Raw genomic sequence first — 72,089 nt, 5'->3', positions numbered from 1 at the left:
TGGTGTCCCTCGTCCAGTGCATGAAATGCCCTCACTAACAACTATGTGGGAGAAACCAAACAATCACTATGCTCTTGAATGAATTCTCCAGGAAAATAAAACAACAGCTTACCATCTGTGGATCAGTAATTTTCACAAAGTGACTATTCTGTATCTGACCTGTACAGTTTTGAACCAGCTACCTGCATGTGCTGGTTCCCATGGAGCGGGAGCTGGCACTCGGGGTGGGGGAAGGAACTTGCTTAAAAGCTGGTGCCCCACAAGCACAGGATCCCACGGAGCCATCTGCCCTCCCTGGGCTGCTGCCTCTGATAGGGATCTTGCAGTCCTTTCTTGTGGATAATAGGCTTCCTCAAAGATGTTATGTCATGACATTGCATATTTAGGGAACCCTTAATCAGTGGACCATTACATAGTCTGGACCATTACGATCCATCTTCTCAATCTGTAGATTGGGAGTCTTTAATTTAAAAACCATTGACATAAACCATAATGCTTTCTTTGGAGAGGCTATGCATTTGTATACAGAGTGTATGCAGCCAATACCTTTAAATCCACTGATTTATTCAACTATCTGCTTTTATTTATTTATAATAGTGTCTCAAAATAATTATTTGTTTTTGTTAGTGTGTGTGTGTGTGTGTGTGTGTGTGTGTGTGTGTGTGAGATCTCTCTCTCTTTCTCTTTCTGAAAGTCATGTTGATGTTAAATTAGTTGATGTAATTCTTGAACATTCTGGGAATAGCATATTTTATTTTTGCAACCTCCTCAGTAACACACAGATTATGGTTTAATAGTTAACAATTTTAATTTATGTTTTTTAAAAAAACACATAGTGGATTAAAATAGAAATACATATGTCATTAATGGGACCTTTCCATCAGAATACAACACTGGTAAAGTAGGCAAACTGTCCTTCGAGAGGAAGTGCGTGTTATGCTTTTACAGATCAACCAAGGAGCATGTCTCTGACCAAGGTTACAGAACTAGGAATGGAATCCAGGAGTTCTGACAGACATGCCTGAGTTCTAAACATTACTGACTGATTGTTACTGACTGTACAGACAGTGATCGTACCCTGATTGTTACTGGTACAACTGTACCTCTGTAGATTGGTTCCTAGAATAATTAATATTTTAAAAATGTAAAAATTAAAAATTTTGTTGACTTTCTTTTAATTATATACAGAATTTGAACTGTCTTCTGACTTTGATTGTGAACTTGTATTGTGGTTGACAGAATTTTTTTTTTAATTATGCTTGTTAGTAATAGGGACGTAAGCGACTAGTCAAGTTGACTATTTGACTACTCATGTTTCCTCCCCTGCTTGCTGCCTTTGTATCAAAAGCCAGATCCCCCCAGCAGCGTCTCCACAGTGTCCCCTCCCCATGCTGCATAGAGGCAGTGACGGGGTAGGGTGAGGCAGAGGCAGGTGAGACTGCCGTGAAGCAGCCTCTGGCCGCAGCGGGCCCAGCGTTGTCATGAGCAGAGGCTGTTCCGCATCCCACAGATGAGCTTCTGCCAGAGCATCTTCTGTTGGTGGTCGGTCCCGGCCACCATGGACAGAGGCTGCTTCGTGGTAGGGATATAAGCAAGTAATACTCAACTATTTGCTTTCCTTTCCACCCCCCAGCACCGTCTCCACAGTGTCACCGGCCTGCTGATAGAGGCAGCAGTGAGGGGTAGAGGTGGGGAGGCTGCTATGAAGCAGCCCCTGTCTGCAGGGGGTCCTCCCTGCGTTCCTGGCTCCTGCTACATTTAAACTGCAGAGCCACAGCAGGGGTAGCTCCTAGACTCGGCTCAAGCTGGGACTGAGCAGTTCCCTTATCAACTAATCATGTAGTTGATACAAATTGTATCAACTACACGATTAGCCATTTACCTTCCTCTTAACATCCTAAATAGCCCCAGCTTGTTATGGGAAATGTGGAATATTTTGTGTCAGAATCAGTTTCCTCAGAAGTGAGACAAGGATTGCAGCTTTGCATGAACTAAGGCTGTGTCTTTACTGTCATGAGGTTTGGACTACATGGTGTAAATCCGGTACGGAGAACCTTTTTTGTGTCAGGGGCTGCTGATACACTGGAAAATCAGTCAGGGGCCACACATAAGTAAGAAGTAAAAAACCAAACAAACCAAACCCTCACTTATGTGTCCCCTATCTTAGAAGGAGAAAGACATTCCCCTCACACACTAGAGCTTAGGGGGTGCCAAACTGGGGGTGCCAAACTAGTAGATTTTGTGTGCTCTAGTCTTACGGGTGGATTGTAGAGGGGGGAGAGTGGGGAGGACTGAAGCACCAACATTGGCTCCCCAATGCTGGGGGGGAACCCTGAGCCTCGGGGCCCGGATACAGGCTAGCCAGGGGCCACATCCGCTCCTCCTGGGCCTTAGATGCCCCACCTCTCATGTAAATAGTACAATGCTGGCACTCTGTGAGAATGATCTAAGGTTCCTGGTCAATGTTAATACAGTCCTGTTGGAAGAGAATTCTGTTAATATGAATTATGAACCTTTTGATTCACTCCTGCAGCATCAATGGTAGGGGAATTTCAGTTCAGTATATTGGTGCATGTAACTGTTAGTGCAGACAAGCCCTAATGACCATTTATTATAAAAGGAGCTCGTAGTTGGTTGTGTAATTCTTTCCATTATAAATAGAGCCCTGCTCAGAAGCAAAATTGATGTCCTCATCTGTAAAAATGATCTGCAGATAGAATGTAGATAGATACCTGTGGATATCCACAAAATTGCAGAGTTCTGGAGACAAAATGTGTGTCCACATCCAACTAACCATGGAGCTTTGCATCCATATATGTGAATGCAGATACTTGTGGTATAAAGCGGATTTGCAGGGCTGTAATTATAAAAGATTATTTGCTTACTATACAGCCCATCTCAGCACATGGCCCCAGGACCCCATTCCTCACTTTGGGGGTACTGTGTGGCAGGAGTGGGGAATCTCTGGTGCACCAACCACAAGCGGTTTGGCAGGGTTAGCTACTTGCAGACTGGGAGATGCTTTGTTTACCTGCACATCTGTAGGCACGTCTGTTTGCGGCTCCTGGTGGCCAGGGTTTGCCGTTCCCAGACAGTGGAAGCTGCAGGGAGCAATATGGGCTGGGTCACTGCTTCTTGCAACTCCATTGGCCAGGAATGGTGAATTGTGGCAAGTAGGAACTGAGGGATTCAGTGCCTGCAGATGCTCAGGTAAACAATCCGTGCGGCTAACTGACAAACCGCAAGCTGCTTCACCACTTCTGTGGTATGGGGAAGAAGTTCCCCTATCCTACCCACTTCCCCAGTAAAAGGGAGAAAAATTCTAGTCAGACTCTGCCTGGAACCAGCATGTAGCCCCAAAGGTCCATTTCTGCTGCCCTCTCCCACAACAACTTTGTCTTACTGCCAGATAATGCACATAGTACTGTAACTCAACATGTGCTGAGGGTCAAGGTTCATATCCTACTACGAAGGCTTTATTGGGCTGGGGGGGGGGGGGGCAGAGAGGGATGGTTGCAGTTGCATGTAATGGGATTTATTTATTTATATGTTTTAAAAACAAAACAAAACCAACCAACCAAACAAAAAGAGCCCTAGGAAATAGCGTACAAAACTAATGATGTTTTTCAGAATGAAATGTTAAGCACTTAGAAGCTAGGAAATGCCAGCATGTAAGTTGACCATGAAAACCTTAATTTTGCTCCCCTCATATGTGTCCATTAGGATAATCTTTAAATGGTCACTAAGGCTATGTCTAGACTGCAGGCTTCTTTCGAAAGAGGCTCTTTCAAAAGCATCTTTCGAAAGAGCCTCTTTCGAAAGATCGCGTCTAGACAGCAGGCGGATCTTTCGATAGAGGAAATCCACTTTTTCGAAAGAGAGCACCCAGCGAGTCTGGATGCTCTCTTTCGAAGACGGCCTCTTTACATTGAAGAATGCCTTCCTTCGAAAGAGGAACTTTCGAAGGAAGGCGTTCTTCCTCGTGAAACGAGGTTTACCGCCATCGAAAGAAAAGCCGCGTTCTTTTGAAATAATTTCGAAAGAACGCGGCTTGAGTCTGGACGCAGGGGAAGTTCTTTCGAAAAAAGGCTACTTTTTTCGAAAGAACCCCTGAGTCTGGACACGGCCTAAGGCTGCTCGGCTTTCATGGAGGTCATGGAAGTCACAGTGATTTCCGGGACTTCTGCAGCGGCTGGTGCATCTGACCCTAGGACTGCCTCAGCAGCTGGGGCTGCCCTAGGGACAGCAGTCCTGGCCACTGCTCTGGCTGCCCCAGGGCCAGCCACACCAGCCACTGCTCAGACGGCCCCAGAGAGCTCATCCTGGGTGTTGCCCCTGAAGTGGCAATCCAGGAACAGCAGAAGGGCTCTGGGTTGCCATCCCCCATGAGCAGTGGCGGCAGGGCCCCAGGGCACCCCTACCCAGAGGAGTGATAGTGGTGCTGGCAGTTGTGACCCAGGCTGCTCCTAATAACAGCAGCAAGCCTTGGAGCACTCTTCTCCCCCCACAACAGCAGTGTCCACTGGCGCATCTCCCTTCCCCAAGCACCTAAGATTTCGTTAGGGGTATTTTTATTAAAGGTCATACATAAGTTACTGTCCATGATTTTTTGTTTCTTATCCATGACCTGTCCATGACTTTTACTAAAAATACCCATGACTAAATTGTAGCCTTGAGGATCACATACCACATTTTTCACAGGATCCCTGCCCCATTCAGAGCACAGGAAGGGCAGTGCTCTGGGAATGACAGAGTTGTGGAGTGCTGTCTTTGTCTATAGGACTCCTGCCTCGCTTGTTGCAGAAGTCAGAAATTGTGAATTGAATGAGGCAGGGAACTGTAGGAAGAAAAAGAATGGTCTTATGTTTCATGCATGTGAATGCCTCACAAGAGGAGTCTACCACAGACTTTCCATGTGAGGCTGAGCAAGTCACCCATATCAAATTAAGGTATGTTACTACTTTAGGCTGAACCTTCTTTAGTCCAGTACCTTTGGGACCTGACCAGTGCCAAACCAGAGAATTTGCTGAACTGTAGGAGGCCAATATTATCTAGCAGCACTACAAACTCTCCCATGGCTTACAGGGCTCTTAGAAGGCATTTAGGGATAAATTTGATCTAAATAACAGGAGAGTCAAGACTGGCGACTGTAAACAAACTTTATGGGACCATGGGAAACTTGGCCACACCCATAATAAGTGGACATCCAGCTAACTGAAATCATGGATGTTGCTGGACCAGAGAGTGTGGGACTAGAGAGGTTCAACCTATAGTGTCAAAGGAAAGTAATATGCAAGGATCACAGAACTGGGGAGAGACTACACCACTGAACGCAGTAATACATACCTGAATGGTGTGGGATTTTTTTAAAGGAAGGGGAGGGGAGAGTAGGAGAAAATTCAGTGAATTCAAGTGACACTAAATATCCACAAATGGAGTGGGCTGAAGTCTAGTTTTTTCTTGCTTCTAAGGAACTTGAAAGAGGAAAGTCTCCATTAACTTAAGCACAAGAGGAGGACACCAGTCCTCTATATTTTGTCTGACAGGCTAAATTAATAACCTTCAAGCAAAGTGAATTTGAAAGACACTCCTGCTGAACCATGTATAGCATGTGTTCTGAAACACTTCTTATGAACTAGTTCTTCCTTGTGGGGAGAAACTTAATCTGACTTCTCTCTGCAAGTGCATATAATTTTTCTTTTGAGAAAGAGAAATAAAGAATGGAAAGGAGGCAACAATACCTGCAAACTTGTTTTGCTAACTCAACAGCACTCGGAATCCTTGTATTCCCGGTTTGAAGGAGCATGTGTTATTATGGTAAAGTGCAGTGCTGCACTCATGCCTTTAATCACCTGGTTATTAAACATTTGGATATATGATTCTCATAAGCCACTTGTGTTACAGACATACCGTCATCATTTGGATTAATTTCCTAAGGTGCTCGGATTGCTCTCTTAAAATGCAAATCAGATTATTTGCTGCTATATTCTGTGCTCACTGTACACACTCCACTTATATTTTTAATTTGTCAAAATAAAAGATTTTAAAAAAATATGGGCTAAAATAAATTGGAACATAAGAACAGCTATATTGGGTCAGACCAAAGGTTCATCTAGCCCAGTATCCTGTCTGCCGACAGTGGCCAATATCTGATCCTTATGTGATCCCTCCCCTGTCACCCACCTCCAGAGAAACAGAAGCTAGGGATACCATTCCTACCCATCCTGGCTAATAGCTGTTGATGGACCTAACCTCCATGAATCTATCTAGCTCTTTTTTTAATCCTGTTAAAGTGTAACTTTCACCACATCCTTTGGCAGGAAGTTCCACAGGTTGACTGTGCGCTGTGTGAAGAAAAACTTCCTTTTGTTTGTTTTAAACCTGCTACCTATTAATTTGATTTGGTGACCCCTAGTTCTTATACTGTGGGAATAAGTAAATAATTTTTCCTTATTCACTTTTAATATACCAGTCATAATTTTATAAACCTCTACCATATCCTCCCCTTAGTCTCCTCTTTTCTAAGCTGAATAGTCCAAGTCTTTTTAATCCTTCTTTTTATGGGACCCATTGCAAACCCCTAATCGTTATCTTTTCCGATGCCATTATATCTTTTCTGAGATAAGGCGACCACGTTGGCACACAGTATTCAAGATGTGGACACACCATGGTTTTATATAGTGGCAATAAGATATTTTCCGTCTTATTCTCTATCCTTTTTTAATGACTCCTAACATTCTATTAGCTTTTTTGACTGCCACTGCACACTGAGTGGATGTTTTCAGAGAACTATCCACAATGACTCCAAGACCTTTCTCTTGAGTAGTTATAGCCAAATTAGTCCCAACTTGTATATATAGTTGAGATTATTTTTTCTAATGTGCATTAATTTACATTTCATAGAATCATAGAACCATAGAGCTGGAAGAGACCTTAGAAGGCCATCAAATCCAGCCCCCTGCCCAAGGCAGGACCAATCCCAGTGAAATCAACCCAGCCAGGGCTTTGTCAAGCTGAGACTTAAACACCTCTAGGGATGGAGACTCCACAACTTCCCCAGGTAACCCATTCCAGTGCTTCACCACCCTCCTAGTGAAATAGTTTTTCCTAATATCCAACCTGGACCTCTCCCACCACAACTTGAGACCATTGTTCCTTGTTCTGCCATCCATCACTACTGTGAACAGCCCCCTCTAGCTTCTTTGGAACCTCCCTTCAGGAAGTTGAAGGCTGCTATCAAATCCCCCCTGACTCTTCTCTTCTGCAGACTAAATAGACCCAACTCCTTCAGCCTCTCCTCGTAAGTCATATGCTCCAGCCCACTAATGATTTTGATTACATTTGATTACATTCATCAACATTAAATTTCATTTGCCATTTTGTTGCCCCATCACTTAGTTTGTGAGATCTTTTTGAAGCTCTTCACAGTTTGCTTTGGTCTTAACTATATTGAGAAGTTTGGTATCCTCTGCAAATTTTGTCACCTCACTGTTTACCCCTTTCTCTAGATCATTTATAAATAAGTTGAATATGATTGGTCTCAGGACAGACCCTTTTGGGACCCCACTAGTTACCTCTCTCCACTTGGAAAACTTACCTTTTATTCCTATCCTTTGTTTCCTGTCTTTTAACCAGTTATCCATAAAAGGACATGCCCTCTTATCCCATGACAACTTACTTTACTTAAGAGCCTTTGGCGAGGAACCTCATCAGAGGCTTTCTGGAAATCTAAGTATACTATATCCACTGGTTCCTCTTTGTCCACGTGTTTGTTGACCCCCTCAAAGAACTCTAGTAGATTAGTAAGGCATGATTTCCCTTTACAGAAACCATGTTGACTTTCCCCCAACAAATTATGTTCATCCGTGTGTCTCACAATTTTATTCTTTACTATAATTAGGACTAGATTTGACAGTTTAAATGTCATCATATGTGTTTTTTCCCCTTTATACAAAATGATGCATACTTTAGTAACTTTAGAGTTTTCGGTAAAATGAATTATTTGCCTACGCAACTTTCTGATGTGTACTTTTAGTTTCCTGGAGGGTGTGTACGCCTCTATTGAGGTTCTCCTGTGGTTCCATCACCACAGTGTCTGAACTAGGTATTTAAAAGAGTAATTGAATGGTTGACTGCCCCATAAGCCTAGGCTTATCTAATAGTTGAGTCAGCTACTCTCATTCTCTATCCCCCCCGTTGACTCTATATCAAAAGCAGGCGAAACGTGGGAGGGGGGCAGGGGAGGCCGAGGCCACCTGGCTTTTACTACATTTAAAGGGCAGAGTTGCAGCACTTCGGATCCAGCATGAGCCAAGACTGAAGCAGTCCCAGCTCGCACACGGTCCAGGACCTATTCCCACTGCGGGTCTGCAGTTGAAATGTAGGAGCTGGGCTACCTGCACACCCGCTCCTACTACATTTACACTGCAAAGCCGCAGTGGCCCCTTATCGACTAATTGTGTACTGGATACAAATTGTATTCAATACACAATTAGTCATTTATTCTTTACTTAACACCTTTCAGGTATTAATGGCTTTTTTCTTCAACAACTTGTGAAGTAGGCTAGCTCTATTACTGATGCTTCTTGCTGTCTTTATTTTAAGAAGTTAGATGAGCATGTCAACACAGCAATGAAACACCCATGGCTGGCCTGTGCCAGCTGAATTGGACTTGTAGGGCTCTGGATAATGGGCTGTTTAATTGTGGTGTACAGCTGAGGGACTCTTCTGCCTTGTTTACCGGTTATGGTTAACTAGTAGTCTGGTTCATCGGGCCCAGCCGGACCAGCCCAGCCCACAGAATTGTGGGTAAGGGGTTCTCCAGCCTGGACAGAGCAGGCCTGCCCATGGCAGGCACGCCCTGGCTGGAGCAGCCCCTGCCTTGTAGTGGGGAAGCCGAGCCTGCTATAACATTTAACCAGTTAACTGATTAAATTGGATGTTACATAAGAACATGAAACATAAGAATTGTGTTCTGTTACTTCACACTATTATGTGGCAGCATCTAGTTTTCTAGTAGCCAATGGTCAGTTCTAGTGCTGAATATTTTATTTTAAAAGAAATTTTAAGACCAAAATCAGTGCTGGGGCAAGTGGTGCCAATGCCATTGATTTCAATGGATAAAGCCCAACTTTTCGAATTTGACCCTTAATGTCCAGAATGGAGTGCATGTATGATTGTATAAACAGCTGTTGATCACATCAGTTTCTTTGTGTGTGTTTTAAGAATAATTAACTGTAATGTGCAGTTTTGAAGTTCATACGAGTGTGAGCTTGCATGGGATCAAAAGAATCTAATCAGGTGTTGTATGTCTAAGTGCTAGGGCTTAAAGGAATTGCTTATAGAATGTGTTTCATTTCCTTTAAAGCAAAGTTGTAATACTTTTTAAAAACGAGCTAAATATACACAGTTTTAACTTTGCTGTCTGTGCCTCCCCTATTTTCCCTCCCCCTTCTTGCAAAACCGTTTGCTCACCACCCAAGAGCAGAAAACTTTGCCCGGAAGAAGGGTGAGCAAAGCTTCTGTTTCCCATGACCTTCACTCTAATGTTGTTCCAAGGGCTCACTACTTAGAAATGTCTTGATAACTGCTTTCATTCCTTTCATACCCCTCCCCCTACTTGCAGTGAAATCTCTGTGATCCTCATTTTAACAGCTTCTTACCACTGTTGGAGACGTTACCTATCTTTAAAATCATTACAAATGAGCATATTTGGAGATCTCTTGAGTGGATAAACATAAATATGCCTCTGTGTATTCCCTGATACTCACAAGAACTCTTGCACTCATTTGTGGATGCTCTGTCCAGTTGCAGTTCATTGCCGCTTCACATTGATTCTGACTGATCAACTCTAAGCATGCTTTTTAAAAACCGTGTCCTTGAAAAAAGAACAGCTCTAACCTGTACTTACTACTGGCAGGAAACAGCAAAATAAAAGTTGCCCATACAATCAGAATTATGGCCCCGTGTGAGTCTGCATTACAGCACAGTCTTTAATTATATGATCATATTTTATTTTTGTTTTCTTTTCACCCTTTGTGCTTGAGCATGGTGATTTTTTCCCCTGAAACATTGCCAAAAATCCCTATACAGGCTAAGAAAACACAGAGAAAACTCAGTCTGAAATATAAAAATACTCATGAAGTGTAACTTTACTTTCAATCGGCAGCACAGCTGTCTTTGCTGCAAGAGAAATAGGTGAACAAATTTTTATGATTATACTTAATCTGTACTAACACTTTAACATGCATGCTTTAAATATATAAATGATGTTCAAAGATGGGCATATAGCCATCCTACGTTACAGTGAAAAATCCAGGCATTTCCATGTTTTTCTGGAAACTCCCAGTTTCCCAGACAAGAAATAAGATGCACACACTCTCTCTTCTTTTCCCTTTACCCATTGTGGTGCTTCAACTGTTCTACAATAGCACTCTCAGTGAGGTAGCTGCAGGCCTGAGAAGCCATGTTTCAAAGAAAGGATAGGAATCTTGGGGGTTAGTAGAGAAAGCAGAGAGCTGGAGGGACAGTATTCAGTGAAGGAGACATCCCTGGAATGGGGAAAAAGATTCTAGGGGTGGGAGAAAGCAGGTAAAAGAGGGGTGCGGCAGAGGAAGGAAGGTGTTACAGACTGTCTGTGGACAAAGCAGAGTGGCCAGGGACTCTCCGAACAAATAGATGGTAATGAAATTACAGAAAAATATACAGACTTAGCAAAAAAGAAAAAAAGAAAAATTTTGTGACAAAACTGAACTCATGGAAAAAAGAAACGGGGAAAAAGGAGAAATTTAGCAATTTAAAGAATTAAAAAAAAGCTTGGGTAGCTTTTCCAGTACATAATGTATGTATTAATCTCCCTTTCCCATATGTGAAGAGTTCTAATTTTAACTACCTAATGTTTTATTTATACATTTAGAGGTTTGGCTGGTTTTTTTTGCAGAAAGAGCTGCTGGGTGTCACACACATTATTGTCAGAGGAGTAGCCATCTTTGTAACTTTAAAAATAACTAACAGTCCTGTGGCATCTTAGAGTAGGGATGTCTGTATAGATGTTTAAATGATAACTGATAAGACCAGGCTTATTGATTAAATCCGAACAGCTACTACCCAAAAGCTTCAGAGGGGTAGCTGAGTTAGTCTGTAACAGGAAAAACTTACAAAAGACAAATAGACTAGTAGCACCTTAAAGACTAACAAAACATGTAGATGGTATCATGAGTTTTCGTGGGTGCAACCCACTTCTTCAGGTGGGTTGCACCCACGAAAGCTCAGGATACCGTTTATATGTTTTGTTAGTCTTTAAGGTGCTACTAGTCTGTTTGTTGTTTTTTAACTACTACCCAGTTGTAGTTGCTGTATCACAGGAGGCAGGAGCCAGTGCCAGTGGGGAGCTGGCTTTTGAGGCAGCAGTGCGTGGGGGGAGGGAGCAGGCAGGAGAGGTGGGAGGCAGAGCTGTGGTTGGAGAGCAAACTCCCCATGAGCTCTGGATCTTGCGGCGCCTCCTTCCCCCTCGCCCCGTATTGCTGCCTCTGTATCAGAGGCAGCAGCACAGGGCACAGGAGAGGCTGCTTTGTGGGATGCTGGCGCAACCTCTGTCTGGAGTGTCAGGGGGCTCCCTGAGAGTGGGGCTAGTAGCTGGGAGTGCATTGGCTGCTGGCCCCACCCCGGGAGTATTTTAGTAACCATGTAACTGTTAAAAATTGTTATGGCTACATGATTAATAAAAACCATTATATCTAACATTCCTATATTAGAGACTAACAAATATATTAGCTCATGAGCTTTCATGGGTAAAACCCACTTCATTAGAGTAGTGTCATGTGCATTAAACAGTTTTCCATGCGATTATTCATTTCTTTATGAAGATACTGATCAGTGTTCTTTGGCATACACTATAGTGGTACAGAATACATAATAATGTTGCACGTTTATTTAAAGTTTTAGAGAAGGCGTACAGTATATCAAATTAATAAATAATATGATACAACATAGACAATGGTTACCCCAAGGCATACATACATAGGGAAGAGTTACTATTTTGCATTAATAACCAGAGGTGTTTCAGGCATAGGCTTCATGGCATGGGGCCAGTTGGTAATTCTCTCTCTAGTCTAGTGCCACCCAGAAGTAGAATATTGCATTCCGTCCTGTAAACTAACTTACTAGAAATACATTGGCAAATTGGAAAGTGCAAAGAAGGGCAACAAAAAATATTAGAGGGATTGGCTTGTGAGAAGAAATTGAAATATAAATCTAACTTGGTAAGCACTTGCCAAGGGGCTATAACTTCAACTATCTCAGGGGATAACACTGAAGAAGGAGAGGAATTATTTAGCATGGAGCCATAAGCAGAAGTAACTGGATTAAAAAGTAAGAGGGTAAAACTAATTTCCTGATATGAGCCTGTGGAATTCGGTAGTTGTGATCAGGGAAGTGCAGTTGTTTTGAGACTTCTCAAAATACCCTTAAATCATTGAATGATCCGTAGCAGGCTTAGAGTTGTCAGGAGTCTGGTCTTCGAACAGAATGCCCTGTTGAAAAGGGACTTCAGGCGGCTCTGGTCAGCACAGCCGACTGGACTGCTAAAAGTCCAGTTGGCTGCAGCAAGGCAGGCAGGCCCTGTGACCAGCTCTGTGCAGCACCTGAGTAGTGGATGACATGTTGCTCTGGCTCCTAGGCAGAGGTGTGGCCAGGGGGACTCCATGTACTTCCTTCACTTGCAGATACTACTCCAAGCACTGGCTTGGCAGGTCCCATTGGCCAGGAACTACTGCCAATGGGAGCTGCAAGGGGCGGTGCCTGCAGGATGTGGAAATGCATGGAGTCCCCTAGCTGCCTCTCCACCTAGGAACCAGAAGGATATGCACTGCTTCATGGGAGCTGGCTGAAATCAATGCTGCCTGGAGCCTGCACCCCGATCTCCCCTCCCTCCTCAACCTCCTGCCCCAGCTCAGAACCCCCTCTTGCACTCCAATCCTTAGTACCCTCATGTATTCTACACCCTCTTCCCCCGTCCCAGCCCAGAGCCCCACCTGCACTCCAGATCCCTCATTCCTGGTTCCACCTCAGAGGCCACACACCCAGCTGGAGCATTAACTCCTCCTACATCCCAACCCTGAGCGACAGCTCAGAGCCCTCACCCACACTTGAAACCCCTCATTCCCAGCCTGGACAGCCTCATCCTTGGCTGCAGCCAAAGCCTTCACATTCTCCTGCACTGTAAAAGCCCTTGACCCAGCCTGGTGAAAATGAGTGAGGATGGGAGAGTGCGAGGGATGGAAAGAGGGGTACCTTGGAGAAGGGATGGATCAGAGGAGGGATGAGGCAAAACAAGACCTTGGCAAGGGGCGGGGCAGGGTCATTCAGGTTTTCTGCAGTTAGAATATTGGTAACACTAAATTGGCTTATGTGGTGTAGAATTATTAATTTTATTTAAAAATAATAAAACTCTTGATTTTACTTGAGTAGTTATAGTACACAAGAGTCAAGGGTTACCTTTAAAGTGTAGCACAAGAGTGTATCCTGGAAGTCTCAATCACAAGGAAAATAGCCACATGTTTAAGGTTGGCCTGTGAGTGCATTCTCCCTTTTTGTCTTTGATCTTGCACTTGCTCATTTCTACGTTTTTTTTCTCCTCTTCATATTATGATGTTGTTTATGAGTTGTAACTGATAGGAGTAGACAGTGATTTAATCATTCCCAGAATAGCCTAATTGCTTTCTAATTAAATGTGGAATCCCCTATTGTTTTCAGACACCTGAAATCAGGTGAAGAAAGGACTCTTTCTTTGCTGCAATGAGGTAATGAGCATGTGGGAGTGTCTGTGACCAGAGAGAGCTACCACTTAATACCAGATGGAACCCTTCACAATTAGTTGCCAAACAAAAAACTTCAGATAAGCAGTGTTAGTAGGAGTGTGTTAATACCCTAAAGATCAGAGCTACAGTTTATATTGAGGGCTTAATTTTGGCAAACATTTGGACTTTTAAGGGTCTTTTAGAGTTTTTATTATCATGCTGGTCAGAGTCACAGTGGGTTAAACTTTGAATGTGACTACTTTCTGCTTTCTGAACTAACTTTCCTAGACATGCAAAAATATCTTATTGGCAGAATTAGAAGAATAGAATGGAAAAAACATAAAGTGGATAAGAGGCAGAAACATTGGAAGAGAGATAGAGTATTGTAGTTCTTTAATCTCTTCCTGTATTATACCGTTAGTTCCTAACAGCCAAACTCTGGGGAGCTGTGGCATCATGTGTTTAAAATGGTGGTATATTTCGATAAAATTTGCAGCCAGTAAAAATCTCCTATTAGATATCTCAAGACTATGCCTAAGTACAAGAATACTTATTCATTATTTAGCCACTTAGAATATCCAATATTTAAAATTAAAATGACTAATATAAGGAGAGTGAAGGGGAATGTGAAAATAATAGAAATAAGGAATTGCAAGTTTGATGTCTTCATGAGATTTTATTTTTACGACTGATTACAGTTACATTGTTAATGTTTGAGCAGGAGGATTTGTACATGCTTATTAAAATGACTTAAAATAGTGAAAAGATCTCTTAAATATGTTGATGAATAATTTCATGCAACTTTGAAGCTGCATTTGGCCCCAAACTAATATAATTTATAAAGTGTAATTTTGTTGTATCTGCTCTTTCATGTAAGGATATAAAGGGTGATGCTTACTAGGGAATTGGTTAACCAATGGCCCAACATAGGCAGGAAGAAGGCACTCCAGTCCCATCTCCCTCCCCTCCCCCCATGCCCCACAGTGCTGCAGCACCTTGGCTGTCCTAAGCAGCCTTGCCACCCGCAGCATTGTGGGACCCTAGCTGGCTGGAGCAGACCCGCCACCCGAGGAGGGCCGAGCTGGAGGAGTTCCCCATCCACTGCAGGCTATTTGGCCCCAGATAACTGGTTAACCAACTAAAATTATATTGTTTAACTGGTTAACATTTTAAAGAGGTATTTACATCCCTACTATGATGTCCTCTCCTTCTCAATAATGAAACAGAGGTTAGTGTTTCGAAATGTTGAGCTGCAACGTAGAAAACCACTTTAATTCTTTTCATGTTGTACCACTTTTCATTCTTGTTCCACTGGTTGCAAGCTGGCAAAGACCAGCAGTATGATGACATTAGCAAATGAGTGGGATAAAGAGTTTATTGAAGATGACAACAAAAGGCTGAGTCAGATAATGATCCTTGTGCCCTTAAGTCTTGGCAGTGTATACACCTAACCCTGTATCACAGTGCAGTTCTTCCTGTAGTGGTGTGTCTTTGTTTTGAAGGGATAGGCAAGCAATCAGAATTAGTTCCATCTGTTCATGCACACAGTCTCTCTTCTAAGCCAGCTTGCCAGATCCCTGTTTTTATAGTGAATTAATTACTGTTTCAGAACTTTGAAGAAGTTAAAATAAGAAGGAAATATGTATTTAATTTGGTATGACCATTAACATTAATTTGATCCTGGAAAGTAAATCAGTTGAAAGAAAAAAGTCGAATTATAAAAGTCTAAAATCAATAAAACATACAAATGTGCTATTAAAAATAGCTACAATGTAGAAGACCATGCTTCATCAGCTGGCATAGCTTAATTCATAATCTACTTGGCTAACTATATTTTGCAAGTTTTTATTTGTGTTGAAAGTGCACATTAGCATGCTATCCACTCTGCGAAACACTCAGTCCCTAAGTAGCCTCAGGACTAGTTTTTTGAAACTCATGAAAGATGATTAACTACTCTGCAGATCTGTAAATCACCAGCTAGATACCTGTTCCACTGGTAAAACACAGGGCTGTTTTTAAATACCATTAAAGGGAAGGATTCTCACCCTGTGATATATGATGGCAATATTCTGACGCTCAGTGTTATCCTTTTTTATACTACTATGAGGGATTGTAATGTAAATCCTTTGAAGATTTTCTTGGGTGGGCTGACTTGCTGTCATTCTGATCAGTCTTTTGTGATGTTGAAGATATCAGAAGGTGCCCTGAACCTCAAAGGTACATGTGTGCATAAATATGACAGGAGAGGGAAATAAGATGCAGAATAGAAAAAGGAGAATTGCTCGTGAAATGGTAGGAAGAAAACATTGTCTTTTGCTGGTTTCCAGAACTGATTGATGTCAGTCACTGTGAATCTGGATTTTTTTTTTTAATGGGAAGCTCCAGAAGGTAGGGACAGAAATTTCAGATATTATTTTGATAGATACTTTCTTCTATTATTACTGTTTAATCTTTCATACTTCCTAAGCATAATCATATTGCCAGCTGCTGTGTGTATAATCTACAAGGTAGAAAAGTTTTATTTCTGTGACATGTTCTACTTAGAATCAAATTGACTGTAGAAAGCACATCAGCTGTTGAAATTCAGCACTTCTTAGAGTATCACTCTTGGTGCTGCCACATATTTCTGGCTATCAATATAATTTGCCTGTTTTGTTTTATTTTATTTTTGCTGTGAAATAAGAAAGTCAAGTTAATTCCCAGGTTATCTTTTAAAAAAGTATACGGGAGAACATACAGTATTTAATTTAAGACCTTTTACCTCGTGTGATTATTTTTTCAGACTAGGGATGTCAGAGACTAGTCGACTACCTAATAAACATATGCTTACTGGGTAGTTGAGTAAGTGACTCAACTAGACCCTTCTCCCCGCCCTTGCTGCCTCTATCAGAGAGAGGCAGCAAAGGGGGCAAGCAGGAGTCAGTGCTGTGGGAAGCCAGCTTAAAAGCCGGTTCCCTTCAGCACAGTCTGGGAGGCAGGGTGTGAGCTGGGTTAGCTGATTCCCAGCTAGTTCACAGTTCCCCCAGCTGCACCTCTGCTTTTAAAATATATTGAGAGCCTGGTGGCTCTTACCACATTTAAAAGGCAGAGCCACCGCAGGGTTAACTCCGGGCCTGGGATCTAACTCTGCTGTGGCTCTGCAGTTTCCCCCCTTATCAACTAATCAAGTAGCCGATGGAAGTTCCATCAATTAATGGATTAGCTGATTACACGCAAATTAAAACTCCTATCTCATATAAACTGTTTTTTTAAGATTTGGGTTTACGATACTGAAACTCATCACTTTATATGTATATCTTTTAAAATGCGTCTCTGCTCCTTGCTTTTTTGCATAATTCAAATGCTAGAGTGGCATCCCTTTAACTGCTGTTTTATAGTCACAACAACATTCCCATTATACATTCTTTTCTAGCGGTTGTGTATAGTCTAAACATTAGATCCTCAGTGGACTGAGCCCTGTTCATAGTAGGCCAGCAAGACACTGATTTTTTTTTTAATAGAATTTTTAAAAATCAGTGGTACCATCTTAAGTTGTCACAGAGCAAAACAATAAAGTCTTCAGAAGCAGACACATGCTCCCTGAATTTTAGGGTTTGCGCAACACTTTATCTTTTTTTTCAGCCAGTACCAGCTATTCTAATTGTGCACTTGGGGCTGCTTCATGCTCCAGTCTCGCAACTAGGGAAACTACAGTTTGGAGCTGCCTAAGGTTAATTGTACATGAGAAGTACATACAACATAAGAGGGGCATTGGCAGCTCATGAGAGCACTGAACCACAATGCATAGGCTCATTATGGAAAAGAGGTGCATGGAGTACCAGTGGCAAAAGCGTGAAGTAGCAGATTTAACTGTCCTCACTCCTCTTGGTCTTTGGATTTTGCCCAATTTCAACTAACTGCAGCTAATGATTGTAGCAACAATAGGGGATTGGTGCCCTCTGCCCTTTTAATGAAGAGCTTAAGTCGTTACTTATGTTCAGCTTCTACTTTCTTTAAGGCAAGAGGTGTGTTTCCCCCAGAATGTCACCAATTTGTTTTGTCTTAATTAAAACTGGGAAAGGGAGAGAAAGAGGAAGGGACGAGCGGGCAGTAAATAGAGTGTTGTAAAATAGAAGACATATGTAACGACGTGGAGGTGTTTCAAAGGGATAGCACTGCACAGAGCCTGGAGGCAGCAGGGGAAGCCAGCTAATCCCAGTGCTGCCCCTTTGAAATGTCCTAGTGGCATTTCAAAGGGCCAGCACCATGGAGTCGCCTGTGATTAACACACATTAAAAAAAATTAACACGTTAATTGTACTTTGTGTTAATCGCAGGCGTTAACGCGCGTTAATTGACAGCCCTACTAAGGTCACTAAGTTTTTGCTTCATATCTACAACTAAGCTTATGAACGCCTTCCTCTTTCCTTTTCTACCACCCCCTCAGTAATCCCTTGTCGTGTCTGCATGTCCCAGACTGTTTCAGCCAGAGCTTCCTTTTTTAGTAGTCCAGTTCACCTTTTCCTGCCTCTGTATTACTCATTGTGGTTTAACCCAGGCCTCTTGTTAAGATTTCAGGTTCAGTTTCTCTCTTTTTTTCTGGGACCTTTGCACTACACAATGTTTATCTGTTGACTGACTTTCATCAGACAAATGATCTGTTACTGGCAGCTGATGGAGTTTCTCCTTTAGATCAAGTGGGCAGGACGTAGGGCCTTTTGCATTTTATAATGTTTGTTCTGGGGATCGATTGTTGTGGATTGTTGCTGTGTGCGTGTGGCTACGTTGTATATGAAACTATTGTGGAGTGTTAGAATCAGTGTGACTCCCATTTAGATTGCCTTGGATTTTCTTTGTTCTTCTAGAACAGCGGTTCCCAACCTTTTCCAGATGGGGGCCCATTTTGACAATTCAGGAAGACTTGGTGACCCAAGGCAATTCAAAAACGGGAGGGGGGGGGGGAAGAGGCAGTATCATAACTAGCTAATTTTGCGCCTAAGGGAAAAATATAAAATTGTGCCCCCTCCTGTTTATATAGTCATAGTAGGTATTTCATAGAAAAACTGAAAATACACTAATAATAAAATAACACTACATTTATTTGAGTTGTGGTGGGGGAAAGACACTCATCCCCAAACCGCTCTCCCCCCGCCTGCTTAAACTCCACACTCAGAGGCTGGAGGAGTCACACAGGTGTTACAAAAATATTAGAAACATAATACACATTATTAAAAAAAAACAGTAAAACAGTATTTTACCAAACAGTTTCACCTGAACTTGAATTAATGGGATGGTTGCGCTTACATTTGCTTTGCTAACTGTTGTATCCTCAGAATTGTTGTGGCACCCCCCAGCACAGTCCCAGCCTCTCCCCCCAGGCTCCTGAACACAGTCCTAGCTCCTTCCCCGGCCCCCCATGGCTGCAAGCTGGACAGGACTCTGCCCTGGCTGGCCAGGGACAGCTGCAGGAACCCTGGCTGGGGTGGCTGGAAACCTCTCAACTGGACACCTGCCCCCCCCTCCCCCCACTCCCACTTACCTGAGCTGGGTACTGCTTCTTTTCTGAGTTCCCTAGCATTCTAACTTCTTCCCCCTGCCCATGTCCAGGGATATTTCCTTATTCCAGTAGTCACCAATCAGTAGATCGGGATCTACTGGTAGATCTTGGAGCCTCTGACAGGTGATACTGACTGGTTTGGCTAAGAGGCTATCAGGTGCTGGTACTTCAGCTGCCCTTCCCTCCCACTGCTGCGCAGCTCCTGCCCTTTGTCTGGGAACTTCCCCTTCTCCCCTTGGAGCCTTCTGCTTGTGGTACAGAGCAATAAAAGGAGAGGAGGGGCGCTGAAGTCAGGGTGCCCCTTCTTCCACCCTGTATTCTATCTCCACAGAATAGGGAGAGGGGGACAACAGGGCCTGGGATGGAAGGAGTTTGCTGGCTGCTTTTGAGAGTGGAGCAGTGCCAGAGCAGGGGTGAGCCTGCCTTAGCCCCACTGCACTGCCACCCAGGAGCCACCTGAGGGTAAACTGTGTCCAGCTGGAGCCAGCTCCAAACCCCTGCCCCAGTCATGTACCCCCCTCTACACCCCAAGCCCCTGACTTAGCCCTGAGCCCCCTAACCCAAACTCCCTTACAGAGCCTGCACCCTGAACCCCCTCCTGCATCCCAACTCCCTGCCCCAGGCTCAGCTTAGAGCCCCCTCATACTCCAAATCCCTTAGCCCAAGACCAGATCCTGTGCCCCAACCCCCTCTGCCCCTGCCTGGTGAAAGGGAGGGAGAATGGGAGGACGGAGTGAGCAGGGGCAGAGCCTCAGAGAAGGGGCACAAAGGAGGCAGGGCAAGGGTATTTGGGTTTGAGGTAGATCCTGGATTGCACTTAAATTCAAAAGGTGAGCTCCTGCTTAAAAAGGTTGGAGACTCCTGCCTTACTCTGCTGAAATGGGATTCAATTCAATTGATTGGTTTAACTGCCTGAAGGTTGTTAAACCAATTAAATTGAGTACTACTCCAGGGGAATGGCTCCTTAAGACTAAGCCAGCTGTGGAGACTTGGCCTGGACCTTTTCAAATGTGTGATTGGCTCCTTAAGAGCACCACCTGGGGAGACGCTTGGCGACCCTTTTGAAAAGTAATGGTGACCCATATTTGGGTCATGACCCATAGGTTGTTCTAGAAGTCAGACATGTAGAAAACACTCTGTGCCTGCTAACTTCTGGAAGCTTTTCAGGCTTCCTGGATATTCTGTCTCTAGAGCAGCAGTTCCGAAGATACTTCAGTGAGAGAAGTATCAAACTGTACCCTGTACTATGGCCTCCTCAAACCTAATCACTCAACCTCCCACCCCCCATATCATTTACTTACCTAGAGCACATCACTAATCGTGCATTTCTTTGTATTCTTTTTTTGATTCTGTATTTTGTATACTTTATTATAAATCATAGCGAGGTATTATAGGCAACTTAATACAAAGTGGGACAGAAAGGAGAAAATATAGCACTTCGGTATCAGCTCTTCATTCCATGATTATAAATGGTTGGCATAGTCCTGGCAGCTGAGGCTGGGCAGGATTGCCTCAGCACCTTTACCTCTGGCAGGAAAGCAGCCAGGCAATATTGGACAATATTGGTGAGCAGACAAAAAGTCAATATCCTTAATGACATGTAGCTCTTCTAGGCTAACCACTGGTGTAGCCAACAGAAGAATTCTTCTGTTGAGCTAGCCACTGTCTCTTGGGGAGGTGGTTTAACTACAATGATGGGAGACTCCATCCCCTTGCTATAGTGAGTTTCTTCTCTGAAGCACCGCAGCAGTTTAATTGTAGACACATCTTTAGCAATCCATTGAAAGGACAAATCATCATCTATTTCAAGTCAGAGGATTATAATTTACTCTCCTATTTTTAGCCTCAGAAAATCAGAATCAAGCAATGCAAGGTCCTGTCTAAAGCATCTAAGTAAGTTGCTAAAGGAGGTTTGTCTTTAAAACATTACTAGTTTACCATCTTCAGATACCTTTGATTTTTTTCCATTTGGATGGTAGCCTTTTTCTTTCCTCAGTGTCAGTTGTTACCATTTATCTCTCCAGTATCCTGATAGCAATAGTGATAGAAATGTAGCCGTGTTAGTCTGGTGTAGCTGAAACAAAAAACAGAACTATGTAGCACTTTAAAGACTAAGAAGATGGTTTATTAGGTGATGAGCTTTCGTGGGTCAGATCTGAGGAAGTGGGTCTGGCCCACGAAAGCTCATCACCTAATAAACCATCTTGTTAGTCTTTAAAGTGCTACATAGTCCTGTTTTTTGTTTCTGATAGCAATAGTATTTACTTTAAGGAAGAAGGAAATTCACTTTTCTTCCTGGACAGTTTCTCTGATCAGGATTCTATGCAAACGCAAAGTGAGATGGTTCCCAGATATCTTGGATTTAGGACAAATGCAGACACATGATGCCAGGGAAGTTGCTCATAAGCATGGACTGATTCTGAATGTCATCAGATACAAGATTTCATCTTAGTAGAATGTTAAAAGAAGACCTCCACAAAGGAAAACAAGTGGTGTCACATAAAACAAAGATCCAATTCTTTAAGAGTCTTTTGGGGGAGTTATGATCTCATACAGAGGCATGTTTCACTGATCTGGAGTTTACATGGCACCTATCCAGTAAATCTAGATATTCCCTCTTCATCACAACTCTTGGCAGGCCTAGCTCCAATTGTATAGTATCTGCTCCCACAACTCCTGAATGCAGAGAATGTGTGTGGGTTGGCTGTTTTTATTTTGTTTTGGTTCCCCAAAGGGATCTTTCTGATCTAGTTCAGAAAGGGGGTCCTGTTCCTTTAAATGTTTGACCACTCTCCACTTCCCAGGGGAAGGCCTCAATTGCACATTAATTTCAGGTTTTGCTGCCAAAACAATAAAACAAGCACTGCAAACGGCATTGTCTCCATCTTATTCTCTGCAAGGTCCAGATACAATAGGAACTAAAAGGAGAGCACAGCATCCCTCCAGTTGAAACAGTGATTCACTCAGGTCTTGAAACACTGCTTCTTCCATGGATAATGGATCTTTTCAGGTTGTAGTTCTCAGTGTGTCTGATAGGGTTTTTATAATTACTAGAAAGATCATGATCAGCCTTAGCCCAGAGAAAATTCTCCTGTCCTAGATGCATCAGTGTGTTCTATTTTTATGGGCACTGCCCGGACAAGGGATTTATGGCTCTCCAGCATTTTGGAGCTGATGGTGATGAACCTCCTAGCCTCGGTTGACAAACTTAGGTTAGCCATGCTTGTGCTAGTGCTTTCCCATGGGTTCTGAAGCCCTCTTCACTATCTAGTCTTCAGAGCCTAGTGCTAGAATTAGCCCCAACTTCAAAGCAACCTTTAAATAAATATTTTTAGAACATTATCACAAGCCCTGCTAATTGAGTCTGTTGATTCAGGCCAGTAAGCTTGCACTCACAGGCTCCAAATGCTAAGTGAACATACCATAGGGGGAGATGAACACCAGGACTTAAATGGTGGGTTTGGTATATTAGCAAATTGTATCCTCCACTCCCAAATATCTCACCTTTCGTAACTCAACTTGGTGGATGGTGATTTGCTTCTTTGCATCTGGAACTAGTATATAGCAGTGTTTCTCAACTTTTTTTTTTATAAAGTACCCCTTTAAAAATAAATTATAAATATCCCCAGTACTTAGTTTTCAGACACACCATTTATTTTCTACCATTGCAACACATTTGTTTAAACAACTTAGTCATAGCTGGGCGGGCGATTACATTTTGGGGTTGTAAAAAGTACAAAAATAATAAAGCGCTGTAAAACTTAAAACAAAAATTCAGTTTTCTCCAAATTGACATACCCCCTCAGACTTCTCTCAAGTATCCCTGAGGGTACTTGTACCACTGGTTGAGAAACACTGGTATAATGGTGTGCCCTCTAACCTCAGTATTTGTCGGCATCTGGAATGTGAGGTGGCAAATGACATATTTCCCCAAAGTGAGGTTGCTGTCTGTCTTACTCTCTCTTCCACTGCTTCCCTAAGGACAGTACAAATGATAGGAGTGAAAGAGGCAATGCTACTGTTGCCCTTCTGATTGCAGAGGCTTTGGCTGTCATGCCTGATTAATGTAGACCTGGGTATTTGAATGTCTTTTTCGCACAGAAGAGGCCTGCTGTTGCAGACTCACACTGCGCCAGGGACCAGAAAAGTTGTATGAAGTTGTAATTACTACAGTGGACCCCAAAGAGAAGTCAGCAAATCACATTTATTTTGTTGGCTGGTTCAAAGTCAGTACTTGTTACACTAGTGATACCGAACCTGGAGTTCCTCCAGGAGAGCTTTATTCTGGATGTATAGGGGTGTCCAGGCAGAAAGATCAACTCTCTACAGTACAATCTTCTCAGCATCTTCAAGACAAAGAAGTTTTGTACAAAACCAGCATTAATATTTTCTCTAAGGACTGCCCTTATTCTAGAACCACAAGGTTGTAGAACATGATTTTGGAATCTTTCTGATCTTAGTGGCTCTATATGGATTGAACTGCTGCAAGGGTCATCAGTGTATTTCTGATTCATTAGAGCAGGTCACCTTCAGGCTATAACCACCAATCAGATGAGGATTATTTTAAATTAAAAATTGGGAGCTTTCTCTAATGAAACCAGTATTGTACTTCTAATTCATTCAGACTTAGCCAGTGTCCTTTCCTCTTTTGTTCTTTTTGGGTAGAAGTCTTCTCCATGCCTTAGTGTCAAGGGAAAAATTGGGTCCGGGAGGAATACTTATATACAATGTACCTCATTTTGGATGTTCACATTTAAAGGATGATCATGCTTCATGCCCTGAAGGCTATGAACATCTTTTTCTTCTATTTCATGCTGACTATGATAACCTGAAAAATTCCTTTTGTTTGAGTATTAGGTTCAGAGATCCTGGATACAAGTAGATCCTCCAGAATAGAGATGGAGATTGACATCCATAGAGTAAGATTTGTTGTCATCAGGTGGAATATGCCGTGCCCTGCCCTAAAAGAAATTGTCCTTTTCCCTCAAAGTATATTTAATAAAATCTATAATTTCAAAAAGTAGATTTTAGTTTCTCTGGCAGTAGAAGTTATCTTAGCTGGAAGGAACTTTCAAGAACTTTAATTCCTTCCTGCCAGTTTCTGTCCCCAAGCTGCAAAATCAAGTTGAAGCACCATCCTAGTGGATCTGTGGACCTTATTGTTAAAAAAGGACATTTTCAGTCAAGTATGGATACATTTTCCTGTTCTCAGTTGTCTTTGATTTATTAATCAGATTGTTCTGTATTGCACAATTTAGCAATGGCAAAAGCCAGCTCCTCACGAGCACTGGCTCCCGCTTGCTCACCCCTCTCCCATGATGCTGCCTCTGATACACTAACACATCCCTAATTTAAAGTGAACAATGCTGCATGTCTTGTACCTGAAAATCCAGTCTTTCTGTTTTGAGGGAAAGTAGTAATTCTAGTGGGAGTTATTTCTGTCCTCTACGACAGCAGTTCTCAACCAGGGTGCACGCAGAGGACTTCCAGGCTACGTCTAGACTGCAAGCCTCTTTCGAAAAAGAGTGTATAGACTACAACCAGTACATTTGAAAAAGCAAGCCACTTTTTCGAAAGAGAGCACCCAGGCAATCTGGATGCTCTCTTTCAAAAAAGCACAATTTGCATTACATAGAGCCTTTTTTCGAAAGAGCACTTTCAAAAGCGCTCTAATTTACCCCTAAATGTCTTCTAAAAACTCAGTAAGCAGTGGAAGAGTTGGTAATGCTGCTAGACAATATTGAGCCCCTTGGTCTGGTAAACTCTCTGGTTCGGCACTGGTCCTGAGGGTGCCGGACTAGAGAGGTTAAACCAGTACAAATTAGGGATGTAATAATGGAATAATCATGTAACTGCATCCAAAAGTAGCAGTTACATGATTATTCAATAGTCCTTAGTGGCAGGGCTGGCAGCCAGTGTGCTCCTGGCCCCACTCCCAGGGAGGCCCTGCCACTCCATGCTACTGCCTGTGTCAGAGGAAGGAGCGTGACGTGGCAGCAGCCTGGGCCTGCTGCAGACAGAGGCTGCTCCATGGCAGCCTCCACTGCCCCCACCCCCACACTGCGGCAGTGTAGGAGGCAGCAACATAGGTGGGGGAAGGCGTCTCTCTGGAACCAGTGCTCATGGGGAACCAGCTTTTAAGCTGGCTCTCCTTGAGCACCGGTTCCTGCCTTCCTTTCCCCCGCTGCCTCTGTGTGAGGCAGCAAGGTGGGTGGGGCAACAGAGGCTCTATGGAGAGCCAAGTTAAAAAGCGGCTTCCTGCCTGCCCCCCTCGCCCTCCACGCTGCTACATCTCACCCCCCCTTACCTTCCACACTTCTACAGAGGCAGTAGAAGGTGGTAGGGGGAAATGCGTGTAGCTGATAGGATTAATCAGTAAGCCTAGGCTTATTGATAAATCATGTAGTCGATTACACGTTGACATTCCTAGAACAAACTAAAATTTCACACAAAAAATGATTTATTTATACTGCTTTATATACTATATCATGAAATGTACATTTATATTCCAAATGATTTATTTTATAACTATATGGTAAAAGTGAGAAAGTAAGCAATTTTTCAGTGATAGTGTGCTGTGACACTTACGTATTTTTATGTTTGAGTTTGTAGGTTTTTACATCTAGGGGGTATACAAGACATATGAGACTCCTGAAAGGGGTAGAATAGTCTTGAAACATTGGGAACTACAACTAGGAGTCAGAGTGGAATTTCTTAGGAGGACTAAGGGGTGAGGGAAGTTCCATACCCTGTCTTCCTTCTTTGCACATCCACACCGCAGCTGGTCACAGTCTAGTCCTAAAAATATGCCCTGTGTTACTCAGATCCAAGTCAAACACTGCATTGTGTTCTCTCGGTTCATGGGAATTTACACACACCATATATTAATGAAGCAAAATACAGGACTATGTAGCACTTTAAAGACTAACAAGATGGTTTATTAGATGATGAGCTTTCGTGGGCCAGACCCACTTCCTCAGATCAAGTATCTGAGGAAGTGGGTCTGGCCCACGAAAGCTCATCATCTAATAAACCATCTTGTTAGTCTTTAAAGTGCTACATAGTCCTGTATTTTGCTTCAGCTACACCAGACTAACACGGCTACATTTCTATTACTATTCCATATATTAATGGTAATGATTAATCCTTTGCAATTCTGTAGCACTGTACAATCTAGAATCTTAGTCCTTTACAAGTGTAACCCCCTTTTTTCTCCCTGGGTTACTTGGGAGCAGGCCACGCTCACCTGTGTGCCTGGGCACCTGATGTTTTTAACATAAAAGGAGATCCAGAGTACTCCAGTGATGATGTTATTTAGTTGGGGATTCCCTTTCCACCCCTTTGCTGCAGTCCCTTGCTCCTAAAGGAACAATGGCAGTGCCTCCACCTGGCTGACTCTCACACACTTAATGGTGTGCCTCGGGTGCTGCCAGGAATAAAATTATTCCAGTAATAATCTGGATCTAACTCCAAAACAACAATTATAAATAATATACATATGATATAATATAATATGACTATATTAGAATTAACACACCTTTACTTAACAATTTAAAGACATGGAGTTTAACAGATTAAAAGTGAATAAAATCAATTAACAAAGTACACAGAAATAAGGAAACTTATATATCTGGCATTTACATTGCCACTATTTATCCCACCCCTGTGTTGTACTCCACTGGATTCAGACTCCCAGACACTTGCTTGCATGGACGAGCTTGAAGATCTGCAGCTGAAGTGGACACAGCACTATGCAGATTGTATGTCAGTCCAGTCAGAAAAAATGGTGTGGCCCCTTTAAAAAACGTGTGGTGAGGCTTTTTGGTCCTAACAGGCTGGCGATGGCCACCTGCCATCTTGCCTTCCTGCACGGGGTTGGACAGCTCCTCTGTGGAACCCAGTAATTGCCAGACTGCCTCCATATTGAGCTGGACAACCCAGGATTTTTGCCTCCTGTCTGGGGAAAAAAATCAGAAAGTACAGGACGGTTTAGGTGCCCTGTATTTTCTGAATTTTTGTATTGGACAGGAAGCGAAAATACTGAACTGTCTGGTTCAATACCGGACACCTGGGAACCCTAAGTAGTAAAAGCCAGAGGCTCATGTAGGAAAATGGCGACTACACAGGTACAAGTTAAGCCTCACATCATGCCTCAGTACTAGTTAGCTGTTAATTAGGATGGCTTTAATTAGGGGTCTCACACTACTGGTCCACTCTACTGTGTGGAGGGATTGCGCAATCTGGCCAAGGGCTCCTGGCGTGCTGGGGGAGGGGCCTGTCTGTTTCTGGCCCCCAAAGCGCATAGGGCAGCGTTTCCCAAACTATGGGCTGCAGCCTGGTACCAAGCCGCGGGAAAAAAGTACCGGGCCTCAGCATGGCTGCCGCAGTGTTCCGGGCTCCCGGAGTGCCCATGCGGTGCCGAGTCCCCCAACCCCTGGGCTGGGCTGGTCGGAAGGTGCAACCGGATGTTCTGGGCTCTCAGCAGAGGCAGAGGGGAGCAGGGGGAGGGCAGTTGCCCCTGGTCGCCACACTAGGTGGTGCCGGGCTGGGCTGCGGGAGTGGGGAGGTGCAGGGCACTGGGCTTATTTGGGCTGCAGGAGGAGGAAGGTACCAGGAACTCAGCACTGGACTCAAGGGGAGGGAAGGAGGAAGGGGCAGGGAATCAGCGCTGGGCTCATCATGTCTGCATGGTTTGGGGGGAGGTGCAGGGAAATGGAGCTCAGCTGGCCTGCGGGAGTGGGGAGGTGCGTGGTGCTGAGCTGAGCTGAGATGGGCTGGGCTGCGGGGAAGGGGGGGAGTTGTGGGTGGGGGATAAGGGTGCGGAGCTCAGTTTGGCTGCAGGACGGAGGTGCCGGGAACCAGGGCTAGACTCAAGGGGAGGGAGGGGCTGGAAATCGGAGCTGGGCTCAGCAGTTCTGCGGGCCTTGACGGGGAGGTGCAGGGAAACGGGGCTCAGCTGTGCTGTGGGAGAGGCATGCAGGGAACCAGTGCGGGGCTCAACTGGGCTGAGGTGGATGGGGGAAGGCATAGGGAACAGAAAGGCAGCTCAGCTGGGTTGTGAGGGGCTGCAGGGAACTGGTGCTGCACTCCCTTGGATTGTGGGGGATGATTTTGGGGGAGGTGCAGAGAACCAGTTCCCTGCAGCCCCTCACAACCCAGCTGAGCTGCCTTTCTGGCACCCTCTGGACCTGACTGGTCCCAGATGAGGGATTTTTTGGACCAGGGGAGGTCATTTCAGGGCTTCTGGTTCCCCTTCTCCCCACTAAGCTTCTTTGCACCTTCCTCCCCTGTAACCCAGCTTAGTGGGGAGAGGGGGAACCAGGAGCCCTGAAATGACCTCCCCTGGTCCAAAAAATCCCTCATCTGGGACCAGTCAGGTCCAGAGGGTGCCAGACCAGGGACGTCCAACTCATACCCAAGTCCCCTCCTTGCACTCTCCCTCCTAGCCAGATACCCTACCTCCAGTCTGCTCCTGCTCCTGCCTCCCAGAGTGCCCATACGGTGCTGGGTCCCCCAAGTCCTGGCCCAGGCTGGGTGAAACAGTGAACATTTATTCATTTTTCATTCTTTTTTTATATGCGTTTATATTTTTGGTCTGCAAAAAAAGTACCGAAAAGAAAACGGGTTCCAACTAAAGTAAAAAGTTTGGGAAACCGTGGTCTAGCCAGCTTTCTATCCATCTTACAGTCCATTTCTCCTATCCATATTCCCTTAACTTGCTGTCAAGAATATTGTTGGTGACCGTATCTAAAGCTTTGCTAAAGCTGGCACTGGGGGCTTTGGGAGGACCAGAAACAACTTATTTGCATATTCATCATTTGCATAATCATTTGCATGTAAATATGCAAATAGGCAAATGAACATGACCTGTCCTCCAAAAGCTCATAAATGGATTTACTGGTCCCCGTGTCAAAAAGTTTGGGAACCGCTGTCGTATGGGATGCAACCACTGATGCCACATGATGTCAGTGCCTCCTGCTAATTCCCAGAGCTGTGTGCTTGGGGATCTGGGTGCTATGGGGAAAAAGTGTGGGGAGATGGCTGTAAGAGGCAGTGTTTGACGGCCAATAACAGACAGGCCCTGCTGGGAGTCCTGGGCCCGATTGCGCAATCACTCCTGTTGAGACTGGCCTGCAGGCCTGAATTTGAGATGCCTGGTTTTAATCCCAATAGTAATTTGGTGGAAGAACCCAGCAATTCTGTCTTTGTCCTTTGCTCTTACATAAACTACCTGCATAGATCTTTCTAGCCGCTACAGAACAACTGACTCATAAGATTAAATAACTGTCAGAAGTTAATTTAACAGAAGCAGATTTTTTTAAAAAAAAAAAGCTAAAATAGATTTGTTTTACTGTATAAACTGCACAAGATACTGTCAGATGCACAAAGCAGAGATACTTGTAAGTTGTTAAAATAATACATTATTACTGATAGGTTACTTTCATACACCTAGGAACAAGACTATTCAGTAAGTTTGCAGTATATTCACAAGTAAATACTTAACTTTGTTCTTAATAGAAAACATCAATTATGCAGTGCATTATGGAGACAATACAGTTGCTTGGGTGAGCGACTGTTTTTAATAACTGTAATTCTACTTCTGATATGCTTTTTTTGAGCAACAAGTGCCAGAGAGCTATGAAAGAGAGAAAGAGTCAGTTACAGAAGAGAAAATAGAATTTGTAAAAAGATGAGACTTCATGTGTAGAAAAATTTCTTTTGTTCACTGAAGGAAAGTGCAAGCTGTGGTGTTTTACACTGCATATAAATAAGAATAGCTCTGAATCCAAAGCAAACATACATAGTGGCAATATGGCTACAGAGTGGAAAAAGTGCTTAATGAAAATGCTTTGCCAAACAGTTTTTAAATAATGGCCAAATAATCTGGATTTATTGGCTTGTGTTTTATTTCATAGCAATTGTATTTTTTGTTTTTGAAATAAACCGTAGGACTAGGGAAAACACATTTAATATATTTCAGTAGGATAGAACTGTTGTAAAGTCATTCACTTCCAAGTTTCTGGGTGTTTTGTTTTGTTGGGTTTTTTAAATATACCAAATGAAATCTTCCAGGAGAGGGAAAATATTTTATCCAAAAGGAGGATTGAACAATCCCAAAACTTTTTTTATTTACAAAGATAACTTGCATGAAAAACTTCTGTATCTACAACTGCACATTAGACAACCATATTTCATTCCTTGCTAACAGCAGAGAATGTATTCATGTCTGTCTTTTCTAAAAAAGGCCCTTTATTCTCTTTAGGGCTGATGCCCACTATAGTTGTGAGCAATAATGAAAAGTTGAGTGTAAGAGTGGCATCTGATGAATTTGACCAAGGATTAGGGCAAGGCCTGAGCAGGAATTCCAGCAACTGGGACAAAGTTAATATTTCCATCCATTGGCATCCTTGCTTGATCAGTGGCTTGTACATGTCTGGAATTTAAGTCCTGATTTCAGTGAATATATTGGAATCTTCTTTATCACTGAGGCACATTAAAATGAACTGATACATAAATAGAATTCAAAAGAAAATTTTAGTACTAATGCTTAGATCCTCCCTAGCCCTCTTTTATTCCTCTTTTATGTCCTCTCCTCTTACTGTCGTTTTAATACATCTACTTCAGTTCCAAATTGCCAAGACCCAAACCTTTTCTTTATTCAAGTCTGTCTTAAAGGAGGCACTTCTATTTATGTTGACCCAAAAGAGTTAGCTAAAAACAGTGATAACCCGCAAAGTTATCCCTGTCTTTTGGGTTTCCCAATTTGATTAATTTTGTGTGCACTTGTCTTCTAACTTTAAATCTGTTCAGGGGAAGGCCTTTATGCTGCACAGCACTGACAATGATTGTCAATACAAGTTGAACCTCTCTAGTCTGGCACTCTCTGCTCTGGCACCATCTGTGGTGCAGCATGATTTGAGTTAGCTGGATGACCGCTTATCATGGAGCAACATGCAGGACAATGTAGCACTTTAAAGACTAACAAGATGGTTTATTAGATGATGAGCTTTCATGGGCCAGACCCACTTCCTCAGATCAAATAGTGGAAGAAAATAGTCACAACCATATATACCAAAGGATACAATTAAAAAAAATGAACACATATGAAAAGGACAAATCACATTTCAGAACAGGGGGGAGTTGTAGAGGGGGGGGGAAGGAAGGAAGGTAAGTGTCTGTGAATTGATGATATTAGAGGTGGGGAGAGTGGGATGTTTGTGAGTTAATGGTATTAGAGGTGATAATTGGGGAAGCTATCTTGGTAATGGGTAAGATAGCTTGAGTGTTTGTTCATTCCTTTTTGGAGAGTGTCGAATTTTAACATGAATGACAGTTCAGAGGATTCCCTTTCACGTGCAGATGTAAAAGGTCTTTGTAGCAGAATGCAGGTGGTTAAGTCATTGAGAGAGTGTCCTTTCTGGTTAAAATGGCAAGAAACTGTTTTTTCTTTGTGATCTTGTCTGATATCTGTTTTGTGGGCATTAATCCTTTGGCGAAGTGTCTGAGATGTTTGTCCAATGTACATAGCAGACGGACACTTTCGGCACATGATAGCATAGATTATATTTCTGGATGCGCAGGAATATGTGTTCTTGATCTTATAATTCACTTGGTTAGGTCCAATAATGGTATCAGCAGAATGAATATGTGGACAAAGCTGGCAACGGGTTTGTTGCAAGGGAAGGTACCAGGGTTGGTATTAGTGTGGTATGTACTGTGGTTGTTGGTAAGAATCATCTTGAGGTTAGGTGGTTGTCTATAGGAGACTATGGGTCTGTCTCCCAGAGCCTCTTGGAGTATGGTATCCTGTTCCAGTGTAGGCTGTAGTTTATTGATAATGTGTTGGACAGGTTTAAGTTGGGGGTTGTAGGTGATGACAAGTGGTGTTCTATTATTGGTTTTCTTGGGTCTGTCTTGAAGTAGATGGTTTCTAGGTATTCATCTGGCTCTTTCAATTTGCTTTTTTATTTCTCCAGGTGGGTAGTTGAGGTTTATAAATGCTTGGTAGAGATCCTGAAGCTTCTGGTCTCTGTCAGTGGGATTAGAGCAGATGCGGTTGTATCGAAGGGCTTGGCTATAGACGATGGATCGTGTGGTGTGTTCTGGATGGGAGCTGGAAGGATGTAGGTAACTGTATGAGTCGGTGGGTTTTCTGTAGAGAGTGGTGTCTAATTTTCCATTGTTGATTTGTACTGTGGTGTCCAGGAAGTGGATCTCTCGTGTAGAATGGTCCAGGCTGAGGTTGATGGTGGGATGTAGGTTGTTGAAATCTCTGTGGAATATCTCCAGTGTTTCTTGGCCATGCGTCCAGATCATAAAGTTGTCATCGATGTACCGTAGGTAGAGAAATTCTGAAATGTGATTTGTCCTTTTCATATGTGTTCATTTTTTTAAATTGTATCTTTTGGTATATATGGTTGTGACTATTTTCTTCCACTATTTGATCTGAGGAAGTGGGTCTGGCCCACGAAAGCTCATCATCTAATAAACCATCTTGTTAGTCTTTAAAGTGCTACATTGTCCTTCATTTTGCTTCAGGTACCCCAGACTAACACGGCTACATTTCTATCGCTTATCATGGGTGTGCCTAAGTTTCCTGCAGACCCATAAAGCTTGTTTACAGCCACCAGCAGTGGCGAAGCGAGGGTGTTATGTGCCCAGGGGCAAAGGGAAAATTTGCCCGCCTCAGTCATTTGCTCCCTCCAATCCCGGAGCAGCTTGGCTATTATTATATGGTCCTTGCTGCAGCCCTGGGAAGTCGGGGACAGCAAAGAGCTGGCCAGCTGAGCCTTCCACACCCTGTCCCCTCCCCGCAGCAGCAGCTCACCTTCCATCTGCACGCTGCTGTGCGGCTCTACAGAGGAGGTGAATGGGCAGAGAAAAGTTAACAATATAACTTTTGGCAGCTAAATTGGTGTCCCCCGTAGCATGGCACCCCGGAGGCAACTGTCCCCCTCTGTCTTCTCTCCCCCCCTCACTATGCCACTGGCCACCAGTCCTGGCTCTCAGTGTTCTGTGCTGTTATTTAGCTCTAATTTACCCCTAAATGACTAAGAGCCCAGTAAGCAGTGGAAGTGCTGGTAATGCTGCTAGACAATATTGCCCTCTTGTCAGTTGGCAAATTCTCTGATTTGGCACCAGTCTAGGGTTGCCAGATGGTTTCAGCAAAAATACTGGACACACTTGATATTACATCACAATCTACATTATATCTTATTTAGAAAATACTGGACATTTATATTTTCTCATTTATATTTTTTCAATTTGTTTCCCAAACAGAAAGCTCAAATACTGGATTGTTCGGTTCAAAACCGGACACCTGGCAACCCTCCACCAGTCAAGTCCCAAGGGGTTCAACCTATACAAGACGTTAGGACAAAACTTCTAATCAGATTTGTATACTCTAAGGACTACTTCCAGTGAATCATTAGCTTGGGTTTTGATAAAACTCTTTTCCTCCCTTTCCATACTGAGACATCTGTCCAGATATTGCAGATATCAGTTAGGTTATCTGTTTGTTTTTCTATCCTCTAATCTGATGCCACAAATATCTCATGAGGTCTGTGGAAGGTAGTCCTCGAGCAGTGTTTTGTCTAGATTGATAGAATGCTGATCGTTCTTCATACATGTGTTCTCACTTTTCTTCTTACGTTTACTGTTATGTATTTTTGTAAAAGAGTATTTTGGTCACACTGGTATTCCATGTTTATGAATGCTGTCTATTGGAACATTCTTACTGCTGAGATCAGATTTCGGCTGTGAAGTTTTATTTTGACTTTTTTAAAACTGAAGATCTATGTATTGTTGCTTTAAATGCCACTCAACTAAAGTAATCCATTCATACTGAGCAAGTAACTGAAAATACATGGGTTTTCAATATCTTTTTTTAAAGTCTCTCTAGAACATTATGTGTATATTTAGTTATTTTTAAAACAGCTCTTAAGCCCCTGTGGAAAACTTTAACTGTGAGAGAAATATATTAAAATAAAAGATGTGGTATCCTATGGGCCCAATCCTTTGGGTACAATTCTTGTATGTAAGTAGCCCCATTACATGAACTGAAGCATCAGATCTTGCTTCAAGAAATTGAGAACTGAGGATTGTTCATCAGTATGAATACGATTTTCTTAGATTTGGCTGGGATTTAGGAATTTAGTTTGCTTCAGTGACTTTTTGAGACTTAGCAAGAATTTGATTTGACTCTCTTTGTGTGTGTCTTTGAGGTTATTTTTCTAGAAAGGAAATCTAGTAAGCAAAGTATAATTGTACCATATGAAACTTTGCATATACTGTGTTATAGTTACTGGAATATCTCTAAGACTTGTTTCCTTTTTTCTTTATTGCAGACCTATCCATGGCAGTGCAGAAATTTTCTCAGTCACTACAGGATTTCCAGTTTGAGTGTATTGGAGATGCTGAAACAGATGATGAAATTAATATTGGTAAGCATGTTCCAGCACACTAATATTCTCATTTTACAACATTTAAAAGATGTGATTATAAAATGAAGGTGTAAACAACCAATTCTGTCAGTTTATGCAGTTACGGTATGTCTGTACTACAGATTCTGCAGCAGCACAGGGGTTTTTCCGTTGCTGTAGTTCATCTATCTCTCTGGGCAGCAGTAACTAACCCTATACTGAGTCTGCACCAGGGGTTAGGTCAGTTTAAGCATGGTATTGCTCAGGGGTTTGAAGTTTTTGCATCCTTGAGTGACATAGCTACATTGATCTACGTTTTATATAGATACCAGGGCTTAATTGTGAATCGAGGAGGAAAAACCTTCGGAAGTTGTTGGAACACTTTATTTCTCTCTCTATATTAAAAAAACCTTTTCCTGCATGACCTTTTCCTGCCTCCCACAGCCTCTTCCCTTCCCCCTCAGCCGCCCCACCTCCTCCCTTCCTCCTTGCTGCTAACCCAGCAGGGGTCAGCATCCTATGACTCTGGAGTAGCAGCACTGAAGGTAAGATGCTACTGCTGCTGGGTTTGTTGGGCAGGGGATGAATGGGGGATCAGGACTGCATGGCAGGCTTGGGGGGGCAGTGAAGCCTGTGAGAGGGGCAGCAAGGCCCGTGGGGGGGGGGGGAGAGCCAGGGCTGGTGTGTGGGGGGGGAATGTGGTAGAGAGTTGGGGGAGAGGGGAGGGCTGGGGCCAGGGCGGCCTCAGAACTGGGCCCTCCCCGCTGTCTTGGGGGGGGCAGGAGAGGTGGGCTCAGGTCTGGGCCCTCCCCAGCTGAGATGGGGGTTGGCGAGTGCAGCTAGCTGGGGGTGCTGCCCCCTCATATCTTCATATATCAAAATGTGATGTATGCATGCAAAATGTAGCTCAGCCCCTTTAGAATGCTATAAAGTCAAGTAAGATTTGTTTCAAATCCTGCTAATTCTTCTAAATGTAAACCAGTTTTCTGTGGGCCATTGAAAGGCATCCCTTATTCCCTAGGAACAGGCTTCCTGTCCATTTTCAGTTTTCTTGCTGCTATTGGTTTGGCACTAGACTTGTTCAAATAAAGGACAAATTTTTATTTTTATTTTTTTATGGGAAAACTATGCAGTGAGTGTTTTCCTTACACACAAAGACCGAAAAATAAAAATGCTGAACTGATTTTTCTCAAGCTAAAACAAAATAAATAAATAGCTTCAGGCAAACATAAGGATTGAAAAAATTCAGCCCCAAGGAAGTGATTAAAACAATTTTACGAGCTGCTTTCTAATAGGTGAAGCAAAATGCAGGACTATGTAGCACTTTAAAGACTAACAACATGGTTTATTAGATGATAAGCTTTCGTTGGCCAGACCCACTTCCTCAGATCAAATAGTGGAAGAAAATAGTCACAACCATATATACCAAAAGATACAATTTAAAAAAATGAACACACATGAAAAGGACAAATCACATTTCAGAACAGAAGGGGGATGCGGGGGGGGGGGGGGGAGGAGAGGTGGGAGGAAGGACGGTAAGGGTCTGTGAGTTAATGATATTAGAGGTGGGGAAAGTTAGATGTATGTGAGCTAATGGTATTAGAGGTGATAATTAGGGAAGCTATCTTGGTAATGGGTACGGTAGTTGGGGTCTTTGTTCAATCCTCCCGGAGAGTGTCGAATTTTAACATGAATGACAGTTCAGAGGATTCCCTTTCAAGTGCAGATGTAAAAGGTCTTTGTAGCAGAATGCAGGTGGTTAAGTTGTTGAGACAGTGTCCTTTCTGGTTGAAATGGCAAGAAATAGTTTTTTCTTTGTGATCTTGTCTATCTGTTTTGTGGGCATTAATCCTTTGGCGAAGTGTTTGAGACGTTTGTCCAATGTACATAGCAGACGGACACTTTCGGCACATGATAGCATAAATTATATTTCTGGATGCGCAGGAATATGTGTTCTTGATCATATAACTCACTTGGTTAGGTCCAATAATGATATCAGCAGAATGAATATGTGGACAAAGCTGGCAACGGGGTTTGTTACAGGGAAGGTACCAGGGTTGGTATTAGTGTGGTATGTTGGTGTATAGAGCTTCTAAATCCTTGGAGGCAAGGATGGTGTTGTTGGGGAGGTTATCGATGTTTTGTAGTTTCCTTAGGAAGTCAGTAGTGTCTCGGAGATAGCTGGGGGTATTGGTTGCGAAGGGTTTAAGAAGAGAGTCTACATAGCTGGATAGACCAGTAGTGAGCGTGCCAATACCAGAGATGATGGGACGTCCGGGGTGTCCAGGTTTATGTATCTTGGGAAGCAGATAGAACAATCCTGATCAGGGGTCAGAAGGTATTTCTGTGTGGATTAGGTGCCGAGTAGCTGTGGGGAGGCTTTTAAGGAGACAGTGTAGTTTCTTTTGGTATTCTGAGGTGGGATCAGAGGAGAGAAGTTTGTAAACTGTGGTGTTCGAGAGTTGTCTGGTTGCCTCCTGGTTATAGTCGGCCTTATTCATAATGACCACAGCACCCCCTTTGTCAGCTGGTTTGATTATAATGTCCAGTTTTTGAGTCTCTGGATGGCATGGAGTTCAGCTCGGCTAAGATTGTGTGTCGCTTGTTGTCGTTTGCGAATAATGTCAGTCTGTGTGTTGTTGTGGAAGCTTTGTATATAGAAATCCAGATTGTAATTCCGACCGTCAGAGGGAGTCCATATAGAATTATTTTCCCTTTGGTGTTGATAGGGGGAATCTGGTAGGTCAGATTGATGTTCATTGGTGGTTTGGAAATATTCTCGGAGGTGGAGGCGGCGAAAAAAGCAACCCTTCACAACCAACACTCCCAGCTATCTCCGAGACACTACTGACTTCCTAAGGAAACTACAAAACATCTATAACCTCCCCAACAACACCATCCTTGCCACCATGGATGCAGAAGCTCTATACACCAATATCCCACATGAAGACGGATTACAAGCAATTAGAAACACTATCCCAGAGGACACCACTGCCAACCTGATAGCAGACCCATGTAACTTTGTTCTCACCCACAATTATTTCCAGTTTGAGAACAACTTATACCTCCAGATCAGCGGCACAGCCATGGGTACATGCATGGCCCCACAGTATGCTAACATCTTTATGGCTGAGCTAGAACAACGTTTCCTCAACTCCCGTCCCCTTTCACCCCTTCTCTAGTTATGCTACATCGATGACATCTTTATGATCTGGACGCATGGCCAAGAAACACTGGAGATATTCCACAGAGATTTCAACAACCTCCACCCCACCTTCAACCTCAGCCTGGACCATTCTACATGAGAGGTCCACTTCCTGGATACCACAGTACAAATCAACAATGGAAACTTGTTCTGTAGACACCACTCTCTACAGAAAACCCACTGACTCACACAGTTACCTGCATGCTTCCAGCTCCCATCCAGAACACACCATACGATCCATCGTCTATAGCCAAGCCCTTTGATACAACCGCATCTGCTCTAATCTCACTGACAGAGACCAGAAGCTTCAGGATCTCTACCAAGCATTTATAAATCTCTAATATCTACAACTCACAGACCCTTAACTTTCTCCCACCCCTCCCCCCCCGGATCCCCCTTCTGTTCTGAAATGTGATTTGTCCTTTTCATATGTGTTCATTTTTTTAAATTGTATCCTTTGGTATATATGGTTGTGACTATTTTCTTCCACTATTTGATCTGAGGAAGTGGGTCTGGCCGACGAAAGCTCATCATCTAATAAACCATCTTGTTAGTCTTTAAAGTGCTACATAGTCCTGCATTTTGCTTCAGCTACACCAGACTAACACGGCTACATTTCTATTACTTTCTAATAGGGTTTAGGATGGGCACACTTTAAAGTTTAAATAACCATCAGTCATTTTGTACATGTGGAGTGTAGGCAGTCTCCCCTCAAAATCAGAAACCATGGCTTAGTTTTTTCTTCCTCAGTGCAATTCCTTCTTCACAACAAAATAAACTACACGAGTACTAAAATGTGCTTCATGCAAGTGGTAGCCCTGCTTAGGAATGAAAGCTCATATTCTAATGAAGTTGTCTAAAAAGAACCCTGTTGAAATAATGGTGATTCAGGTAGCTGCACAATAGCATAAATAATAATTTGCTCACTTGGGTGCAGGTTTTGTTAATAAAAATTGACCTGCTTTGTGTGTCAGTAAAAGTACATATAGAGAAGAACCCCCTGGCCTCTGCTTGGACTTTCAAAATGCCTTTGACAGAGTCCCTCGCAATAGGCTATTAAGTACTCATAGTGCTGACAAAAAGCTGTCATACACTGGAAATTGGCTAAGAGACAGAAAACAAAAAATGGGGACAGTGATCAATTTATAGCATGGGAAAAGGTCAGGAGTAGGTGCCCTGATGTTCTGTTCTAAGACATAGTTATGATTTGGTGATGGACTGCAAAATTGGGTAGAAAACTTGCAGATGACATGAAATAATAAGGAAATACTTCTTTTTGCATAGCACCTAATTAATTAGAGGAGCTCGTTGCTGCACGATATTTGTTGAGGATAGAGGCTTAATAGAATTTGGAAAAGTATTAGACATTTATACAGCCAGTTATATTATAACATTCAGTGTAAAGTATATATAAAACAAAATCCTGATTCAGACATAAGACATCCACTAGGGCTTAGAGAGAAACTTTCCTTATGGGAAGTTATTTATAATGGTCCTTGAAGTTTCTTTCATATTCTTCTCAGGATCTACTACCAGCAACTCTGAGAGGAAGAAAATTAATCTTAGATTTACATCTGGTCTGGCAATCTGTACTTTCCTCTATCGTTCAGTAAGAAAGTGTACTGTTTGTTTGTCAGAATGAGTGTAACTTCACATGGACTTACTTTCCTGCACAGATCATGCCCAGCTGCTCGTTGATTTCAGTAAGCTCTGATAATTTCTTTAGTAAAAGTTTTATTCTGCTCCCATTCAAGTCAATGAAAAAATACCAGTTCACATCAATTGTGTATAGTCACAGCCCAGATATACCATTTTTCCATGTCTTTAGGTACCCCTTATTTTCAGAATCTCAGATTGGATCAACTCTTCATAGTGATCTAGTAGGCTTCAGAAAGGACCCTGAGTGAATGTGTGAAATATTGCAGTGCCTGATCTTAGAGGTGGTGTTGAGAACAGTGACAGCCCCGGGTTTTGCAATCAGGGTACTAGCCACTTGCAGCATCACCCTCTGCCCAATGTGGTACAGAGGTGGGGACTAGAGAGTGAGTCTGCTCCACATTCACCTACTAGCAACAGCTCCTGTCCTGTGGAACCGGGCCTGCCTTCCAACTCTGAGCATGAGGTTGCAGTGCTGTTCTGGTTTGGCCTGGCTGTGGATTGTCATGACTGGTGGGCAGGTAGGCCACATTTAAGTGAGAGGCATTGAGACATAGCGTACAGAGTCACAGCACCAGATGACCCTATGTGCTGTGTTGCAGCAGCCGGAGCAGGGAGCCACTATTGCCAACTCCCATGAGTTAGAGCCCTACCATAATCATGGCCATGAAAAATGGGTCACGGACTATGAAATCTGGTCTTTTGTGTGTTCTTACCCTATATTATGCAGAATTCACAGGAGAGACCAGAAGGGGACTCCTGACCCAAAATGGAGTTGCAGGAAGGGGTCACAAAGTTATTGTAAGGGGTTACAGCTTTGCCACCTTTACTTTCAGGCTATCTCCAGAGCTGGGCAGCCAGAGAGCACCAGCTGTTGCCCATGTACCTAGCTGTGAAGGTAGCACCTCTCCAGCAGGAGTGCAGAAGCAAGGGTGACCATGCCCTTCCCTGCCCTGTTACGCCATCCTTATTTCTTCACTGGTGCTGTTGGCTCCTCTGCCTTCAGTACTGGGCTGGCATCCAGCAACTACTACTCTTCAACTGTGCAGATCTGAAGGCAGTACTGCTGCTAGCAGCAGTGTAGAAGTAAGGGCAGCAGTATTGCAATACTCTTTACAATAATCTTGTGGACCTTCCCACAGCTTCTTTTTTGGGCCAGGACCCCTACAATTACAACATGGTGAAATTTCAGGCTTAAATAATTGAAATCATAACATTTTTACACTTTTTAAATTTCAGTGACTGTGAAATTGATCATACTGGACTATGAATTTGGTATGGTCCTACCCATGAGAAAAGGTGTCACATGCACACTTAAAAGTTCCCATGGGAGGTGTCATCCCTCCCCCCAGCACACTCGCATCCTTTTATTAGCTCCTCCACTGCTTCGCTGTTGTTATTAAGCCGAACATTTGGATTCTGTACATCTTCTGGTGGCAGATGGCTATCCAAATATTAAAATATTTTGAATCCTGAGAGGGCTGAAAGTTAGGAATGCAATTCAGACCACTTCCAGCTAGTGTCTTTATTTAATGGCTTGCTATTTATCACTAAGATAGATGTGGCACCTCTGGTTTTGAAATCTTTCTTAACTGGTCTAATCTGCAAAATTTACTGGATGGCTGAAGCCTGAGAATGAGCTACATAAAAAGGGGGTTTTGAGGTTAACACTTGCATAAGTAGCTAATTTCTTTTTACGTGGTGGATAAATGACCATCCCTTACAGATTTTCAGTATCCCAATGGAATGCGCTTACAGAAATTACAGGATAGAACAACATAAAGTTGAATTAGAGCCATACTTATGACTAAATATATGAGAATGACAGGGCTCGACAAATAATACAATCTACTCGCCCGTGGCGAGTAGATTGTAACCTGGAAGAGCCGGGTTTGGGCGATCTACGCATGCGCAGAACGATCTGCACGTGCGCAGATCGCTGGACAGTGCGGCTGGCGAGCCCTGAGAATGAGACATAGGCAAATGAATCTTTGAAATAAATGTTCAAGTTTGAATTTTATGTGCCTTTATACATTTTGATATATTCACAAAGAAGAAAACGGTGTCCCTGATAACCAACAAGCATTTTTCTCTTTTTCTTTTCACTCTTGCCATGATTTATGGTTATTCTCATTGATAATTGTGGCCTAGAGGGCGGGTATAAGAGACTGGGGAAGACAAAGCCTTCCTAAACTGCCTGGCTGGCCCCAACCACACTCCACCCTCAAGCCTCCCATTCAGCCCAGCTCGCTAGGGCTGCCTGGGCTTTAGCACTGCACTCCCATCCCACTCTCCCCACGCTCCTGTCCTGCTCCAGAGCTGGGGAGGCTGAGACAGGGGAGGACTGCCTGCCTGCCTGCTCGCTCAACTGCCCCATGCTCCAGGAGGGCTGGGGCCATGCGCCTCTTGCCCCCTCCCCATGCTAGGGGAAGGGGAAGGAAGGCTGGGACCGCAGGCTACCCATGCTCTGGAGAGGCGGGGCTATAGTCCATTCAGGCTCTGGGGAAGCTGGGTACGGTTGCAAAGTGCCCATACTTGGGGGAGAGGAGTGGGCCAGGTGCTGCCCGTGCTCGGGGGGACTGCCCTACAGTGCGTGCGCTTAGTTCCCACGGGAGTCATGAGTGGCAAGGGCAGGGTGTAAGCTAGAGGTTCACTCACTGTCTGTCATTTTTTTGGTCTTTTGTCTGTTTGTCTTACTTTGTCTGTCCTCTTCCTCCTGCCCCCCCTCCCCCCACTCACACTATCTTTGAGTTATATTCCTAGAGTTGATAAGTTTAGCTCATGGGTTTGTATGATATGTAGTCTGTGTATTTAAAGTTTACAGTACCCCTAAAAGTTATATAACCTCAAAGTCAGTAAGTATTTAACTTAACTTAAACCAAACTCCAAATCAATAAATTTGAATTACTTTAGCCTCAAGTGATAAAAAGAAGGTCTTGACTGGTTGTAGTCTGGATCCTAAATGTGTTGAGGAAAGGACATTTTCTTTGGATGTCAAACAGGCATTTAAAACTGGTTAGGAAGAACCAGAGAGTTCAAGACGTTTGACAGCTGATTTATTTTGCTTTGCGCTTCAAAGATGGGATTTTTACCTTTCAAGGCAGCCATTTCCTAGTGGATTGTCATGTGCATCAAAGGAGCTTACAGGAGCAAAAGGTAAACTGGCAAGAATTGAATCTCAGTCTAATAGAGCTTCGGGTGATATTGTGCACTTTTATAGAATAAGCCTCAGTTTCTGATCTCCCTAAAGCAGTGACCTAGAATTTGGTCCATATCTTTACATGCCACTACAAGCTTAATGTTTGCTGATCATCAAAGACAGCTTTGTATAGATGAATCCTCCTGTCTTTGCCTCCTCCCTCCCCTGTCTCTTTGGTAAGAATTGCTGCTTTATTGTGTCTACAGTTGCCAAGCTGTTATGACTTGAGATTTCAATTTTGTTTGTTTATTGCTATTGGGAGGGTTAACTCTAAAGTCTTTGAACACTTATCAGAATATCAATTGTCCGATAATTATATCGGTAGTGACTCCATTGTTAAGGAAATGAAAAAATGTCTGTTGTAAGACCATTCTTGGAAACCTTCTAAACAAAGCTTTTTACTGTCAAAATGTCATTGTGTATGTTGTAGAAAAGAAGACAGCATGGGTAAGATTTGAGTTGAACAAGCCATTTTAAATAAAAACGTAATTGGAAGAACTACCAATTTTTCGGTCTTCAAATACGCGTTCGGTCATCAAATGTCAAAAGTATCCGTTTCATTATATATGTACTTTTCTTAGAGGAGATCTTGTAAGTAGAATTGCTTTTTGCAAAACACAAGAAAATTCCTATGAAGGAATGCATTGTGCACCCCACACTAAATCTGATAGGGTTAACAAGGTCCTGAGTGACTGGGGGCAAGAACCGCTGGTCCTGTGTGAGCTGGCGGTCTGGATTGGAGGGCAGTGCACTGGCCAGGCCAGCCCCCAGAAGGGGAGCCCTGGGAGAGCCCCAATGCCTGACCTCCTCCGTCCAGCAAATTCCCTTGTTCGGGATCTCTCAGGTTCTGAGGGTGCCGGATCAGGGAGGTCCAGTCTGAAACTTACAGTAGAATAGCAGGTCATTATTGTCTTCATATAGGCTTCAGTACTATCTTGACTTTGATTATACTATCGTATGGAGAGTACTTGTTTTTTGACTAAGAAATGTGTGGATGGCTAGATAAGGCTTTTGATTATTCTATCTCTTACAAATGGTAAAGTTGTTGACCATTTGAAATGAAAGCATCCCACAATCTATCCTTGATAGGATATATTGGCTATGGTGCAGGTTTGATACCAAGGATGCTTCTTTTGGAGAGCTGGAGCTATATACTCTCAAGCAGAACTGTACTTCAGTGATACTAAGAGGAGAGGGGATGGCTATAGATAGTATATAGAGCCATATAAATAGCTCCCGGCCAATGGGAGCTGCTATTTTTGGGCTGGAAACAGGGCAAAGCATGTGAAGTCTGTCTCTGCCCCCACCTGGCACAGACACATGTGGAGGGAGCAATCAGCTGCTTTGAGTGGCCTGGGGCTGAGGCTGGCAGGGAGGCTGCCTGAGGCTTTTGCTGGGCTGTGGCCGGAGCCGCTTAGGTAAACACCTCCCAGCCAGAGCTTGCCTCTGGCACCTCACCCTCTCCTACACCTCAACTCACTGCCCCAGGTCATCACCCAAACCCTCTGCATCCCCCTCTGCCAAATTACAGCTTTCTCCCTGACCTTACTTCCACTCCTATGCGTCTGCCCCAAGTCAGAATCCTCTTCAGCACCCATGCCCGCTTCCAGATCCTGTTGTGATGCCCCATGTCATTACCACTTCCTCACCTAAACTCACTCTGACCCCACACCCTTTCCTGTACGCTAATCCCCTACCTCAAGCTCCTTTCTGCACTGAACCTCTGTCCCAGACCCTACACTCACTCCATAGAAAAGTGCTTTCCTTGACCACTTACCATAATCTTGGAGTGGCCTCCCATAAAAAATTATTGCCCAGTCCTGTTTTAGCTCATAAGCTAGAAATAGGATAACATTCCCTTGTACTATGTTTGAGCCAAACAATTTTTCTCATTAGCTGCTCATTTTACTTTGGTTAATGGATTATTAAGAGTACTTACTGTACATCTTACTGTATTTCTTACATGTTAAAGACACTAGGTTTAGCTACAAATATCTGACTGTAGTGCTGTAATCAATTGACTTTTTCACTAAAATTATATGTCTATTTATGGCTTTCTACCAGGCTTCCATTTTCATTTCTGCCTATTATTGTGGAGAGTATTAAACACAATTTAATGCTTTTCACAGCCACTTTTACGTTACCAGGTGCCAGTTCAGGATCACTTAGGCATGTTATCTGCAGGTTGTAAAATGTGTTCTTATCTCTCTCAAATAAATAGAATAATTTGTTCTTCAAATGAAAGATAATCTGATTTTTAAAGTGCTAAATAGCAAAGGATTCCTACAGTAGAAATTTGAAGTATTTTTATTTAAAGCTGAAATCCAATAGTATTTGTGTGATAAAGCTCCCCAATTCTATTCTTTTTATTTGGAAAATAAATTATTTTAAAAACATTGATCATTGCTATCTTGTTCTGAAATGCAGTGACAGCACCTGCAGCATTACAAGAGCCATAATATTACGAATTAATATTACAGTATGGATATTGATCACAGTGACATGCAAATTACAATATAAGTTTGTACAGTTTGAAAAGCTAAGTCTTACAAAAAATTACATTTGCATGCAGGAGCAAATAGTACAGTGGATGATCCTGGTGTGTTAATGTAACCTAGAAAGGCATTAGATTGGTGGCTTAGTATAAGTCATTCTTCCCTTAATGGCTGCTGTAATATACCAGGTTGGTCTGGAGCACCACTATGAGGGTATTATCAAGTCAAAATGCTTAAAACCAGGGCTACTTAAGAGCCCAAGGCTGGGGTCCTCCCTATAAGTCACACAGAGCACTCCAGCTGCCACTCCGGCCAGCAAGAAGTCTCACGAGCAAATCCCCTTCGACACTTCAGCGTTCCCTGTGCCACAGTCAGCACCAGACCTGTAATGAACAGGAGGAGTGCTGACCAGCACTTGGTGGCTAAGGGATTAAAGTCAGGTAGCTATCAAAGATGTTGGCCAGGGGTCCGGGAGAACCATTCAAGATAGAGGGATGAAATTTGAATTGTATAAGATTCCTTGCCTGCTTTCTTTGTGGGGGGCGGGGAGGAAAGTCGCATTCTGACACTCCTAGTGCAGAAGATGGGCACCTACAAAGCTAAAAAAAAAAAAAACCCACAAGCCTCTACAGACACTGGTTACAACCCCCCCCCCCATCATAATACACCGATTTTGGGGATTCCTGCCACCATCAAGTGATTTTTATCCCTAAAAACCATGGGTGAACACTTGAACTCCCGCCACAGGGGTTCCCCAAGCTCTTTTGCCCTAAAAGAAAAGAAAAACAAGTTGCAGTCTGTAGTAGCTGTCCTCTGTCTGAAGCAGACAGATAGACTTCCTGTATCTTCCAGGACACAATAATCAAATTATCCCCTTTAAAAAAGTGATTTTTATTACTAAACAAAATATAAATTTGATAAAGCATAAATTTGATAAAGCTAGATGTTACAGAGTAACTAAGGAAAACAAATTAAAACACAGAAAAAAAATCTCTGGGCACAATGCTTGATGATAAACGAGGAGGGGAGGCATAGATTCATACAGAACAGTTCAAACCAAACCACAAAATAAAGAAAAAAAAAATACCCTGAACGCAACTAGAGTCACTTTTCCCCTTTACTTACTTTCAATCTTCCCTTTATTCAGTCCACTTTCATGCCCCAGATTCCTTGGAGGTATTGTAATTCTTCATGGGTTTAAGTCATTCTCTGTCCCTCAACTCCTGGTTTAATTTTTCCCCCCACAAAGAAAGCAGGCAAGGAATTCTATACAATTCAGATTTCATCCCTCTATCTCAATTGGTTCTCCTGGCCCCCTGGCCAACACCTTTGCTAGCTACTTGAGTTGAACCCTTTGGTCACAGGGTGCTGGTCAACACTTCTCCTGTTATTACAACACCTTATTATACAGATGAGAAGTTATAAAACCAGTCTCGTCAACTCAGAACAGGTTCTCCTAGTCCCAAAGGACCAGACACAGTCCCAGGTCAATTTATACCTTGGATCTTACCAAAAAGAGAATGCTCTAAAATCTAAAAAGTTTATTAGTAAAAAAGAAAAAAAAGGTTGTGAGTGAAATTGTTAAAGAGAATGCATTACATACACCAATCACCAAGTTCTTGATGTAGGTTCTTAGCAGTGATGTAACAAACTGCCAGCTTAAAAGTCTCTGAAGTACATTCTATGTCAGGATGGGTCAACAAATCCTTCTGGGCCTTCTGTCCTTACCAGTGTTGCTTCTGGAGCAGAGGGCAGAAGTGAAGGCAAGATGGAGGCACCCACATGGTACTTTTATAATCTTACCTTTGCGGAGGGAAAACCCATTCATCTTCTGGGTGCTAGTGCCTCCCAAAATAGGCTGATCACATGACCCACAAGCAGTTTCTGTCCTTTTTAGGCAAGGAGCCATGTAGTACCCAGGTGTATCCTTCGCAGGCAAGGGGCCATTGTGTGTTCCACCCGTGTCAACTGGCAACCCTTAAGAGTCATTGTCCGTGAGTACTGAGGAACCACCCAGTCAGTATAAAACATTTAAAATATAAATACGAAGTGTACATTCATAACTTTACACACACAGATTGTATAAGTATATGAGTAGCCTAGACAAAGTCAGCATAGCATAATCTTTCATCGGCTCTTCACATGGCCCGCTTTGCACTGAATATGGGGCAAACTCTCACTAGTGGGTGCAATAGTGATCTGCCTAACCACATCAAAATCCAATAATGCGACACCTGCATTTTTTCATCTTCCAAATTTCGATAAACACAGGACAGTAAAGAACCAAGAATCTTGGATATTGAAGATGCATCATCTTACACACATTGTAATAGCCATTTACCTTTGATCTAAAGATACTGCTCTAAGGACCTAAAGTGAAAATGAACGACATTGAGATCGGTTGTACCTTAGGCATGCCTCATGATTCTGCTAATGTCAAAATGACTGTGTGCACAGAGTGTTGCATACTAAGGGTCTGTCTACGCTGCAGCCTGGCTGTATAATTCCCATCTTTGGTAGACTCACAAGCACTAGCTCTACTGAGCTAGCAAGTTGAAATCATTGTGGTAGGGGCTACGGCACTTTGGGCAATGGATGGGGCTGGCTGCCCAAGTTCTAACCTGTCTGAGATTCTAGGTTTGGACTTGGGTGATTAGTCTGAGCTGCTGCTCTTGCCATGTGGCTACACAGCTACCGTATTTTCCGGCGTATAAGGCGACTGGGCATATAAGATGACCCCCTAATTTTCCAGTTAAAACATAGGTTTTGGCCTATACTTGCCGTATAAGACTACCCCCCCTTCCGAGGCAACACCATTTAATAACATCAGATTTGATTTAAATAATTTTAATTAAAATGGTTTTGACTTACCGGTACTTAAAATCCTTCAAAATCCTCATCATGTTCATCCTCTGACATCATAAGTTCATCAATGACATCTTGTGGTACATTTGTAAGACAGTCATCATATGGATCTAATTCCGAATCAGATGGTGTGGCTTCAGCTTCGGCTTCCCCTTCATCTTGCCACAAGAAGTCGTCCTCCATACCATCCAAAGAATTTGATATGCCACACTTCTTGAAAGACTTGATTACTGTTTCTGCATCAATATCATTCCAGGCTTTTATGACAAAGTTACACAAAACATCCAATTGTGGTGCACGCATGTTTCCTCCTTTTGTGAATGACTTTTCGCCGCTAACCATCCACTCATTCCACTGTTCTCGAATGCGATCTTTAAATGACTTGTTTAGGCACACATCCAGTGGCTGTACCAATGATGACAATCCTGCAGGAATAAGTGCCGCATCTGTGTTTATTCTTGCCAGCCTTTTCTTTGTGCTGGTAGTTAAATGAGCCCTGAACATATCCCACACCAGTAGGCTACGTTCTTGACGAAGTCCACCTGGTCGCCTACTCCATACATTATCAAGCCATAGCTTTACCCCTTCTTCATCCATCCAGCCTTTTTCATTCACATATACAAAAACTCCAACAGGGAACTTGATTTTTGGCATTGTTTTTCTTTTAAAAATAATCATTGGTCTTAGTTTGGCGCCATCAGCTGTACATGCTAGTACCACTGTAAAACTGGACTTCTCATGTCCTGTTGTTTTAACACTGTTTTTGCACCTTTTGGATTAACAGTTTTATTTCCAACCATATCGAAATTCATAGGAGTTTCATCCATATTTCCGATCTGACTTAACACATAGCCATGTTTCTTGCGCTGTTGTAATACATATCGATGGAAAAGACTTACTTTGCCATCGAGATCTGCAGGTAATTTTTGTGCAGTTTTGGTCTTTTGCCTCAGTACCAGATTATGCCTTTCCAAGAACCTAGTACACCAGGATACAGTGGCCTTAAATCCTTTGCTGTGATCTGGGTTAGATTTGGCCCACTGAAGTGCAAACATACGTATTTTGTTTCATGTCACTACATAACCATTTTGACGATGCTCATGCACCATGTCTGCTACGTGCTTTTCAAGTTCTGACCAATGTGGGGTGCCTCTTCTTAATGCACACTTACTACTTGGCATACTCTTTAAAGCATCTTCATTTGTTTTCCAGTCTCGGACCATCTTTTCTGTTACTCCATATTGACTTGCAGCAGCACAGTTATTATGTTCCTTGGCAAAGTTTACAACTTTCAGCTTGAAACTGGCTTCAGATTTCCTTCTTCTTGCTGGAGCCACGATGGGGTCTTTTCTACCAGCCATTTGTTGTACACCCACTTACAGAACGTCCCTAATCTTTTAGGCCGCTGGATGTGCGGTAATACAGTACTGTAGCTTCGGCTACTTACAGAATGTCCCTGTGCTGAGAGTGTATATACCGCGCTGAGCCAATCCCGGCAAGCGGTGTATTCTATTAATGCATACAAAGCCTGCTCGGATTGGCTGAGTCAGTGGTGGGCTATTACAACCTTTGCCAGTCCGAGCAGGTTTTGTATGCATTAATTGAATACACCGCTTGCCGGGATTGGCTCAGCGCGGTACATACAGTATCAGCACAGTGACGTTCTGTATGTAGCCGAAGTTACAGTATGTTTATACCCGGCATATAAGACGATCCCCGATTTTTGGGGGATATTTTTTAGTATAAAAAGTCATTTTATACGCCGGAAAATACGGTATATTTATATGTTGGCTTGAGCGGTGCTAGTGCATGTGAGAGCTCTGGTTCTACCCCCAAATCATGCCATCTTGCAATGATGCATGTAGCTCCAGCCCTCTGGCCAATTTGATACCTCTGGCTGCATGTCCCACTTGCCTGCTTCCTGGGTAGAATAATCAGAGTTGCTGCAGGCAGAGCTTCCCCCTTTCTCCATAGTAATCCAAATCGGTTCTCATAGGTAGGGAGAGGGCTAGCAGATGGAGATAAAAAGCCAGCTAGTTGAGGGAGGCTGCACCCCGCCTCTTCCCTTCTGTGAGTATTAGGAACCAGCTGGTTCCTCTGCTCCTCCCTTTGCGGTACTCAAACTGAGAAGGTTAGGGGGGGCTGAAGAGCCTTTTGTTCTACTTTTGCTCCTAAGTCACCTAAGTGCTTTTGAAAATTCCACTCCCAATCTGTCCTAAAGAGTTCATGGGATGATCGTATTTCCACTGAAATCAGAGTGAAAATCCCCATGGATGTCAAAAGTGAGTCGTCTCCAGGCCCCACGGGGAGCGTGGCTCCAGTGAGCCAACCTTCCCCATCCTCGTTCCTGGGTTCCTCGCAAGATCCACCCCACATGTACGCCCCTGTAGGAGAGGTCCAGAAGGGGTCATTGTCCTCTTCTCTGGACGAGGCCTTAGGCAATTCCGCACCACCCATGCCCTCAATGGACAGTAGGGATCTCCAGAACCTTCTCCGCCGCCTGGCCCAAAGTCTCGGGGCCCAGGTGGAGAAGGTGTCCGAAGACTTGGACCCTACGGTAGACATCCTACACTCCGATGCCCCCTCCAGAGTGACTCTTCAGGTTAATAAAACTGTAGCCAAAATTTCTGAGGCCTTGTGGCAAACCCCTGCATCTATTCTCCCAACTGATAAGTGAGCTAAAAGGAAGTACTTTGTTCTCCAAGAGAGCAACAAGCACCTGTTTTCTCACTCTCCCCTGGGCTCCCTGGTGGTACAAGCCATCAACCAAAGGGAAAGACAAGGCTAGTCTGCTGCCACCCTTAAGAACAGAGAGACCAAAAAGACTGACCTGCTAATACCTCATTGTCAATCAGCAGGTCTTCTTGTCGCGCTACACCTAGAACATCTGGGAATCCATGGACAAGTTCATGGACCTGCTCCCCAGGGACTCCCACTCAGAGTTTAAGTCTCTCCACGAGGAGGGGAGAGCGATCTCCAGAGCAGCACTCCAGGTGGCTCTTGACATGGTGGATGCCGCTGCCCGGGTGATGGCCACAAGTGTGGTCCTATGCCGTAGTTCCTGGCTCCAGGATTCTGGGGTTCCTCCAGAGCTCCAAAACACTGTCCAAGACCTCCCGTTTGAGAGCCCTTCTCTCTGCTCTGAGCAGACCAATCAGAGGCTCCGTGGGCTCAAGGATACCCAGGCTACCCTAAAATCCTTGGGCATGCACACTCTAGCTACCCAGAGGCTCACTTCCATAAATAGGAATGTTCCTAGAGAGCCCCCTCAGGCCCCATGTCCTGACTTCTCCCGTCGTAGTGGCAATAGCAGGAACAACAGATGCCAACCGTGCCCGTGCCCGTCCCCCAACAAACCCTGGAGCCCCCATCAGGGGGTTTTGATGGGACCCCAAGGGCATTTTACCAGTCTCCCCACTAACTTTCTGGGACCATTTATCCCACTTTCTCCAAGCCCTGGTGGTCTGTTATGTCGGACCGATGGGTGCTAGAGATAGTGGAAAGGCGTTACATAATCCCTTTCCACTCGCCTCCTCCTTCCCAACCTCCTACCCCGTTCCTTTTCAGGGACCCCTCTCATGAGTCTCTGCTTCAAGAAGAGGTCCAACATCTTCTTATGAGAGGGGCAGTAGAGCGCGTTCCCCCCAAGTTTCGGAGCAGGGGGTTCTATTCCTGCTACTTTCTGGTCCCAAAGGCTAAAGGGTGCCTCCGTCCCATCCTAGACCTCAGAACCCTCAATTCCTTCATCACCAAAGCAAAATTCAAAATGGTGACACCGGTGTCCATAATTCCCTCGTTAGTCCCCGGAGACTGGTACTCTGCCGTCAACTTAAAAGACGCTTATTTTCACATCTCAATCGCCTCTCACCATTGGAGTTTCCTTGGTTTTACTTGGGCCCAGACCACTATCAATTCACAGGCCTCCCCTTTGGAATCTCGACAGCCCCTTGAGTCTTCACCAAATGCATGGCGGTGGTGGCCGCCACCCTCAGGAAAAGGGGCATTCAGGTGTTCCCCTACCTCGACGACTGGCTCCTGAGGGGGGCCTCCAAGTCGTAGGTGAGAGCTCACATTGCCATAGCCCGCGGGCTCTTCGAAGACTTAGGTCTTCTTCTAAATCTGGACAGATCAACCCTAACTCCCACCCCGATAATAGAGTTTGGGGGTGCCACTCTGGATTCTTCATCAGCGAGAGCCTCTCTACCCAGCTCCTAGTTCCTCACAAAAGAAATGGAGGTCAGGGAGCTCCAGAACTTTCCAGTGACTACCGCCCAGACCTGCATGCATCTCCTGGGCCTCATGGCCACTTGCACTTATGTAGTGCAGCACACCAGACTGCATATGCGCCCTTTACAGATGTGGCTATCGCGAGTCCACAACCCGGTCATCCACTAATGGGACAGGGTGGTGATGGTTCCTGCTCCCGTTCTCCTTGCATTGGACTGCTGGACCCACCAGGTGGTGATCTGTGCAGGGGTTCCGTTCTCCAGACCAGTGTCCTCCATCCGCCTTGTCAGAGACGCATCGGACACCATCTGGGGAGCGCACCTGGGGGACATGCACACAAAAGGTATGTCATCTGTGGATAAGATCTCCCTGCATATGAATATCAGGGAGCTCTGGGCAGTCCGACTAGCCTGTGTAGTTTTCCTTCCCCACCTCAAGGGCAAGCCTGTCCTTTTTCTGTCAGACAACACGACAGCAGTGGCAGGGCGGGGCACGTTCCCCTCGGCAACCCGTTCCTCGGTAGGTCCTTTCTAAGCTCACAGGGCCCCTGTTCGAGCCATTAGCGACATGTTTCCTCCTGTAACTATCATACACGGTGTCCCTCTTGGTAGCGCTTATGTTTGCTAGGCGGGTATCCAAGCTCAGGACACTCACCTCAGATCCCCCCTACATGGTGTATTTCAAAGATAAGGTCAGGCTCTGCCAACACCCAGCTTTTTTGCCCATGATGGTGTCTTCCTTCCACACCTCCCAAGATATCTTCTTGCCAGTGTTTTACCCTAAGCAGCATGCGTCTGGGAAAGAACAGGCTTTATGCACTTTAGACGTGCGTTTTCCTTTTATTTAGAGAGGACAAAACCATTCCGAAAATCGCCACAACTTTTTGTGGCCATTGCGGAATGGGTGAGGGGTAAGCCCGTGTCTTTTCAGCAGATCTCCTCCTGGATTACCGCATTCATCAAGGAGTGTTATGCCCTGGTGGGGGTGCCAGCTCTTTCCCTTAGAGTGCACTCCACGAGGACTGTGGCCTCCTCCATCACTTTTGTGGCACAGGTTCCCATACTGGACATCTGCATAGCTGCCACATGGTCCTCAGTCCATACCTTTGTCAGTCACTATGCGCTAATGCATCAAGCCAGAGTGGACGCCGCTCTGGCAGTTCTCCACTCCTCGGTAGCTTCAGTACCTGGCCCTCCTCCATAGGTTTTGCTTTGGAGTCACCTAGGAATGCACATGAGCAATCACTCGAAGAAGAAAGAATGGTTACTTATCTTGTAACTGTTGTTCTTCTAGATGTGTTGCCCATGTCCATTCCAAATCCCCACCCACTGCCCTCTCTCCGGAGTATTCCGGTAAGAAGGAACTGAGTGGGTGAGGGGGCCAGCAGGGGTATATATGGGCCTGTATACTGGCACCACTCCAGGGGTCTCCCCTGCTGGCCCTAAGGATACTGCTGAGGGAAAAACTTCTGATGGCATGTGCACGCTGCGCGTACACACCCAGTTGGAATGGACATGAGCAACACATCTCGAAGAACAGCAGTTACGAGGTAAGTAACCGTTCTATAGGATGTGATTTCTTATGCACAATACACCTGCCTAGTTATGCTGATAAGTGCAGCTTGTAAGGAAGTGTGTGTGTGTGTGTGTGGGGGGGGGGGAATGAGTTAAATGTAAGGCAGATATCTTAAGGAAAGGGAACTAAAGGGAACTTGCAGGAAGCTGACAAAAGATCATCTGAATCATGACATGGATTTCCTGGTAACTTCTACCAGGATGCTTAAAGTCTACAGAAAATAAACAGCAACAAATGTGTTGCAAGTAATCTGCATGTGTGTGTGTTTCATAATGTTTTTAAAACACAATTTTAATTAAGTTCTTTTCCATCACTGCCATGTTTGATTTTAGACCAGTTAATATGTGATCAAATGATGGTTGTGTTTCTTTAGGATTTTAGGATGATTTTCTTGAAGCAGATAAATCCAGCACTCAGATGCCTTTGGATGCATATCTTGTGTAATGCCCACAACAGAAGAATGGAGTGGAGAGGAGGGCTTTGGCCCACAGCTCTGTTTTTCCATCTGGAGCCTCAAAGGAAGCTGCCACAGTGGTAGTCAGAGAAATGCTGGGACTTCTCTTCTTGAAGCAGGGAGAACGGGGCGACAGAGCAGTAGCCAAGGCCTTTCTAAATGTGGAGCTGGAGGGTTTGCTTCTGCCTCTTCTCAGCTACCTTCACCCTCATGTTTTCAGAGGAGGGGGCTGTTTGTTCTTTTCCCTGTTACCTTAGGGTTCGATTTGGTTATTCTGTTCCTGTCCTCTCCCCCCAAACCTAGGACTTGACGAACTCTGAGATCTCCCATTAACTCACCTTCCCCTGCTGACTCCCACGTCTTTCCCAGCTCAGTTATTGCTCCCACAGACACCATTATGATAGGCGGTGTGCGGACAGTCTCAGTAGAGGTGTCAAACAATCAATATGGATGGCTGCATAGAAAAAAATACCTACAATCTTAGCATCTCTACAGAGCAGGAATGAGGATTGTTGATGATCAGTGTTTTGGGAAGTAGACACTATTGGGGTTGTCAACATAGCATGCTTCATGGGCAGTAACGTATATTTTCAGCGGTGTCTAGAGGTTCTTGATGTCTCAATTTGTGGGTGCCCAACTTGTGTAAATACTAGGTTTACTTGGTCTTGGCTTTGCACACGGAACTGGACTTGATGCTGTTTCAAGGTCCCTTTCAGCTTTACAATTTCTATGATTTTATGCCTGGTTTTAAGAAGGTAGGTGCTTAGCACTTCCTGAAAATGAGGCTCCTTTAAAGTATCTTAGGTTCGAGCACTTGAAATAATGATTAATTAATAACTACAAACACTTTATGGCTATACATTTCCTTAAGAAGAAAAGAGCAAATACATCATGAACTCTATTTCAGTTTTCCAATGCTGAACTTATTCAGACAGATACTGTGCCATATCTTTTATTACATTTTATTAAGGAAAATATATTAATGACACTCAGCTGTATTTTCAAGTCTGTTGCATTTCCTTGTACCACCCTTTATTTCGGCACCCACACAGAACCATCTACATGTAATGATTATACAGCTGTGAAAATTAAAATAGCATGTGTTTTCTCTCATTTTAAGTGTGTGTACCTCAGTGAAAATTGTGTGAGCTGACAAACACTGAAGTGTCTTGCACAATTTCCTTCCCATTCATCTGTTATGGAATGTTGAGGCTGAATATTTCTCGTCTATAACTGGAAATATGGACAGACTGGTTACTCGCAGAACACTTTATTCACTCCGGTTTAATATTGTATTGGGTTATATGACCAATGGTTTTATTTAAACAAATAAGCTTCAAAACACAGAGGAAGAAAAAGACAGAAGTTCTGACCCAAAATCAACAGACAGAAGTTCTGTCCAAAATAATTGGTTTGATATAAATTACAAAATTGAAATGCTATGAAGTTAAAAATAATGTATGGGTTTTTAAAATTAGAATTCAGACCTAATTGTAAAGGGGGGGCAATGGAGACCGGGTCTGGATAAGGGAAGAACCAAAGTATCTGTGTCTGTTATACCTTACCTTTTAGCTGTGTAAACTGAAATTTGGGTATAAGTTATCTTGTTGACAGTAGAACCAAAAGTGATCAGTAAGTCTGCTTCCTCTAATATCTTGGGAGTAAATGCCAGTGACTTTGCGCAGACATTTTTTCTTCCTTTTTTTCCCCTGAGGATGGATAAAAATAGCTGATTTTAAATAACAAATTGGATTTTTAATTTAATCAGATTTGAATTAAATGGTTTATTTTTAATAAATTAAATTAAATGTGTAATTGGCAATCTGTGTAAGCTGAAAATTATTATAATATATTAAAATAATGTAAATTATACAGCACAAGCTTGTTACAAAATTTCAAATGAGGTCAAATAACAAAGCTGATACAAGTTATTGTCTGAACATCAGAAACTAGCATTTACTGAATTTTTGAAACACTGCTTGACAGTAGTAACCTTTTCTGAAGAGGTAGAGAGAATATTTTCATAATTTCAGATGATTCAACTAATTCATTCAAAGTTAAATCATTTGGGAATAGAAAAAAGCATGAAAGCTTGTTTTCCTCTTTCTCTCTATTAATAATAATAATAAAAAACTAGGCATGATAAGATATGATCTACTAGTTATAAAATCTTGAAGGATATGGTGACCGGAAAAAATCCATTCAATTCACTAACTATACTTAATTCTTCCTTTGTTCAATACATCAGTCAGTTTTAAATGTAAAACCCATAATTTTTTCCTTATGTATCTAGCCCACTTAACATAGTTTAATAAAAATTAAAATGCTGTTCTTGTGCATATTTCATTAATTTGAAATTCCATCCAAATAGAGCTTGATATGTCACAAGTAAAAGTAATCATTTAGTAACTAAAATATATATCATTCACAATGTTATAATAGAAACAAAGTAAAAATTAAGACTTTATATGAATGTTTGTTAAACTATATCATTGCTTAAATAAATAGAGACATAGCGAAGGCTTATTATCATACACATACACACACACACACGAACGTACGTATGTATGTATCAAGCTTCATGTGAAAGCTGTATTTAGTTGCAAATCAGCATGTATTAATGGCTACCAACCAATGGCCATTTTAATCAACTTTTCTTTGAGACAAAAACAAAGTACAAGTGCAAATCATGATAAAAATAATTTATTTAAATCAAGGTTTCCTGCTCGTTGATTTATACTATAACTGGTTATTTATATCATTTTGATTTAAATCAACTCATTGTGGAAACTGAGGAAGCATGACTTGTAATCTTCCCATCTCACTCCACTCCTGCCCTGCAAAACAAACCAACCAACCCCCACCCTCCCACACATACACCTGTAAGACTAGTAACAGAAAAACAATCTAAAATGAAATCATTCCATAAAATGTTGTAATTTGTTCCCTACTCCTTCTGGATGTATTACTGTGGGAGTGGCAGGGAAACTCCCTCAACCCTCAAAAAGGAAATGAAAGCCTTGAAAGATAACTCATAAGCTTTAGCTGGCATGTGCTTTGTCTAAATTTATTTGTTGTGTGTGGTTTTTTTTAATGAATTTACTCCTTCAGAAAAGCAGCTTTATCATCCTATATGATTAGGAATCACTGGGAAAGAGATCGTTAATAACACAGAAAATGCCATGTCACTATTTGAATTCATGGTATGCCCCACACTTCTGGTCAACCAATCTCAAAAAAGATGCATTAAAATGGGAAACAGTATAGAGAAGAGCAATAAAATTATTAAGGTTATGGAACAGCTTCCGTATGAGGAGCTATTACAGACAGAAATTATTCATTTTAGGAAAGAGACAATTAAGGGAGGATATGATAAAGGTCTATTAAATCATTAATGGGGTGGGGAAAAAAGGAATAGGGAAGTGTTATTAATCCTTAGTGAAATAATACATCATCCATGACAATAAATAATCAGCAGATTTAAAACAAACAAAGATGAGCTTCTTCACAAAGTACGCAGGCAACCTGTGGAACTTTTTGTCAGAGGATGTTGTGGAAATGAGAAATGTAGCTGGATTAAAAGAAGAATTAGATAAATTGGAGGGTAGGTCTGTTAATGTTTCTTCCTAGTGCTATCAGTGTTGCTAAACCTCCACTTGCCAGAAACAGGGTCCGGATGATTGGTTTTTTTATTGTTGTTGTTCTGCCTTTTATTCTGATGTAAGGAATTCTGCTTTAGTCATATATTGAAACCCATCATTTAATTTCATCTTCTATCTTTAAATTCACTCATTTTCATATACAAAACAATAATGTACCTAGTGCTAGGTTATATAAAATCTGGATTATTTTGATATAAGTTGCGGAAAACAGCTCAGTAATGTTTATCTTTAACCTATTGTCAAATTTCAATGTTAATACAATATAAGGCTAATTTTAAAGTGTTTTATAGAGTATCTACAGTAGATTATAAAATAGGTATACATCTTATACCAGGAAGTAAACTCTATATACATGAATATACAACAAAACTTCTTAAGGTCAGTTATGATTTCATTTTTTGTTCATATGAACGACAAAATCCATCCTAGATCACATTCTGAAAGACTATAGAAAAGTTTTTTCTTGGCATATATAATGTGAAATGGTTCCTCAGAATAAGCTGTTACTAACATTAGTTTGCTTCCTTACAAGGCAAACTAAAGAAAGAATATTTAAATGAAAAGAGTAGAAGTTCAAAAATAAAAAAGATGGAGCTGTTTCTTTTAAAAAAGAAACTGTCCAGCAAATTATTGCTGGATTTTTGAAAGCTCCAGAGAAAACAGCTGGAGACCTGCTGTAATTGTGACGAACAAAGCCACAAATAAACAGTAGGGTATGTTCAAAATTGTTTTTGCATGTTAAAACTTGTGTCTTGTAGACATCTTTCCCATCATAATGTGAAGTGTTATCTTACAAACTCTTTCAATAGTATTTACATAGGAAGCAGACTGTAAAACTATTCCAATAATGTAAACTAGTACCTTTTAACTACTTTGACTGGATATAAATAAACTAATTAAGGAAGTATTTGCTCTGTTTTACTAAAAATGACCTAACAATAATGCATTTCCTTATTCTGCTGAATTAATTTATCTGAAGATGGATTCAGAAAAAATAAATAAACATTATTAAAAATAATGTAAACAAATTGAATTCTACATTTTCTTCCTCTGTTTTTCCAGTATTTGTTCAGGTATAATTTTTTATAATGTACTGTTCAGTGACCCAAGACATTTTCTATTGTAAAAATTCCTTTTTTTTTTCTTTTTGATTTACTCTAGTTCATGTATGTCTTGTCTGATAAGGAATGTGCATTACACACTGTAGAATTAGTAGGAAAAGGTTATGACTTGTGTGGAATTCAGATTTCCTGACAGAGTACAGTAGGTCATACAGAAAACAAATGGCTTTAGTGTCTCTTGGTATTTAATTTGCATGAAGTACACTGACTTGATCCAAACAGTAATATGAAGACTTTTTTTAAGCTGCATCTTTTACTGACCCAGTCAAAATCTTTATCATATTCACCAGAGTTATTATTTGTTCATAGAAACCTATTTTGGTCAAATATAATGTATCTTGTTTGTTGGAAATTTTTAAAAAAATCCTTTCATTGTAAGGATTATAAATGCAATGTAAGCAAATAACCTAGTTCAGTCCTTATTTCAATGAGTGCAACTCCATTGAGACAGGGACGTTTAATACACCTCTACCCCATTTCCTCTGCTATCCAAGGCCTGTTGAAATATGAGGAGACAGAGAATGTCAATCTGACTGCCTCCTACTGACCAAGTTATGTTTGGTTCCCTTACCTGGCACAGATGTTGGTATGTCCTCTGGTTCTTCTTTGGCCCATTCATCATCTGCTCTCTTAATTCATCAGAGAAATCCTTCACCTCGGTTTCTGGATCCACCATCTCCAGGCATGGCTTTCTCATGGTTTCAAGATGCAGAAGTGGAATGTTGTGACAGGTGAAAGGGACATATTGCTACAAAGAAGAAAACTGACCACTTGATGTATGTGTCTACAGAAATGGAAGCAGTCCCAAATTTGGTGTTACTCTAGGCACACAGACTCAATATTTTCCTCACTCCTTCTCATTTTAGACTATGAAGAGTCAAAATTCTATCAGCGCCTTTAAGAAACATCTTTTAGCTATAACAGCTTTTCACTGTCAAGTAGACAGATACTGCGTTCACTGGCCAACAGACATGTACATTCGTTAAGAGCACTGGAAATCTCTTCCTGCATGTGAGACCACCTCCTTCTATCTTTCTTTAGTTCTGAGAGTATTAACTAGACACCCCCCTCCCCCAGTGTTCCCACTAAACTGGGGGGCTGCACAGCTTCACAGGTGATTAATCACCCCAACCCAATCAGCTCAGTGCATGAAGTCCTGAGCCTCTGACTGGGCGGGGTTAATTAATCGCCTGTGAAGCTGTGCTGCCATGCAGCTTAAAGAAGTGCCATGTACTTCTCCCCCCCTCTTCACTCTCCCGTGGCCCTTGGAGCCTGGAGTAGGGTCATCAATGTAGTAGATCAGGATTTACAGACATGGTGTTGTAACAGGTTTCCTACTCCATCAGTGATGATAACCAGAAGGCTGCATGCGTGTGTGCTCAATTTGTGCCATGTTGACTTGCACAATTAGTCAACACAGGAGACTCTGAGAGAGCTCCCAAAGACTATAAATCAGATAAAGATTGAAGGCACCCAACAAGGTTTATGCTTAAGCGAAGTACAGTAATAGTAATCAGCAGGGCTCGCCGAACTGCAGCGAGCCCCACTCGCCAGCCGCGCTGTCCAGCGATCTGCGCATGTGTAGATCGCCTGAACCCGGCTCTTCTGGGTTGCAGTCTGCTCACCACGGGTGAGTAGATTGCATTATTTGTCGAGCCCTGGTCATCAGTAGACTCTATTGAACCACTATGCGTATGTTCTCCGTACAATGGACTCAGCTCAGTCAGTGGGCTCACCTGACTAACACCTCTCTGTTGACAGAGGGATATAGATTAGGCACTTCAAAATTGCTAATGAAGTGGGGATTTAAATATCCCAAGCTTCATTAGCATAAACATGCCCACCGCTTTTTTCCAAAATAGAGTTTTTTCGGGCAAAAAACGGCAGTCTAGTCGAAAATAAACCCTTTTTCGAAAGATCCTGTATTCCTCAAAAAATGAGACTCCACTGCTCCCCCTCCACTGCTTTGCCCCAGCTGGACAAAGACTATTCCCACAAGACTGCCCACTTTATATACAGGTACAAACAAGTTATGCATCAGTCCTTATGTTTCAGGTTATCCCCCTCTGATGTCAGGTTACCACCCTCTGACATCAGGTTACCTCCCTCCCGCTAATTAGATACCACCCATCACCCTGTACCTCATGGTTTGATTAGATTATCTCTATCCATCATGCTGTCAGTTTAGACCCTTTCCTGAATCTGGGTTGGTATCTGTGGGGAGTGTATGTGCCAAGATTTGTTTTTTTTTAATAAGCTGGTGTAACCATCCTTTTGGAATGTGCTTTTTTTAACCTATGACCAGTACCAATTACTATTCTACACCAGGGCCTACTACCAATTAGTGTTTTGCACACACAGCTCTGTTTGTGCCAAGTTCTGTGAGTTAGGGGCCTGACACTTGCTCACAGTTTAGCTTTGCTTTATATTAGCAAAATGTTGTCCATTATTAGTTAGGCCTCAGGCCTCAAACCAAGCCTGTGCAACATGGGCTTTTGTTTCAGGCCCTCATCTTACTACAGAGCCCATGGCAACTTTCTGTCTCTTACCCTGTCCACGAAGACAGCATTTTTGATTTCCATCACTTCAGTTAGACACATAGGAAAAAAACATTCACAGGCTTTTTAAAATACACAGTAACACTGAGGTGCACCTCAAGTTTCTCCCTAAAATGGCCTCTGCCTTTCATTTGAATTAACAAATCCATCTTCAGTCTTCCCCTTCCCCGTACCCTCCGCCCAAAATAAACCCACATTGAGACAACAGGGGGGCAATTTTTAGTATACTGGATATTAGAAGATTGCTGGTGTTTTATGTGGACAAGACGTAGGACTTCAGAAGGTCTCCTAAACCTTTTTCTTTCCTCAGTGAAAAGATCCAACAGTTCTGCAATTTTAGCTCAAAGATTATACAAATAGGTCTCCATTAGTATTCATCACTCTTACTAAAGGACAGCTTATCCTCTCCTTCCAGAGTCTGTATGCACTCCATGAGTTTAGTCTATACCTCGGTCACATTCTTTAAAGATGTCCCCTATCTTGGGAATTCATACAGTAGTGACTTGGATCTCTGCTCAGACTTTCATAGACCACTACGTGTTCACTGGAGCCTCGACCTTCAGTGCCATGCTTGGCTCCACATTGCTTTCTGCACTAACAGACTCTGAAGACCCAGCTCACAAAATTATTGTGAAGTCATCTACAATGGAGCACCCATAAGGATGCTATTTGAAGAGGAAGTTACTCACCTGTGCCATTATGATGATTCTCTTAAATTTTGTGTCCTTATGATTGCTCTACAACCTGCTCCAGTTCTCTCTACTTTGGAATTCTCAATTCAGGGCTCTGCAGTAGAGAAGGAACTGGGGGTAGACCACAAGAGAAGGAGAGTGCATGTACAGGCTGAATGGACAGTGCTACCTAAAATCTTGAATTAGAGGCTCAGGGGCTCAGATTCTCCTACAGTGGAGCACCCACAGAAAGAGACATCAAAGAATCATTGTTGCTGCACAAGGTGAGTAACTTCCTCTTCTTTCTCCTATTGATTATGATGCCTTCTTTTGTACAGCTAAGAGGTCAGTTTTTACTTATTTTTATTTAATTTATTTCATGGATGAGAGAGGAGTTGTCCTGAGGCAATAGGGAGGCCATAAGTTTCTGATTATGTATATTGAATGCTGCCCCCCAGGCTGAACGGATAAAAGGTGAGCATTGCTATATATCAGAGATGCTCACATTTTTCATCTTCTTGACCATGTTTTAAAGTAGTACTAATATCATGGACCTTTGTAGTGTGAGCGTAGCCATTTATGAGGAGTTTGGATCCTGGGGTGAAGAATGCAATATGGGGCAAGACTCAAGTCAATGGAAAGACTTTCATTGATTTCAATGGGTTTGGATCTGACGCTTAGATACATAGAGTGCTCTGTACAATGGGTGCTGTATATTATTCAATTGAAATAAATTTGTCACTGGCAAAATGACTCCACAGCAAAAATAAAATAGAAATAGAGCTCAAAAGTAAAAATTTAATATGGCAACTGTAACTTATCATATGGATAAAACTGACCAGTTATTTCAGGGAAATAATCTGGAAACAATTTATGTTGCTGACTGAACTAGAAATTTAACTGTTCTATAAAGTACGTCCTCGTTTCCTGAATATATAATAAAATGTAGAGTGTTTCATGTCCTTCTACAAAATAGGGTATCATTTAGTAATAGATGGAGAATCACTTCAACATGCAGTGCCAGGAATAAAAAAGTTCTACTCTGTTTTATAGGAAAAAGTGGTATTGTGCTAACTTGTTGGACATATAAATATGAGAATACTGACCCTCTGTAATTTGCCATCTGCCAGTTAGCTTTTTGTGTGAGAAGAAAAGAGAGACAGTTGAACCTAGAAAGAAAGCACGAAGAACTGGAGACCTAGTTGGAGATAAGTCAGGCAGGTAAGTGCAGGAGCTGAACCGCTGCAGCAGTAACAGAGGACAGGTAGCTGGTGAAGCAGGAGCAGAGAGAAGCTAATGAGGTCAGCCAAAGCAGTAGGTAGGAAGCTGCAGGAGGGATGGACAGATCTTGAGTTAGAAAAAGATCTATGTCAACAGTCACCTTAGCAGCATGGTGAGAGTTTGCAAATATTTGCTTACTCAGGAATACCAGTAAAGAGGCATACTGGAGCTAAAAAGCAAATAACTTTTTTGTAACATTTGGCTGGGAAGGGGATGATAGAAGGTAGAACTGCCTAGAGGGAAGAGTTCTTTAATCTCCCCCCACCCCATACACACACATACAAAGTTCCCATCGATCGACTTCAGTGATGGAGTTGTGGATTATTCAAAAGTATCAAACACATAAAACCTTTCAAGAAGCATAAAACCTTTTTAAATTCACTAAGGATAATATTTTTGAAGGTGACTAGGGGATTTAACTAAATTGTGTGTCTAAACCCCCTAGCTGGATTTACAATTGTCAAGCTTGGACTGTTTTTTATCATTTCCATATTAGTCTGTGGAGCTGATCTGCAGAGTGTGTATATGCATGGTTCTGAGACACCCAGATCAGTTAAAGGATATTTTGTCTGTCGGCTTAAAGGTCAGTTTTGCTTTGATTTTTAAAAATGCTCTGTGGGATTCCATGTTTCTATGCCTTACTGAGTCCTGCGCTCAGTTTATAAGTACAAAATGATTTTTTCCATTGGCACTTCTGCAAACTGAGCGTGGGAATTGCTGTTCTTTGTGGTTACTAAATTTATTATAAGGCTCAAATGCTCCCCCTCATTACACTTGTACAAAGCTCTAGAAAAAGTACTGTAAGGAAGGGATGGATTAGGTTACTTTCATCTCTGTTTTGAGATTCTGAGGGTATAAGAATGTAGGTCTTGTGTAAGACAAACCATTGATTCATCAAGTTCACCATTCTGTCTTTGCAGCAGCCAATAGTGGATGCTTCAAAGGAGGATAACCCACCCTCAACAATTATTATATACCTGTCCTAATTATGCAGTGCTGTCCATTGAATTTGGTGGCAAATCCTTAATGGCTCTTTATGTTCTTAGAAAATAATAATACATGTTGGAGTTCCCTGGTCCAGCACTCTCGGGACCTAAGCTGTCCCAAACCAGGGAGTTTGCCAGACCAAGGAAAGTCAGTGGTCCCCTGCTGGCTGCCCCACTATTGGGCTCCTCTCTCCGTGTCTCCCTGCCCGGCTACTTGGCCCCACTAACGCTGGTATGGCACAGGCTCCCCACCCTGCTGCCCCAAGGTCCCCTGGGTTCCTGGCCAGGAGAACCTGGCTGCTTCTGGTTGTGCTGCCACAGTGTGTTCCCTGGGATTCCCTGGCTGGGGCCGCCCAGCCACATACCACCAGCCATGATGCTGCCAGGGTTCCCTGGCCAGGACATCACCCTACTTCTAGGGCCAGCGCCACTGCCACTGGGGTTCCCCAACTGGGGCCAGCCACCTTTGCCAGGCTCACTTCTAGGACTCCCTGGCCACTTGGCCCAGCTAATGCCAGGGCTTCCTCAGCTAGGGTAGGAGCTCCCCAGCCGCTGCTGGCCCAGCTGGGGCTCCCTAACCCCTGCTCTCTTTCAGCTCACTCCTGCTCCTGTCTCTGGGGCTCTTTGGTCCAGCAACATCAGCAGCCTTGCTATACCACGGATGTTGCTGGACCAGAGAGTCCCATATTTCGGAGGTTCAACCTGAATAAACAAAGGAAAGGGATTTTTAAGTTTTCCCACCACTTGCTCGCTAAGTCCTTGCTTCTTAACCCTGCAGCTGGTACAACAAAATTTTCTAAAGATCTCTTCTCTGAAGGTGAGCCAAATATTGTGTAAACAAATGTTTGGGAAGTCAGTTATGCATTACTGGTAGTAAGTCATCTGGAAGAAGTGAAAGATAAAGATTCAATTGATTAAAACAGAAAATAGAAATAACTTTTTATAGTATGCAGCTTATTCTCTCAAATTCCAGTTGCAACATGCTCAAAGTGTAAAATTGTCTGTTCAGTGTTGTCACAAGTGGATGTAAATGTATCTTCTCTGATTACCCTAGTCTTCTGCCAAAAGCATATCAAAATTTGGACACTTTCCTAGACAGACTATTGCCTGCAGTATTGGAATGTTTTCCTTGTTGTTCTGTTTTACAGCTTAATGTTTTCATATTTCTATTTACCTCCAAAATAAGCTTTTGATTTATGTTAATTCTAAACAGACTTTATTTAGATCATTATACCAGTGACATTTCAAGATGCTTAACTTTCATGACACTTCTTTTTTTAACTTTTTTGTTATTCACAAAAGAGAGTACCTGGAATTACCCAACGGTGTAGTCTACAGTTGAAGGGCAAAACAATAAAATCTTTTTTTCTCCCCAGTCAAGATATTAATTGATAATTGGTAGTTATAAACATGCCCTCATTTGGGTCCTATCCTGTCCTTCATTGCTCATGCACAACTTCCAGCATTGCCAGGTTGATGGCAAATGGAGAGTGACCTTACTTCCCAATAATGACCTCTGGTTAGAAGAATGGGTAATTCTACTTTTCAGGGAATTTAATATACTTTTTTACACTAATATTGGGGGAGGGAGGAAAGAAGAGGTAATTTCTCCTTTCCGTGAACATACCTAGCCCTCTTAATGTTACCTTTAAATTGCACTTTCCATCCTTTTGTGACAAGATGAATCCTCAGAAAGTACACCTACTGGGACAAAAACCCAAATAGGACAATCTGTAACCATAAGAAAATGGATCCAATTATGGACTTTTTGCAGACTTAACATTGCATTCTGACTTCTGGCATTTTAACTTAATATTTCCCGTGCTCCTGTGCAGTAACTTTTCTCTGCACATTTACACAAGGAACAAAGGATTTTTCTTTGCTGAGGTGCCTTCCTTTGTTTATGTTTAAAGAATTTTCTCTTGCTTTGTAATAAATAGTTTTTCCTCATTTTAGAATCTTTTGATTGTTTTTAAGGATGTGAAAGGAGTGGAATTCTAGTTTTTGGCATAAGAGGATCCTTGGCCCTCTCCCTTGCTCTTACCTTTAGCTTATCCCTCTCTTCCCTACTTTGTAGATCTGTTTGTGAAAATGTATCATTGCTCCATTCAAATTAACAGAATTTCATGAGATTAATATTGAGTTGATCTTTCTGTTTCACAGCCCAGTCACTGAAAGAGTTTGCCCGGCTACTGATAGCTGTAGAAGAGGAGAGAAGACGACTTGTAAGTCTGATACAGTATACTGTGTTGTTAATTTTTTGAAAATACAAACATTTGCTTATAGGTCCTGAGAGAACATTCTGAGCTTCTCTGTGTTGCTAAAGATGCAAGATGTTGTTGCAGTTTTGCTAATGAAACACTTGACTTAAAATATTGGTTTAATTTGGTTTGGTAACAGTTTTGCAGTAGTGCATCTGTTAAATTTGGTGTACTTTTGCTGTTTAGACTGCCAAGATCAGCCTCACTTGGTTGAAAGAGACATAGCAAAGCTCTTTATCACAAATGGGAGCATAGTAAGGGTACTACTTTAAAAGTAGCTTCTTTACTATTATGAGAACACAGCCCATCCCAAATGGATACTGAAAGAAATAGCAACACCGTAGAAGAGAATAAATAGAATTCAGGTGAACATGACCCCTCTTATTTGTTTTAGAAAGGATTTTTTGAAAATGATGCTTTGAGAACTGTCCCTAGAAAACAGATCTTCAAACAGTTTAAAGTGTTATAGGTCTGGTGATTGCCGTGGAGCTATAATAACTTATCCACTAGCTGAGGATCTGCCCTTGAAGATTATACTTCCATTATTTTGGTTTAATCTTGTCTATTTCTTCGTGGTGCTGTATAGATTTTTTTAAAATGACTTATGGAAATCCTACAAGATTTATGGAAGGGAATTTGATGCATTTTTTTCTTTTCTTTTGATGTCTTCTTTTCTTTTAATAAAAGTCCTGAGAAATGTTCTGTTTCCTGTTTTCAGAAAGCTTCAAATGCATTAATATGTTTATCTAATTTATTTATGGAAATAGCTAAGTGTAAAAATCACATTGGTAGTCAGGCCTATTTCTCCACACCTTCCTCATTTTGAATAGCCTGAGAAAAGTGCTAATGCTGTGTTTCAAAACTCAAGAACGCACTGACGAAAACCAGCCAGGAAATGGTTCTATTGTCCTGCAAAATCTTTGGAGATATATAAAAAAATTCATTTTGCAATGGGACAAAACAGTGGCCTTTTGGAATTTTTAGAGAGGGCTTGATAGACAATAACCCAGCTATCTGGACATTCACTTTGGCACATGGAATAGTCAGTTTCCAAAGCTCAGATTTGAAGCAGGGACATGGAATTAAAGTTTCTTGTACCCCAGATGAGTGCCCTGGACATTAGGGTGTTGGCTGTTTTGGGTGGGGTCCTCCTTAGTCTCCTATTCAAGCTGTTCAACTTCATGTAAATATATACAAATATTCACTGGAGCAGGGAGTCGAAACTGAAACCCATATCCCAGATGAGTGCACTGTCCATTGGACCCAAGATACTTTCCCAATGAAAGTGGAAATAGACCATTTCCTGTGGAAAGTTTTATCATGTCAAGAAAGTAGGGTTTTACGATGAATGAACATTTTGTAAAAATATTCCCAATCAGTTCTGATGATGAGCAGCATTCCTAGGTTTTCAGACTTATGCATGAGAATTTAGTTGTGCAACTCCCAATAATGTTAATAGTTTTTTGTAGCCAAATTTTGTGCCTCGTTTTAAAAATTATTTCCACCAAAAGTAGAATTTCAGAGTTATGAACACCTCATAGATCTAAAATGTTCATAACTTAGATCAAAACATTATAGTTATTCTTTCAGAAGCTTACAAATGAACATTGATTTGATATAGCTTTGAGGCTTTACTATGCAGAAATAAAATTTTGCTTTCCCTTTATATTCTGCTTTCCCTTTATTGTAGTACTGTTTGTTTGCTTTCTCCTCTTTGGTTTTTGCTGCTGCCTGATTATATTCTTTCAGTTCCAAATGGAGCTGTGTGGTTGTCTGGTCAACTCTGAGGTTCTACTATAATACAATTTTTTCAAAATATCTTTGAACATTGATGCACATTTCCTCTAGCTCTGTACTGTCTAACCAGTTCTGAAGCAGTAGCTACTATAGGGTATGCGTACACTAGGGACATTATTTCTTAATAACTTAATTTTAAATTATAACTCCCGCAATAACTATTTTGAAATAGGGAGTCTACATTACAAGGCAGCATCGAAATAGTGCAGAATTATTTTGAAATAGCGTGTCCACGCGGATTGAAGCCTGCATCACATTTAGAACCCCTGGAAGCAGTCTGGGGAGGGCACCAGGACAGTGGACACTTCCTGTAGCTTCTTGCTGAGGCTAGCTAACACACGTGCTTAAAGGGGCTCCTCCCTACAGCCGCATCTCACACACCACTTCTCCACTGCCTACCCCCTCGCGGGACACCAAACACGCTATATGCTCTGGTTGCCCTTGCAGATGCCACAGCACTGACATCATGGTGCCAGAGCTGATGCAAAGCAGTGCCAGGCTCATGGGCCTTGTGCTGCACATCATGGGGCAGTTGATCTACACTGCCCATATACTGATTCAAGACCATGAAGAGCATCCCAGACCAGGGGACCTCTTCACCTAGGCCCTGGCACTTCTAGTGCAGCAAATGATACTCAATCCCCTGGACACCATAGAATGTCGCTTCTGGAAGAGGGAGACCAGTTCCGACTGGTGGGATCGCATAGTCCTGCAGCGATGGGAGGATGAGCAGTGGCTCCAGAACTTCCATATATTGGAAGGCCACCTTTCTTGGAGGCTTGTGAATGGCTCATGCCTGCCCTCAGGCCATAGGACACCCCCATGAGGCCCGCCTTCGCCCTGCAGGAGTATGTCACCATCACCTTGTGGAAGCTCGCCATGCCGAACAGCTGCTGTTTCGTGGGTAACCAGTTTGGCATGGGAAAATTCATGGTTGGGGCCATACTCATGCAAGTAGTCAAAGTCATCCACACCATATTATTGTGCAGAGTTGTCACTCTAGGGAACGTTGACCTAGTCATTACTGCCTTTGCCACTGTGGGCTTCCCCAACAGTGGGGGTGGGGTAGGGGCATAGACGGCACCCACATCTCCATCCTGGCCTCTGACCACCATGCCTTGGATCACAACAACAGGAAGGGGTACTTTTCGATGGTGCTGCATGATGATGTAAGGGAGCAGTTGACTATCCAGTAAGCAAAGGCTTATCAGGTAGTTGAGTTGGTTACTTGCATTCCCCGGGAGGAGGGAGCAGCAGCCGGTGCTGGGGAGAGCTGTCTTAAAAGCCGGTTCCCCCCATCACTGTCTCCATGGTGCTGCCTGCTCCCCCCCAGAGACAGCAGCACAGGGGGTAGGGGAGGCTGCCACATCCCGCAGAGCAGCCTCTGTCCACAGCAAACCCAGGCCCGCCACAGGCAGAGGCTGCTCCAGAAGCATCCACTGTCCACAGTGGCCTGGGCTGGCTGAAAGCAGAGGCTGCTATGGCAGCAATCCCTGTCCAGGGTGGGATGGCGGGAAGCTCAGCTCCCCACTGGGACACCCCCACAATCCCCCACCCCTGCAGACAGGAGCTGGCCATGGACAAAGACTGCTCCAACCAGGCAAGCAGCTCAGCTCAGTCCCGGCTCATGTTGGTGTGTGATGTACCCCTGCTGAGACTCTGCAATTTAAATGTACTGCCTTCCCACATAGCTCTTAGTACATTTAAACTGCAGAGCTGCAGCGAGGGTAGGTCCTGGACCTGGCACAAGCTGGGACTGAGCCAGGCAGCCTTCCCTTATCGACTAGTCGATTAAAAATTCTGTTGACCACTAGATTAAATACCCCCTTCTTAACATCCTTAGTGCTTCAGGCCCTGGTTGACCAGGATGTGGACATTCTGGTATGAAGGCAGGGAACTGGACTCGATGACCTCTCGAGGTCCCTTCCAGTCCTAGTATTCTATGATTTGTGTGGGGGAGCAGAGGCTGAATGGCTGGCCAGGGCTTACGAGCAACCGGACACCAGTGCAATTTGGTGAGCACATGAGGGGGCTGTGATCATCTGGGAGTCCTTGAGGTAGAGTTCCAGCCAGAGCCATCTGTGAAACTCTCCCCCATGCCTTTCCACAAAAGACCTCTGCATTGCCTCTGCTCCATGCCTTTCCTCTCCCACACCTCCCTTCCCCTGTCCTCCCTTTCCACCTTCGCCCCTTCCCTGCAGACAAAATAAAGAAGCCTTTTTGCTTGTAAAAACAACTCAGACTTTTTATTTGGGGGTTATACAACAGGGGAGGTACTGGGTGGGGGGAAGAACCTGGAATGGGGGAGAGGAGAGAGGGTTTCAGAGATGGCGCTGGGAATGGCACCTGCCTCGGGTATTTTGGGAGGATTTGGTTGCCCATGACGTCCCCTGGGGGGTGTCTAGGAGGAGAATCCAGGAGGGCAGGTGCGAGTGCTGAGAGTTGGGGGTGGGAGCCCACTCCATACACATGGCCACCAGCCACTTCCTGGACATTCTCCAGCCTGCGGCTCTTGTACATTTCAAAGGCAGAGGTGCAGTGGGATAGGGAGTGTCCCCCTTATCAACTAATTGAGTAGTCAATGGAAATTCCATAGACTACTTGATTAGGTGATTAATCAGAATTTAACATCCCTAGTGGAAAGTCCTCAGAGTCTCTGCCAATCTGACCCAGGGGTAAATTCCATCCTGACATCAAACACGGTGATCAGTCAGAGCATGGGAAAGAATCCTCTGCAGAAACTCAGCACTCTCCCCATGTATTATCCCCTTTTCAGCCATTGGAGATTTTTTCTACTGGAAGTTGACGGTGGGCCACATTCCACTGTAAACAGTCCGGATCGTCCAACCTCTAGATAAACTTCTCAACTTCGGTCTGGAAGACAGTGAGGGTTTTCCCCTTCCTCACTGGTCCCCTTGGAAGGCTGTTTTAGAACTTTATTTCTCTTATGATTAGAAATCTTTGTCCGAATTTGAGCCCAAACATATTGATTGCCAGTTTATATCAATTTCTCTTGTGTCCACATTGGTTTTTAACTTAAATAATTCTTCTCCCTCCCTGGTATTCATTCTTCTGATGTATTTCTAAAGGAGAGCCAGGCCACATGCACAGACCAATGGACGGTACTTTTTAATTCTCTGTTTCTGGACACTTGGTGTGTGTGCATAAACACTCAGTGGAATATAGTGAGGGACCACACATCTCAAAGGACTTCCAGTTACAGGTTAGTAACCACCTCTTACAAAATACTGTCCATTGGTACCATGTGATACTGCATGACAACCTATATTTTCTTTTTAAAAGATAGATCTGTGCCTCTTGTA

At 42.9% G+C, this 72,089-nt stretch overlaps 1 long non-coding RNA gene across 1 annotated transcript; it reads left to right on the top strand.

The window, feature by feature from the left end:
• Positions 1 to 34,549: 34,549 nt before the first annotated feature.
• Positions 34,550 to 66,920, top strand: LOC142825009 (uncharacterized). Its single transcript, XR_012899552.1, has 2 exons — positions 34,550 to 34,774; positions 66,872 to 66,920. It is a non-coding gene; the product is annotated as an uncharacterized LOC142825009 (long non-coding RNA).
• The last annotated feature ends 5,169 nt before the right edge of the window (positions 66,921 to 72,089 follow it).

The sequence above is a fragment of the Pelodiscus sinensis genome, unplaced genomic scaffold (assembly GCF_049634645.1).
Source record: "Pelodiscus sinensis isolate JC-2024 unplaced genomic scaffold, ASM4963464v1 ctg173, whole genome shotgun sequence".
NCBI classification, from domain to species: domain Eukaryota; kingdom Metazoa; phylum Chordata; order Testudines; family Trionychidae; genus Pelodiscus; species Pelodiscus sinensis.
This window is presented reverse-complemented; position numbering and strand designations above follow the sequence as displayed.